This window comes from Prinia subflava, chromosome Z (assembly GCF_021018805.1).
Source record: "Prinia subflava isolate CZ2003 ecotype Zambia chromosome Z, Cam_Psub_1.2, whole genome shotgun sequence".
Taxonomy (NCBI): Eukaryota; Metazoa; Chordata; class Aves; order Passeriformes; family Cisticolidae; genus Prinia; species Prinia subflava.
Genome location: NC_086283.1, coordinates 30,521,333 through 30,593,180, shown reverse-complemented (window position 1 = coordinate 30,593,180; position 71,848 = coordinate 30,521,333). Strand labels below are relative to the sequence as shown.

General features: G+C 42.0%; 2 protein-coding genes across 6 annotated transcripts in view; both read left to right on the top strand.

Moving 5' to 3' along the window:
• The window catches only part of TAL2 (TAL bHLH transcription factor 2), an 11,764-nt gene extending 9,914 nt beyond the window's left edge, over positions 1 to 1,850 (top strand). The window contains exon 2 of the mRNA XM_063422131.1: positions 1 to 1,850. This exon is cut by the window's left edge and continues 1,031 nt beyond it. The gene's annotated coding sequence lies outside the window, so the exon portion shown is untranslated.
• Positions 1,851 to 15,932: 14,082 nt separating this feature from the next.
• On the top strand, positions 15,933 to 46,363 carry TMEM38B (transmembrane protein 38B). 5 transcript variants are annotated; one of them, XM_063422126.1, is made up of 7 exons: positions 15,933 to 16,183; positions 20,598 to 20,754; positions 23,350 to 23,534; positions 24,328 to 24,415; positions 26,384 to 26,501; positions 44,909 to 45,039; positions 45,827 to 46,363. In XM_063422126.1, exons 1-7 carry the CDS (start codon positions 16,069 to 16,071, stop codon positions 45,918 to 45,920), a joined length of 888 nt encoding a protein of 295 aa, XP_063278196.1. In that variant the 5' UTR covers positions 15,933 to 16,068; the 3' UTR covers positions 45,921 to 46,363. The 5 variants fall into 5 exon arrangements, with proteins under 5 accessions (XP_063278196.1, XP_063278197.1, XP_063278199.1 ...); XM_063422127.1 differs by having other exon boundaries at positions 15,934 to 16,174; positions 45,827 to 46,359; XM_063422129.1 differs by lacking the exon at positions 44,909 to 45,039 and having other exon boundaries at positions 15,934 to 16,183; positions 45,827 to 46,361.
• The last annotated feature ends 25,485 nt before the right edge of the window (positions 46,364 to 71,848 follow it).

Genomic DNA, 71,848 nt, shown 5'->3' with positions numbered 1-71,848 from the left:
AAAAAGTGCCAATTTAAAATGACAAAATCATGGTCATAGATGAGTTTCAGTGGGTTCAATAGGCAAAGTAAATCTTCCCCATAGCAGTGAGAGCGTGAGTGTGACAGAAGATGGTCACCTATGCTCCAGCTGCCTGAAAACCCTATCAAAGAGGTTGGTGATTCAATGCCTTTGCTCTTCTGTAGGTGCTGTAGCAATGGGAGAAGAGGAGGGAGGGAGGACAAAGGACAGGGAGGTCCCAGGACAAAGGCTTCAGTGATGCACTGTGAAAACCTTTGTGGACAAAAATATATAGATTGTTATGCATGCATACCTCGCTGACTGCCCCTAAACTCCCTGCCTTCACCTGCTCCAGCTGAGGTTTTCCTACCTGGACACTGTCCCAAATGGACTAATGGAGCAAGGACCAAGACATTGGAGTAAATATCTTCCATTTGTGAGTCATTTCCCTGCAAGAAAACCACCAACCATCACACTGTAGGTGTTTACATTATAAGCTGCATGAAAAGAGGTTTCATGAAAGTGGCCACTGTGGGTTGCTGCTGCCCACAGATAATTCCAACTTAATTTCCAGACCGAGTTATAACCTGTGCCAGCCAAAGCCTGGTCTGCTCATGTGACTTATGAGCAGCCCAAAGCACCAGAGAAAAATGGGACTAGGTTTAACTAGAATGGCTTTCTGGTGACATCCTGCCCCCAATGACACAAGTGACTCTTGATTTCCATGTGGATCAAGGTACATGTCAAGCCTTGGAAAAGAAAATTGTTCACGACTGGTGAACAAAAGTAGCTCCCATAGGCCAAAGCATTTCCCTGGGCTGTTTCTGTTTGTTCATGAGACAAAGAGGTGCTTTCAGAAAGCAGAACTAGGGTTTGTGCATGCAGCATGTACAGCCTTTCTGCATGAGGGGATTTGGCACCTGAAGCTGACCTGCCTTTCAAAGCCTCACCAAGAACCAGGTGCACCAAAGAAACCAGGGCTGGCTCCCACTATGGGAATGTTGAGCTGCCTTCAGCATTGACAAAAGCAAGGTCTGACAAGAACACAGCTCACCCCATCCAGTGCTGGTGCTGTAAGGTGAACAGGTATGCCAGTGAACAGATTTTGACCAAAAGAAAGAAAAAAAAACCTGAAAGGGTTCATGTTGATTTGGTTTCCTTTCTGAACACTGCTAATAATTTGCTTATCCCTGGGTTTGTGAGCTGTCAGGATGGCCCTGGGGAGCAGCTGAGTGAAAAGGCCCCCAGAGTCCTTTGTATGGTTTGTTTCTCCCCACCTCTGCCCACCTTAATATTGACTAAATGGAGGCACAGACTCTCCTGCATGGCACCTCAAAGGTAATGAGTTGCATCCTCCTCCCAGCTTTCCGCTGGCTTGCTGGAGTTGCAGCAGGACAAATTAGACCAAGTAAATCAGAGCACTTCCCGCTGAGGCGTGGTAGTGCTGTTGGATCTATCAGTCACTTGCTATCCTAGGAAACACACATCACCAAGGTGGAGAAAAACATCTTGTGAGCAGCTGTCATACTGGGAGGGAGAAAGAAAATCTGGCAGTTTTTTAACATAACATGCTTGCTGTATTTTCTGTATGCTTGCTGTATATTTGCTGTAAAATCCTTGCCTTCTTGTTATTGCTTAGGTTCATATCACCTTTTTCTTTGATCTCCTTTCAGTTTAGGGGCTCCCCACTGTCATATTCAGCAAGTATTTCCCTAGATCTCTCTGCCAAAGATTTCTTTTTTTGGTCAAGTTTCTTCTTTGTGTTTTGGGGATTTCTTATCTGTGTCATCATGAACAAATACAGTGCAACTGGTAACACTTCGTGCTATATGATATTATTTAACACCTATTCCAAATAAATTATTTAAGAAACTAATCTTTGTTGCTCTAACCTTTTCAAAAATTTCATTTTACATTGAATGCCACTTGGTAGAGGATCCCAAAGACTTTAGGATGTAATTTTCAGCAGAGGATTCTTCTGCTTTCTTTTATGTAAGAATCTTGGTGGTAGAAACAGCACTATCAGATGATGAATAATCACAGGAATTCTTTGTTTATTAAAATTTTGTCTTTGGTTGGGGGGCACTGGAACCCCCACCCAGCACTGTTTCGGCTGGAAAGACAAGTATCTGTCAGGGAAAACTGGAGTTTCCCTTGGAATGGAGAATGTAAAAACCCCCTCACTCCCTGCCTAGGGCCATGGGGCGAGTTACACCCCCAGGCACCCCCAGCCTCTTGGGGTGCCTGGGCTGGAGGAGGTCAGTGGAGATCTGGGGGCCATGTGGAGGATTTGGGGGCATGCAGCTCAGTTCAGGCTGGATTTCCACAGCCAAGACAAATTTCTTACACATTTAGTTCATATTGTATTTCCATCTATGTGTTAAGAAGATTTTGACCAGCTCTTGAAAAAGAGAACTAAAATTTCATTGTGCAATGTTATTTATCTCTTCCAAACATTCACAATTCAAAAGATTTTAATCAACTTCATTTTAAAAAGCATAAGACACTCTAAAGAATTAATTTGGAGTCCACTGTCATCTGGAGATGTTCAGATAGGCACAACCCAAAGATTCAAACAGGACTCCAGGTTCAGATATAAAAATTAATTCAAAGTTGCGGGGAGCTTAGGATGTAAAGATGTTCTTTCTGGCTAACATCTGGTGGGAACAATCCAATCCCCAACTGAATCAGATTGGGAGAGGGAGATGAAGGACTAGGTGACAGATGCAGAAGTTGTGAGGAAAAGACAAGAAGTCACTGGATTACAGGAATAGTTTCAGTGTCATGCTTGATTGGATATCCTACATCCCTGAGAGTGTTCTGTGTACACCACGAGATGAATTTCTGCACAAAACATGTGTCAGGAAAGAATCGTCTCAAGGAATTATATATGAAAGTCATGAAATCAGCAAATGTGAGGTTCAAAATGTATTTATGTGTGATGCCCAGTATGTATTTATACTACGCAAGGCAATGTCACCTTAGAGAGAGCCCTATGCTTCCAGCAGGAGATGCCAAATTAGTTTATATGTTATATTAGTTTATATCAGGATCGTGGGGCAATCCCTTCACTGGAAGTGGGCATGGTACAGCCATGCCAATACAGTGCTCTGAAATAAGGGGACCTGTGCCATGGAAATGTACCAAGTTATTTAGAGTCGGCTGAAAATGTCAGATACATTGTTGCCGTGGCAAAACCTTAGTACAAATGACAAAAATATCCCTAATCCTAAGGACCCTACTGTCTCCTAGTTGTAACTAGCACTGCTGAATAGAGTTGGATGAACAGCATTTTTTTTACTTTTATAATTTTTATTTTTCTGGGAAACTATGACTGTCAATATTGCAAGGAAGACCACCTAAGGTGGCATTTTCTAAAAGCATCCTTAGTATCTCCTGGTACAAAAAGGAGTGCTGAAAAGTTAAGAGTCATGGTCTGCTCCAACCCATGGTACTCCAAACCTGCACAGAGGGTGTGAGGTGTGCTCCTGTGAATTTGTGGTGGAGAAACCTCAGCGAGACACTCCTTTACTTGGAATTTCTAACAGGATCAGTGGAAAAATACAGATCCACATTTCAGCTCAAATTAGGATTACTTTCTTCAGAGGCAGGAAACAAGTTCTGCCACCATTCATCTGTCACAGAGCCTAAGGGAACTGATGCCTATCATGTCCACTTTCTCAATATCCCTGTTGTGGCTGTGGAATGTAACTGAAGTTGGATATTTAGGCCAGGTAAGGAAAGGAATAAGTTGCAAATGTATCTTGAAAGGATGCTGTAGTCTTGTGCATGAATCCCAGTGATGGCCAGCCTGTGGTTAGAAGAAGGGCAAGTCTGCAATCTGGGTTTCGGCTTGAGATTCTGTGGATTGAATATGGTGTGCCTGGCACTGGACAATGCACTGAGATCCATGATGTGTGTGGTGCCTCATGGTTTCTGGAGTATTGCCCACGCTGAGGAAGACTTTGTGGTGAGGTTTGTACTTGGCAGCCTTGTTTGCTATACCTTGCCTAAATCAGGGGGGAGGAAGGTACAATGAGCATCATAGAAGGGGACTCACAGGATTCCTGGGCCAGCCACATTAAATGCCAGAGTTGTTTTAGGACACTAAGGTCCATCCTAGCACCTGGTTCTAAACAAAAAGTAAAGGTGCAGCCCCAATGTGTTTCACAGACATATGATTCATGAACCACTTAGCAACTTATCTTCCAGTATTTAAGCAGTTCCCACAAATTTATTTGTTGCTAGGGAATGATATGCAGTGGCTAAAGTAGTGTGAGCAAGGCAGATCTGACTTTTGTTCTTTGAAGGCTGGGTGATGAAAGGAGGTGCAGAGAATGGACGACTTAACTACTGACCTGTGGGGCAGGGGTCACTTGGGAGCCAGTATTAAATCTAAAGATCATTGACACAGTGACAGAGTCTAAATCCACCACTTTCCAAGGATGTAATTGTATTTTTAATACAGGCATTGAGAAAACCAGAGGGGAGAAGGTGGGTGCAAGAAGCAGCTGAAAAAAGTACCTGGGTTACAGAAGGTAGAGATTGCCCTGCGCCCAGTCAATACCTATATCTGATTGGATTTATTCACTTTTGTTCTTTCTGTTAGCCATGGACACCATTTTCTTTGCACTCTGAATTGGTCCAACCCTTCTCTGTAAGGAACAAAGCCTCATCTCATTGTATTCTCACACCAATCCCTTTCCATATATGCACACGAACACACATCCCATCCCTCTACAGTTAGTTTTGCTGCCTTGGATTGCAAACCCAGCACAGCGCAAGAGAGGACCCCGTGATAAACTTCTTTTGGAGAAGAGACATCTCATCACTGAGTGCCAGGAAGAGAGGCAAAGAGTAGCCAGCCTTTCCAAAGTACATCTGTCCAGCTGAATGTCAATGTCACAAAAGAGCACAGAAGAGATTCAGGATCAAGGGCAGGAAAAAGTCAGTGAGACCCCTGTGGATCTTCGCATGGACTGCACTTGGATTCAGATGAAGTCTCTGACTTTTACGCTGGCCAGCAATGCAGAGAGGTACTCACAAGCACAGGGCAGCAGAGGTTTCCCATGTATACACCTTTCTGTAGATGGCTGGGGGCACAGTACCTCAGTGCTGGGGAAGGTCCCTCACTTCCTCTGAAATTCCCTACTCTACACCTTGAAAGACACTCTTAGGTAGCCTAAAACCTTAATGAAAAGCTAAAGGATGACAGCCTGCAGTCAGCAAGTCTCTGGGGAGGTGTTCTGCTTCCAGCCCTGTCTGTAGACATTGATTAGCATTGATTTTCTCTTGGTGACTGTATTTGGCAAACCCCAGCAGACAGCAGTGCTCAGTCCTGGAGATGAGAAAGGCCAAGAGCAGACAATATTAACTCTGCCTTCAGATCACAGCCAAATTGCTGTATTCTGGTACACTGATTTACAACCAATCAGGATGTAAGCTATGGATTCCCCCAGCTCAACCACAGGACTAAATTCTAGCTTTAAAAAGCTTTACACTTACTGGAAAGACCTGAACTCTCAAGAGGAAACTGCAATGCCTAAAAGCACCTTGAGTGGAGGCTATCAGACCTAGTTAATCATAGGATCTCTGACCAGTTGACCATGGTCTAAAATATTTTACTGCCTGTAGGTTAAAAGGTATCTCAGAAGGAAGAATCTGGTCCTGCTGACAGGCTTTGCAGTGATCTCTGTACGACTGAATGGCAAAAAGTCAACTGCCAATTGAGAGTTCCCTACAGAGAGAGTGATCTTGGCAGATTGGATTTGCCAAGAGCACTTGGTGCTGGCACAGCCTGCTTGGGTGGGAAATATTCCCACCACTTGAAAGAGAACTGAAATAATCCAATACTGAAGGGACCTGCCTGCTCTGGCTCTTCCTCCTGAGCTATGCTGCAAACATTTTTCCCAAATTTTCAGGCACAGAAGAGCAGCCAGCTGCTGTCTGGTGAACATGCTCAGCCACTGTGCTTGGCAGACGATAGCCCAATCTCAAAGGCCACATTTCTGCATAGACATGTGGAATGCAAACAGGTGTGTTCCCCAGCTCTCCCAGGTTTAGAAGTAAGAAAGTCACGGCAGGTAACTTCAGAGGCATAATTTTACCTGTCAATTTTGAATGGAATAGCTGAGCAGACATATAAAACACAAACAAAACAGATATGTCTGTCTTTATATCTTTCTGTTTATCTATTATCTATTGATCTATGTTACCTTTATAATCTCCTTGAAATACATTTTAGTTCACTTAAGGTCACATGCAAACAATAACACACAAATTTTGCCTTTAAAAAAAAAATTCTTTCCGACTAAAGAATAATGTAAGTGAAAAAATGAAAACAAGACAGACTGCCAGTGAAAGCATGGAGGATGAATCAACCATGCCTGACATAACTTGGATGGACACTACACTTGTAGGGACATAGACTTCTTCTCTATGACTCCTGTATATGTCAGCTGCAGAAAACAGAGTAACATCATCCTGCTTCCCTTACAAACTGCCAGTATGGTAATTCTGAAGTGGTGGCTCCTATTAATCTCAAATATTTCCCAAAAATACAGGCTTCTGAACCAAAACAGACATACACTGATGATGTGTTTCTGATTATCAAATATGTTTTCTGTTTTCCTCAACAGTACAGCTGTAAACTGCTAAAGTATTTTTTTTTAATTCAAAGAAGTGAAAATACTGCTAAAATAAAAATAAGTTTCTCTGCTATTTATCAAAATTCATCAATTAAATATTTCCAGCAGCTCTCTGTGTGGTGCTGTTAAGATAAATGAAACCAAAGACAGTACTTCTTCTTGAAAACTGGAGGTTCAACTTAGGCAGGAGTTTGTCATAAACACTGCCTCAAAGCTTGACTTAGCCTGACATTTATGTTTCCTTTTATCCTGACTTTGAAGTACTGAAAAACTCTAGGGCTGGAACTGTCTGTAAGACTCTTGATCTTGAGGGCTCAACTTGAAACATTTTAGGATTGCCATGACTGCATTTTGGGGTGTTTTTCTTGTAATCGCTGTGCATGCATGCTTTTAAGATACATCAGAAAGATGAGGGTGAGTGGTCAGACAATTCAGCTGGAGGAGATGGTAGTGTAGAAGCAGCCTGAAGACATTTTTAAAAACAGGAACCTTCAAGTCATCTAATCTCATGTTCCTGAATACACAAGCATATAGAGCCCCTAGCTGCTTTTAAAACCTGTGGCTACGGATTTGAGTCTTGAGTCCTCTGGGAGAATTCATCTCCCAGCATGGGCAGAAAGAAGAGAATTAGGGCAAACACTACGGCAATCAAGCAGATTGTTTACTACTCTTAGCAAGGCAAGTCCACCACAGAAAATGCCCAGGAACCAACCCCCCTTCACCCCCCTCCCCCCCACCACCCTGGACGCATACCCTGCCGCTAGACATATGGCTTTTTTTTTTCCTACCACATTTCTTATCAATCTCCTGCAGAAACTCTAAAAGTCCTGATAGGCCAGATTACCAAGATTATCTCGTCTCCATGATGAATAGAAATCAAACTGTTTTTCTCAGTCAGTAAAGCATACATTCCCACTCAATGCACTTAAATCAAAAGATACTCTCCCCTCCCCTCCCCTCCCCTCCCCTCCCCTCCCCTCCCCTCCCCTCCCCTCCCCTCCCCTCCCCTCCCCTCCCCTTCCCTCCCCTCCTCTCCTCGAATCTCCTCTCCTCTACTCGAATCTCCTCTCCTCGAATCTCCTCCTCTCTCCTCGAATCTCCCCTCAACTCCCCTCCCCTCAACTCCCCTCCCCTCCTCTATTAATTCCTATCCTTTAATACCATCTAAGAGTCCTTAGTGAGAAGAGGATCTGCTTGCTGTGCAGGTGCAAGTTTTCAGCACCACAGCACAACAGCAATGCCACCCGCTCTGCCCTCCTCAGGGCTTCTCTTTGTAAGCCACTTTTTCTTTTCTCCCTTTTCAGCTCCATGCTGAACATCCCCACGCAGATAAACTGATTATGCTAATTTGTACTTCATGAACCCAAAGTAAGGGGATCTGTGGAGGGTGAACTGGGCTGGGGATAAGGGTGGTGAGGGCAGGAGAGAGGTTTGGGAGCGGGGTGCACAGACAATAGGTTCAAGTCAGTTAACAAAAAAAGGCGTCTGTATTGCCAAACAAAGCACACTCTGGGTAACCCCTTGCTGCTCTTGACAATTTAGAGTGTCCCAAACCGGCCTGCGCCACTGTGCAGAAAAGGGAATATGGAGAATATACAATGAAGGGGCACAATGAGAAGTCTGTCTCCTGTTGAATGTAGCTTTTTTTCTCATTAACTAATCCTTCCCAGAATCTAGTAGTTGAAGTACGGTCCACAAATTGTTTGTCAGATGGCAGCTATGGCATTAGACAGCTTCTGAGCACACACCCCTTCATCTGTCCAATTAGACTGATGATGCACTCGAAATTTATTGAATAATGGGCAGTGACTTTACAGACACAAGCTCACAACTCTCAGTTTGGATTCGTCCCTCTGTAGGAGCTGACAGAATTGCAGCTTGGTTTCATATTGTCGTTGCTGCAGCTGGGACTGGTCAAAAAACAACCCTGAGAAAAAATATATAAAGGGTATGGAAAAAATATTTTTAAGATTAAAGCAATCCCCAAACTCTTTCTATTGGAGGGGACATCTTGAAATCATCTGGTCTAAGAGTCCTGCTCAAGCCATGTCACCTAGAGTTGTTTGCCCAGGACTGTGCCCAGTCAAGTATCTCCACAGATCCTTTGCTATAGCAAGGGAAAATGGGACAGGGATGGAAGGGTAGCTCTGCACTCCACCTTAAACAGGACAGCTCCTCTTTCTCATGCAGAACAGACTACCTGTTCAGTCCTGCAGCAATGAGCAGAATACCTCTGGACACCATTTTATGAAAGCAAATGGAGGAGAAAAAATTACTATCCTGAAGCTGTCATCTGAGGTCCAGTCTTTGGTTCGGTAGCATTTGCATTAGGGTGTTACATGAAGTTTACCTGACAGGGTAGAAAAGATGCAATATCTTGCCAGCAATGCTCTTCTTTATTTGAGGTTTCATTTGCTGAATGTGTAGTGTATTACAAGGCATATGTCAGTATTTAACAAATTTACCTCTAAATAACACTGTGAATGGAGCAACTCAGTAAAGGAGCAGAAAAAAGGTAACAGAAATGTAAGATTACCCAATTAAATTCAAGTATAAGGAGTATTTTGAAATTGTCAGATGTTTATGGAAGCATCTACATTCACTGTATGCATGGAAATGTCCCTTGCTTTTCTCTCTTTTCCCTGGGAAGCAGGGAAGTTTATCAGATGTGATCCAAACCAAACAGTATTCTTATGAGCTGTGCAACATTTCACATAAATAGATCTGATTAAAAAACAACTTTAAGTCTGAGACAATCAGCAGCCCCAGATCCTATGCTCCCTGAATGCTAGATGCCTGGAGCACTTGGAACACTTAAAATCCATTGATATCTAATGAACTTTAAAGACCTGGGCTTTTGCCCTGCTGATGTATGTAACATGGAAAAGCCAGCGAATGCAGCAGGACTGACTGCACGGGAGTAGTTTGAGGCCTGGTCATTTGTACTGTTTGAGGTCTTCCTGTATCCCTTTCTTCCTCTCTATAGCAGCTCTTGAGCAAGACCAGACTGGCAAGGATTTGACAAAGCAGACAGAGTAAGTAGCATAATCTTGAGAAGGAAGTCTTGTTCTGTCCCTTTGTCTTTCTCCTGACCTGAGGATGACCTGCCCCAGATCACTATGTTCCTAGGGGTTTTTTTAATAGAGAGTTACAGCAATCAAGGATGTTTATTTTGCTGTATATACACAGGGAGTTTAATGCAATGGGTTTTGGCTTCATTTGAAACTATTCAATAATATTTGACATGTTAAAGGATGTCAAATATTGACAATGTTAATATGTAACAAGAATATGTGAAGAACGTATTGCCAGTTGTGATTGATCACAAGCTTGAAACTAGCTCGCAGTGACTATTATTGACAAGAGTTTTTCCAGAAAAAGAAAATCCTGAGCGGTTGGATGAAGCAGGCCCATAGCTGTTGCATTACCTACAGTAATGAAAGGCACAGCAGGCGTACTGAACACCCAGTCCTGAGAACCATGTACCTACTGAGAGGACAGGAAGGCTGCTCAGTGTTTTTTGGAGCTGAACCACAAGTCAGTACAATCAATAAAAGCTCACCCAGGGGATATTACAGGACAGTGACAATACAGCACTCCTGCGTGCCATTGCCGAGGGAAAGTCATGACTGCAAGGAAAAGGCATCCTTTGAACCTTGGTTGGATCAACAGAGGGTTGGAGCTTGTCTCAGTCCCATCAACAAATCAGCAAGTGATATATCTAATGATGCAGTAGAGAGATAAACAAAGTAATAAGAGTTAAAGCCCACTCTATAAATCATCTCCTTTCAAAAAGAATACTGTTAAAGAACAAGATGTGGTAAGGAGAGGCCTAGCAGCCAAGATCCTAAATTTTGTTACCTGAATTCAACTCTATGTGAAATCATGACTGAGTTTACTACTGCATAAAAGGTACAAAAACTGGAGTATTTATTTTATAGACATACAAACCGTTTTTGTGCACATCCATGGCCTGAAGCACACACTTTTGCGTACTTGTGTGTCAATGACCAAAGGGAAGGGAAGACACCAGGGAGTTCTTGGATAGAGCCAGCAGAATTTGCTACAGCTGCTACAGTTGAAGGCCTCACCTAGGAATGAAAACAGTGCTGCTGCTGCTTCAATGGCTGTAGGAGAAATTTTAAATGGATGTTAAAAACTTATGAGAATCTAATCTGGCGTGAGGTAGGATGGATCTAAAGTGGATGTAAGTCAAACACTACTGCTCGGTTTTTAAAAACCCCATTCTTTCTGCACTTTGCAATTTAGATTGGCACTCACCGGCATGCAAGAAAAAGAAACCAGAGTAATGTTGTGTTAGGAGAAAGTTTGCCATCTGAAATTCCTATGGTTTATTTTCTCAATTTTTTTCAGAAAATCTGAAAGAAGACAGTACCTGACCTTCTGTAGGAAAACTGGAAAAGAAGGAGGGTAACCAGAGTGATGAAGCTGGAAGGTGCAGAAAGGTAAAGGTGGGGCCTGAATATATGAGTATTGATTGAAGACATGCACAAGTAAGGTGAAAAAAGTGGAATGAATAGCCAGATTCTCAGAGACGGACAGGAGACTGACAGGCCATGAGTAAATGCTGAGGATAATATGGATAAAGCAAGAAAACCAAGAAAGCTGTGGGGAGTGACCCTGAACGTAATATGCGTAATACAAAGATTTAATGAATATATGGTGCTTGTGAGAGAGGAAATAGAGGAAAATGTACTAGAACATCAAAGTAAGTAGCTTGATGGGGATAAAAGACTGTTGGAAAACAGGGAAACAAGGCAGAAAACCAGAGCAAGAATTTGTTTGGAAAGAGACAGACAACAGCGTGGCACATAGCGACAAATCACAAATGTGGCAGGATGAGAGCAGACAGTGGAAACGTCCATTTCCATATTGTGATGTGTTGGGCAGGATGAAGTAGAAAGACCCTGCAAATATGGTGGTTTAGATTCTGGGAGTCTGAGTTCAACAAGCGAGATAGAAATGAAAGCAAGCTTTGAGATTTAGGTTGTGGGGTACAGGGCCATCAGCTTGTGAACAACGACGTGCTAAGCTGAGGGCCAGCCCCCTTGATTAAACAATATGCTCCTGCTAAGCTGAGGGCCAGCTCCTTTGATTAAACAATCCCCTTCTGCTTGCCTTAGGTAATGGGACATTTCTATTGGCTGTATGTAAATGTTGTTATCTTGTATTAGATTGGTTGGTCCAACACAGACTATTCAACTTGGAAAGATATTTAATGTACGGTATTCGGGACCTCGGGGGGTTCCTCTGTTCGCTGTTCCTGCTCTCCTGGCCTGCTTTAGCTGTGTCTAGCAGCTACAAGCAAGGCCCTCACAATAAATCACGTGCTACCCCTGCAACATTGCTTATAGAGATACTTTGTCGCCGACTCTACCGTCACGGAGATACTCCTTCAGTGATGAAGATTACTATTTTCACCTGACTTGATTTTGATGCACAGACTTGAGTTTGAGAGATCTTCTTAGAAGATTAAAACACTTAACCTAGTAATTCATAAACAGAGATTATTTCTAATTTTCTGCTTTGGGGAAGATGAGCAAGAGTTTTGAGGCATACTAATGAAATATCCTAAAGAAGTTCTCCTCCTTATTTCCCCCTAAGGTACCATTTCTGAATTAAAGGCCACTGCGTGTAGGACCCCAACAGACATTACGAAATAAAATACTAAATAAACATATCCCACATTAAGCAGCAACTTCACCAGCTACATTTCCATGCTAAGTACACAGACTTTTTTTTTTTCCCCAAACACAAAATTAGTGTAATTCTGCTGAAAAGTACTCTGGAGAATGTGCAAGCTGGGTAACTATTCAGCACTGATTATAGTGGGGTTTTTAAGGTCAGGATAATATTCCTTGGGCAAGAGGAAATCAGGCTTGTGCTTTGATTTCACATTGAGTTTTCCACTCACACAACATAGCAGTCCATCTTTAAAATCCTTATATGCACACCTGTGCTGCTCAAGTCTCAATTATTAGCCTGCTTCCAATAAATCAAGACAGAGACATCTGTTCCTGCAGTTTAAAATCAGCAAAACACAAAAAATTGTTTCACACATACACACACAGAGAAACAACTCTACCTAGCTTACACACTAATACTATCAGCTTACACTGTCAGCTCTCTCAGCATCTGTATACTTGGCTCGAGGATGAACAGGATTATTTCAGGTATTTTATCCCCTGCTATCTTTAAATTATTGCTGAGATATCCAGGATAGCTGGAAATTTTATCAAATTTTAAATTTTCTTATTTATTACTCTATTTTTATTACACAGACTATGTTCTTTGGTCTGATTTCTCTCTGGTGACTTACTCTGTTCTCTGCTCTGCTAGGATGCCACCCTGAACACACAGGAATCTCTCCCTGGTTACAAGCAAGCTTAGAGAAACTGCTGCTCTTATTTCCTGCTAGAGCTGGAGGTAGAAAACTCACCAAAATGTTTTTCTTGTTTAACTGTTGTGGTTAACATGCTTTCCCACCTCACTGCTATGAGATCCACCTCCACACCAGATACCTCTGTGTTGTTTAACCCCAGCCACCAGCCCAATCTGTCTCTCACTCTTCCAACAGTGGGACTAGGGAGAGAATTGGAAGGGTAAAAATTCACATGTTGGGATAATAATAGTTTCACAGGGGAAGCAAAAGCTGCTTACACAAGCAATGCAAAATGAGGAATGAATTCATGAATGAATTCCCTGCTTGCCATGGTTGGGCAGGTGTTCAGCCATTCCCAGCAGAGCAGGGTCTCATCACACGTTACAGTGACTTGGGAGGACAAATGCCATCACTCCAAATGTCAACTCTTCCTTTCCACCCCCCCGCACTTGATACACTGAACATGATGTCACATGGTCTGGAACATCCCTGAGCTCAGCTGGGATCATCTGTCCTGGCCGGGTCTCCCAGCATGAGGAGCAGCAAAGGTCTTGGCTCTGTTCACTCCCTGCTCAGTAAGAACAAAAACATCTCTGTATCATCACCCCTGAGTTCAGCACAAATCCAAAACACAGCTCCACACCAGTCCCGGAATGGAAATGAACTTTACCCCAGCCCAAACAAGCACAACTCTGCTTCGGAGAGCAACACTTCAGGTGCAGTGATGGTGTTCTATTATGTATTTGACTACCTGACAAACAATTGAAAGTTCAGGCAGGTATTGCTGATCTGCTGAAAAACAGAACCACTAGAGGTATCACTACTGGCATATTAAAGATTTTGGGTATATCTACACAAGTTGCAAGTACAGTGGTGGCTGCAATGCACATGCCACTGGCCCAAATTGCAACATTTTTTGTGTCATTCTAGGTTTCTTGTGGTCACTGCCATTTTTATTTCTCTCCCTCTCCTTCTAAGTTGACATACAAGATAGCCTGAGTAGTTTTCACTGCCTAGCAATAAACAGATGCCATTCGGTGGGGATAAATCAGTACCGCAAGGAGTGAAAAAGACTAGATCGTTTTAAATCCTGTCAGTAGCTCCGTGGCTGCAGCTGCACAGACACACAGCCCTGCTCAGGGAGAAACAAAATGATGCTGAACTGATTTCTGCCACAGAATGCAGCTTACTAATGCTTATTACCTATAAACTGGGGCAAGTCAGTATTCCGCTCCAGAAATCAGACTCTGGTTTCTGTGTCTGCACACAAGCATGACAGAAAATAACTAGATTTGTTAATTACAAGGCTAGTAAGAAATCACTTTGACTAAATTAGGGTCTTTTCATGTAAATGCAATGAAAATGGAAATCGCCAGGAAACAGAAATGAGCTCCATGTACATGGGTCAATTCTCAAGGAGCAAATGAGATACTGGTTGCACAAAAAGGAAGAGACATTGATAAAAGGAACTTATTCTGTGAATACGGTACTGATAAAAGGCAAATCAATAAAAATAATAACTGGCTATTCATAGCAAGCTGAAATTATTCTGGAAAAACTTCAAGTGTTTGCTATGTTGAGTGGCATAAACCTTTTCCCCAGAATTATTCTACAGTTTCTATTATTTCCTGAAATTAGTTCTTAGTAGGCAAGAACAAGTTCAAGAGCACCTGTGAAAGTTGCACATCTTCAAACTGCTTTACCTAACTTCACCACACAGTGTGCAAAACTTACAGCCTTTAAGAGTTCTTTTCACCTTTTCACAGAAACAGAGTTTCTCTTCACCTGCACGCTACATGGAAAAGACAGAAATGGTTCAAGGAAAATTCAGCCAAAAATTCACAAACTAGTACACTTAACCTCAATCTCCAGAGGGGGTTGGGAAAACAGAGGTTGCAGAAAAGATGAGAACAACAAACCTTAACAGTGTCTCATCAAGAACAGTGCCAAGTTAGTGCACCTTAGCTTCAGAGTGACAAAAAAGCTCTCCAGTTCCTTGAAGGGAGCCTGTCTGAAAGACAGAGAGACTGTTCACAGGGTATGTGGAGGACAAGGGAAAATGGCTTCATACTGGAATAGATTCAGATTAGATATAAGGAAGAAATTCTCCCTTGTGAAGGTGGTGAAGCCCTGGCACAGGTTGCCCAGAGAAGCTGTGGCTGCCCTACTCCTGTGGAAGTGTCCAAGGCCAGGCTGGATGGAGCTTCGAGAAACCTGGGATAGTGGAAGGTGTCCCTACACACGACTGAGCTTTAAGGTCCCCTCCAACCCCAACCACCCTGATTACATGAATTTCCTTCAGATCCCTTGAGCTAGGTAGTTTGGTGAACAAACAAAAAGCATATATCATGTATCTTGGAGTTAGCAGATCTTCGAAAATGTTTCACTTGAGTAGTTCGCGAGCAAACTAGCTTTGCTGAAAATACTGTGGGATTGGTGTAACACTGGATACAGATCTTTAAGGAGGCAAAGTTAGCAATGGCCTTCCAAATGGATGTAAAGATGCATTAAAACGTTTCTGCTGAGCTCCGACAGGACCTGGTGTACATTGATACCCCCAGTAACTGATGAATAGATGGCATCAGCGTGGGAAAGACCACATGGGGAACCGCCCGTACACGTTGGTAGCGCTAAATATTCTTGATGAGCTTCAGAAATATTCAATAGGAAAAAAAAAAAAAAGAGAAAAAACAATGTATCAGGGTAAGTTACTGACTCGTGCACGACGTGTGCAGGGAAGCCGCATACACGCAGGAAGGGCTCTGAGGGAGGCCACAACCGATCTCAAACCGTGCATGGAGCAAGACTATCAGTATTTTGACCAAAAAAAGGCAAACAAAAGGCACGGCACGCACCTCGCAGAGCCGAGCGGCGGGGCTGAAGGAGGAGAGCGACCCGTGAGGCGCCGCGGCCGCCCCGCCCCGCGCTGACGGCGGCCGGGAGCGCCCAAACCGCGCGCTGGGGGCTCTCCCGCCTCTGCCGTTCTGGGCGGCCGCGCCGGGAGCTCTGTGCCCGGCTATGGAGCTGTGGCAGGTGCCGCTGAGCTTCTCCCGCCTCCGCATGTTTCCTTTCTTCGACCTGGCGCATTATGTCGCCTCCATCCTGGCGCTGAAGGAGCAGCGGGGTGAGCGGGGTGAGACGGGACGGGGCGGACACCCTACACCCTCATCCCAATCCCTGTGTTGCCCCGTGTTCCCCCGACCCTGTGTCCTGCGGGGTGCCCAGCCCCGGCAGGGTGCCCAGCCCCGGCAGGGTGAGGATGGGGCCCCGAGGGGACCCGCCGTCCCCGTTACCACATGGCCGTGCAAATGGGATTGTCTGCCGCCTGCATTAGCCCGTCTGTCCGTAAGCGGTGTCTCACTGCCCGCAAAAGACACCTACCCAAGCTTTTCTCGCTTTCCAGAACTTAAGAGGCGCTGGCGAAATCAAGAGTTTTGTTGGAAACCTTTTCATTTTTTACTCAGTTATTTATTTGTTTGTTTCAGTGTTGAAGTCTCAGGAGTAGAAGGGCTGAGGCCCTCGAAGTTAAGTTCATGGGTTTAGAGAAGGCGTGTGTGACAGGCCAGTATCTCTGCGCAGAATTGCATCTGAGAGGAGAAATACTAGACTTTATAGCCTTCACACACCCTGTTTGTGAAGGCGATTCTGCCTTGTAGGAAACAGCTCAGGACTCTCATGAGGAGGTCCTGTGGTATTGGCTTGTCAATGTTGTACCTCATAGATTGTAAAGTAAAGTATTGTAAAATTTAGCAAAGCTTCCCACTTCCACTAACAAAACAACCTTTTGTATGAGAGCACATCATGGCATTTCAGTGTCTGCATGCTCTCTTCCAGAAAATCTTTTGCACTTTAACCACAAGCAGCCTGTGTTTTTGGTTTTTTTTGGTTGGTTGTGTTTTTTTTTTTTTTTTTTTTTTTTTTTTTTTTTGTGGTTTTTTTTTGTTTGGTTTTTTTTTGTTGTTGTTTTTGTTTTTATTTTTATTTTTGGTTTTTTTTTCCCTTTTTTTTTTCTGTCACAAATGTAGACACTGGCTTTGTTTCAATGTTTAGAATTAAGCTACTTGTAGCATTTGTTTAGACATGTTTTCAGTGACGGTACATCCCAGCTGACAACTGTGTAGGAAACTGAGCTGGCTTTTGGGATTATAGTGCAAGTTTGGGAGCTGCTGCTTGCCTCAGATTTCTAGGGCTCTGTACTGTTTGTTTAGTGAGCACTTGTTCTTTGGTCTCTTCCTAAATGTTCCAAGGTGAATTTTGACGTTCTGCTGAAGAAATGCACTTAACAGACTGTGAAGACTGGTATAAAGTGCTTATGTATTCTAGAATTTTGACCAAACTTTGTTAATGCTGCTAGAATTTTTAATGGGTGCTGGCTGCGGCATTGTGTAATATGTCTGTTCCATTTAGAAAGGGACTTTCTGGCATTATCATGCAATACCTTTAAACTTTCCTCTGGAACTGTCACACCTAAAGAACAGGATGAGAGGCCTCTTTGCTTTGCATTGGCGTAGTTTTAGTGAGACAACCCTTACGGAAAGTAAAATTGCTGTCAGAAGTCTGGTCAGATCCATCTCCTTTTTTTTTTTTTCTTCTCAGCTTAATAGCTGGTAGTTCAGAACTCCTGAGTATTTTCTAATACATGGAATTAATAACTGTAATCCAGGTGACTACCTGATCACGTGTTTCTCACTTCCCAAGTAGCTTGAACTGAGTATTAAATTATAACTGAAATAGCAGTTACTATGAACACTCAGTGTGGATATATTATTGTTGATTAATGCTGTCTAGGCTTTATGTTCTTTTTGGAAACTTACAACAGTAGCTATATTTGACAGGGAAATAACAGGATAGCCTTGAGTGCCTGGTGATGTAAGAAGTATGTAGTCAAGTTACTGCCACATTTATTATATCCCAGATTACTGTCTCATTAAAATACCAACCCACCCCCTCTGCTTAAAATCAGATTCAGTGTGGGCATTTGGCTCATGGATGGTTGCACACTAACTGATACTTTTCCAATCCTCCTAGCCAGGCTTTCTTGCTCACTTGTGCCTGGCAAATTACAGCAGTGACAACCAACTTGTTGCTTTCTGCATGTTTTGAAAGAAGAGTTCTTGATTAGTGCTTTTAGGATGGCTTAGGAGTTGCTTACTTGTAACTCCAGCCAGTTGTAGAACTGGCAATTTTCTTTTTTTTGGGACGGGGAACAGCAAAAGATGTTGATGGCTGAGGATGCGTCTCTTTCACTTTATTCCTGACATTTTTCTGTGATGTGTTTAAGGTGATTTGAAGAAAAATAATTTCTTCAGTATAGTTTTGCTCTGTTAAGTCTGACTCTATAAATCCTTTGTCTTAACTAATGATATAGTATATGATTGAATGGGGTACAAGAAAAAACTTGTACAAATCCTCCTGCTTTGCTCACAAGATGTGCGTGTAATATGCATTATTGCCTATTTGGAACATGCTGAAAGTTTTATATGAGATAAAATCCTACATATAGAAATAGTTAGTTGGTAAGGGTTTGTTTATTTGGGTGTTTTTGTTTGGTTTGTTTTTTGTTTTGTGTTGTTTGTTTTTTACTTGGTTTGATTTTTGTGGTTTTTTTTTTTTTTTTTTTTTTTTTAATGTTACTATTGTTCTGGAACAATATTTTAAACTCTATTCAAAATTATTCCTTGTATTTTGAAACCTTTTCTTAACGTTCTGAAGTGTACATCTTCAGGGCTGGTGGCCTTCTGGCAGATTCACCATTGCAGGGTTATGTGATGCCTCATTAATTTTAGAGCATGCATCAGAGGACAAATATAAATGACCACTTTGTATAAAACATGTGACCTATTTAAAGCTGAATTTGTCTTCTGAAAGGCTACATCCCAGTCATAATTTAGCTAGTAATGCTAAGATGATCTTTAAATTAGCATCAACGTTTTTTGCCTTACTGCCTTTTGTATTGGGTGTATTCCTTATTAGAAAGCAGGTATGAATTGCTAAAAACTGGCATTTGAGCCATTTCTAGCGCTGACCAATGTAAAAATCTTGAAGTGCAGTAGAGTTTCCAGTTTCTTGACCTTTTACTTGTAAAATGAAGAAATTTGGCTGCATTCTTGTGGAGTTTACTGGTAGAGGGTAATCTGGATGTGCCCTCAAAACTGAAAACCATTTGCTGCTAGGTGTGGGGAAAAGGAGGTGTGAAGAAGCTGGTGATTGTCAGAAGGCAGAAGAATGGATTTGAAGAGAGAACAGATACCTAATTTTAAACCTACTCCAAAATAGTAAATACAAGCCATTAATATTTTGCAAGTGTCTTACTTGGAGCACCAGGTACTGCAATTTGAAAAATAAATCACAAAATAGTTATAAATAAAAGAGATGCTGTTTTATATTCAGGTATTCTGTAATGCTTAGGAGTGCTCATTTTTATAAATTGGCTGTTTCATGGGCATTTAGATAGTGCTGCAATACTTGATATCTATGCCAGCACTAAAACTGGAACCGTCTTGTTATTATAATTAACGAACTGTATTGAGAGTGCTGTAGGCTTTTTAAAATGTTTAAGCCTCACATCTTGGGTAGAGAAGCCACAGAAATGCCGTATAAACCAAAGCTTCTACTCTGAATTGGGAACAGATGTCAAATTTCATTTTGGGGCAGACAGTAGTGCTTTTGTGAACTTCAGCCTTTGGACTATGGAAAATTAAACTCGTTCAGAGCTCAGAACCAGTATAAAGGGGAAGCTTTGGCAAAACTGAACTTTTAAAGTGAAAGGAAACAGTCAAAACAACTATTTGAGGATTTTTCTAGCTTTGGTAAAATGTTGTTTTCCTCTGAAAATGGTTAATACTTACCATTACCTCCAGTATAATCTTTTAATATTAAATATTATTTTAGCATAGTTCACTTGCATTTTAAGAGGATAATTCATTTTAAAGATAAAACTGCCAACCTTTTAATAATGAGAGACATTTACATTTATTGTTACAGTTCAAGGTAACCTTTTTTCCTCTCTTCAAAAGTGCAGGTGAAAACGATTTGATAGTTATCTTGGATGCTCTTTTCATTTTGGCCAGCAATCACAGCAAGGTATTAAGGGAAGAAGGGAGAACAGTTACCTTGAATTCTTGGAACATTAAAAATCAGAAATGGAATTCCTAGAATAACCCTCCAAATGTTAGCAATCCTGTTTAGATAAGCTACTTAGGTGTTTTTAATACAAATTTGAAAGCGCGTCCCTGTGTCAGGCTGTTAACATGACCTCGTTGCCATGTTCTAAAAGCTTTTTCTTCTTGGTACCCAAATATAACAAACTAATGCACAAAAGATGTTCTGAGAACACTTTGTCAGCCTTTCACTTCAATTTAGGAGGTGTAAGTTAAAGTCACTGTACCCTGAGGTTTGTATTTCTGGAAAATTTTCCTGTGAGAGTTTGCTGATTGCTGGAGGACTTTTCATTACCTAAAGGAACTAAATTGAAAAATACTGAGCTTTAAAGCATGATGTTATTTTCCAGTTTTCATTTCTGTTTATGCATGTTTTTTTTGACACAGGAGTTGTTGAAGTGTCGGTCCGAAGTCCATTGGCCTGCTGGTTTAGTGCAATGCTTTATTGCTTTGGGGGTTCAGTTTTGTCTTCATTGATGCTTGGCGAACCTCCAGTAGCATTTCTGGCAAAGACCATAAATATTCTACTGGCATCTTCAGTCTGGTAAGCAGCCACAATTGAGTAAGATGAGTGATATCGGCTCTAAGGAAACCATATGTTGTAAATGATACTAAACCATCAAGGTTCCATGTAAATCAGAATTTTTACTTAAAAGTGATGTGGATTTGGATGCTGTCTCTTCATCCAGAGGGTCACAGCATCTGTTCTCTGGAATAGAGAGCAACTCTTAGAGCCTGTTGTGTAACAAAATTCTCTGTTGCTAGATTAGACTTGCCTTAGGTTTTTATAGTATTCCTGGTCAAACAGCTGAAAACATTACTTCAATAGAGTTAATTCAGTTGCTGATTTGTTGAACATAGGTATGTCATAGATGTAGTCAAGTTTTTCAAAAGTAGCTCTTGAAGACCAGAACCTGGTTGATGTAAAAATTTTAGACTTTCCAGTAACTGATGTTCCAAGACACATCTTTCTTCCAGTTCCTGCTACCAGACACATTTTTTTTTCTGTATTTCATTCCTTCCCAAATGTGTGGGTGTTTTAGTGGAAGACAGTAGTGAGCTGAATTGTATGATTGAATTAAATATGAGGCAATTTGGCCTGCTTTACTGTTAAAACAAAATCTGGGGTTATTTTCATATAAATGTGGCTTTCCAGTGGAGTTCATTTGTTCCAGAAAGTGATCTTTGAAGAAAACTTCAAACTTAACAAAAATTATGAGCAGCAGGGGGGTTTTGAATTTAGAAAGCTCAGTCACAATATTTGCATAATCTGGCCTGCCTAAAATCCTCACTAGCCTCACTAGTCTCACTAGCCCCTGAAGTTTTACAATTGCAATTTCATTAAAGCAAGTGTTTCTATCTGCCTGGGCATATGTATTAGTATTAGTTTTATGGTCTTTGTGTTGCAATAGAAGATGACATATTTAATTTAGACACGTGGGTGAAATTAATAATATGTATTAATTAGTGAATTATTAACAGAGCTTACAGAAACTGTGTGGTTCTGTTAGTCTCATGTGAGCAGACTGATTGCTTGTTTCATCAAGTGATACAAGCTAGGAGTACACTTGAAGAGAACAGGATTTCTGTTTAACTCACTGTGGTCAAACGTGATTTGCTGTGCACAAATTAAACAAGGTTTTCACAAGGTTTTTTTATTCACTTTGAATGTTATGAAACGTTTTAAGCTTCCAGCTTTACAAAGTTCCGTCTTCCTGAGCGTAATGACCTTAATTCCTGGTCCCAGATCATGCGAAATGAAATTTCCCCAGCCACACTTGGAACTGGAAAGTGAGTGGAGTTGTGCTGAGCTTGAGGAATGCTCCTAAATAGTCTGTAGGACAGCGGCCTCTACTGTTAGCAGAGATTAAAGCAGGAATGCCGTGGTGGGCGTTCACTGCCAGCCTCAGTCCTGTCAACGGTGCTTCAGGGTCCTAAACCCACATCCTGCAGATGTAAGTTAATTCTGATGTGAGGTGTCTGGTGAGTAGGTGGCTTAAATGGCTTTTTGCAGTAGCCTCTAAAATACATCCTCTCTCTACACCTTAGGCTTCATATCATCTGAAGCCCGGTTGCTTGCAGAGGCATCTGACTTTGCAATAACAAATAAAGGGAAAGGTCTCAGAAATTCTTCCTAGGAGGGATTGAGATCAAAAACCTTAGAGCAAAGGGGCAGTGTCTTTTTCTTTTTTTTTTTTTAAGAAAATAAAAAGCTATCCTTCTTTTCAAACACTTTCTCTGTTCTTATGCAATTACACTCTTACTCCCATGCTGAAATAATCTACTTAAGATAACTTAATCAAGGTACTTAATCTTGATTGGGTTTTTGTGAATGTCAGTAAGAATGGAATTTTGTTTATTATTGAAGAGATACAATAAAACACTACATAATCTAATATTTAAAAATTTACTGTCACTTAGAATTTAACTGTTAGCCATCTTTACTTGGTTTTAAAAGCAAGTTTATCAAAGATTATTTGAGTAGTGTTCTTTCAGTGCTTTGAATAAAGAAATGTGCTTGTAATTGGCAAACTAGAAAAACTTTAATTGGTGAATACTAAGATGTTGAATGTGTTTGAAAATAGCCGTGCATTCCATCTAACATGACACTAACTAGTGGAGGCATTCTTGCTGAAGTTATATAATTCCAGGTACTTACAATCTGGAAGCACAGAGTCAGCATTTAATTTACCACCATCTTGTAATCTAATAAAAATAAATTCCCCTCCCCCCCAAAAAAACCAAACCAAAACAAAACCCTCTACACTGAACAAAACCAAAAATAACTCACAAAATAAACTCAAACCACACAAAGTGGATCAAGTACCAGTTTAATAACTTGAATTATAAAAAATGTGATATATAAGGTATAGAACAATTGGAAAAATGTAAAGCTGTTTCACATGGATTTTAATGGATTCTTCCCTGGGACAGTGAGGTATAGTGTTTGGTTTTGGTGGAAAAGCTCAGACGTGCTCAGAAACTTTTCAAATTTGTTCCACGTTGTGTATCACAAGACTCTTGAGTTGTCAGTATTATATCAGGCATTGCTAGTCATATTCCAAAGATATCTTTAAAGATTATGGAAAGATAATTCCTTACCAAAAAGGTGGCTAATTTTTTTTCTGATGGTTTTCAGGTATCTGGTGTTTTACTGCCCAGAAGACATAGTCTACCGCTGCTTTTCTTTTCTGCCTCTTCGTCTTCTGGTGGCAGGAATGAAAGAAGTGACAAGGACTTGGAAGATCACAGATGGCATTGCACATGCAGACTTTCTCTACAAAGATGCCTGGCTTATCATGGTAGCCGTGGGCTGGGCCAGAGGTAACATGCATAGCATCTTATTCTGAGGGTGTGGGGTTTTTTGGAGTGCTGTTTAAATGTCTAGCCCTTCAGCAAAACTGCAGCACCATGCCTGCTGTGCTGGGCACGATGGTCCTGATGCAGTCTAATGTCCCTTCAAGGAAAAAGCCTGTGCTGCAGATTTTCTGCCTGAATTAAGGGTGACATTAAAGGGCTTTGAGGGAAGTTCCATTTAGGTCTTACAAGAACTTGTAGGATGGGCAGTTGATGACAATAAAGAAGTAAATCTTCTGTGTAGCTGTTGCTGAACTTTCCAACAGCATTATTGCCTCAGAGCTCTGTCCTTGTATGAGACTGAAGAAGAGAACTGGTTGTTTTAGGTTTTTGGATTGTAACCATTACTTGGTTTTGAACATGGGAATGACTCTTCTTGCTTGCCTGCCATTTGGAACTCTGGAAGCCACCTTCCTGACGGCTGTATTTGCAGCCGCACCATCAGTGTCACTTCAGAAAGCAGTTGTGCAGTTCGTGTTCCTGCTTGATTCTGTGCTGCTGTGGAAAGCAACACGTGTGAATATGATGATTGCATCAGATCATATGCTGTCCCGTACAGGCAGACCTGAGGTTCTTGCTGAGTATCTCAGCCTCTGAGGTTTTGTTGCCGTTTGAGTCTTGTTTGCATGAAATGTTGGATTAAGTCTTTTTAAGTCTGGGCTTTGGTGCCACATTTAGCACCTGGTGTCATGAGTTTTTGTGGGAGCAATGGTAGTGGTAGCAGTCAGTGGAAACTTGCCATAAATCTCTTCAATTTCAGGTGCTGGTGGTGGCCTAATTTCCAACTTTGAGCAGCTGGTGAGGGGAGTGTGGAAACCTGAAACTAATGAGCTCCTACAGATGTCCTAGTAAGTTTTTCTTTTAAACTGCAACAAGTTGGCTGTTGTTTTGCAATCTTCTTGTGTTGATGCTTACTTTCAGTCGTTGAGGCCAAAACAAAAGCATTAGGACGTATTTGTATTCTGTTTTGGTGTGTATCCTTTGAAAGATGGGACAATAGTCCTTGGGACTTTTAGAAAATGTTTTAATCATTTATGTTCACAGCCTGAGAGCTGCAAATGGAAAGAAAAGTCAACAAAACTTCTCAGAAAGTAGTGAAGACCTAGTGGGGAGTTGCTAGAAAGCAGTATTGTCTCAGTTTGTCTTACAGGGACATGGTCTTCTATCCAAAATGAAAGTCAGTGGTACTAGAAATACACAAGTGAGTTTTGGTGTATGTTCTGAGCATCACTAACATGGCTTCCTTTGAACACTGTCATTCTTACTTCTGCTGCCAGTGCTATTTTCCTCCAAAGACATCAATTATTTGAGAAAGTACAAATTGGTTATTCAGTATGGCAGAAGTGACCTGCAAGATGGGAAAAGTTACTTCTCTTGCAGAAGCAAAGAATGAGGAATATTACCTGCCTCCTGGTTTTCTCTGTAAAATGAGAATTGAAGCAGGCTGGAAAGCCACAAGCTATTATTGTAAGTCAAGATAAGGTCACTGTGATAATTTCCTAAAATTCTTTTGATCTTTCCCAGGTTACAGTCAGGTCTTTAAAAATAATAATTTTATTTTTTAAAAAACCTTCTTGCTTTTCAGCAGCTACTCCTAGACACAGAATAACAGGAGAGACATTTGTAGCCTTTTCTTTGGCAATATTTCAGCTTCTTGTGGATTGTGTTAGTTGTAGGCTTTTTCTGAAATTCTAAGTATTTAGAATTTCTCTTTTTCTTGTCAGTGCCTAAATGGCAGTCTTGAAAGTAAACTTCCAGAAGAAAAGATGACTGTCAAAAAAGCCACTCTGGACACAGATAAAACTGTCTTTACAGGTGCAACACCAGAGCAATGCTTACTGATTAGCATCACTTGCATACATTGTCCTACTTCACTGTGGGTATGGCTCAAAGTAACCCAAAAAGATTTTAAAAGTTTTGTTTGTGTGTAAGTCTTAAGAGCATTAAATTGAGCTAAGGTACAGAGTTAAATGCATCAAACATCCTGTAAATGGATGAGATGCCTGTGTACACAGGGTTGCTTTTTGGGCTTCCTGAGCAGGAAGTTAATGCAGTTTTTCGGTTACTGAGAAGACAGTGAAGAGCAGATCTACAGTAGATGCTCTGTGATAACAGGAATGTAACCTGTGCACGTCACATGCAGACTAAGAAATGCACAGAACTGTGGATAACTGACCAGAGATTTCTTGCTTTCTGGCTGCATACCTGGGAAGAGATTTAGTACCACAAAAAGATTGCTTTAAACTGGAAACAGATCAGCACAGCTGTGTTGGCAAAACCTGGTAACACAGGCCTGTCTCCAGTTAGGTCTAAGTTGATAAAGCCTCAGAGCTGCTGAAGTGCTACATTGGACCAAGACTTGGACTTTGTTAATCTTCAACACCTTAAGCAACTCTTTGGAGTAATAACTCCTGGAATATAGTATAGGAACTTGTTTTTATGTCTAGTCTAAGTATTGTGAGCTCTGTAATTTAACTCTTCAATAAGATATATTAGGAGAGGAAGAAGAGAATCAAGCTGACATATAAAGTCTGAATAGAAGCATTGATTTGAGAATTTAAAATTCAAATAGAAGTTTGCTGGGTGTGCAAGTAGTGCTGGACTTGATGTATGGACAGAAAGCATGGTTATAGTATATAACGTGAAAATCTTAATTTAGTTATAGCTGGATTTTGGATTTTACCATTGTTACTACAAGTTTTCATTAATTCTATTCAGGAACAATTCTTTTGCACACCAAGAACATGTGTTGCTTTCCAGGTAGCTTCCACTGTAGAGCAGAGAAGAGAAAATAACATTCTTTGTTTGATTTCTAGCCCTGTGAAGGTAACATTGATAGGAGCAGTTCTTTTCACCCTGCAACAGAGGCAGTACTTGCCAATAGCAAGACACAACCTTGTGTTTTTATACACCATCTTTCTTGTTGTCTTCAAGGTAAGAATTTGAAAGTGTTGCTAGTGACCAAATAACAAACTTTTATTTAATTGTTAAAATGCATGCTTCTGGATGGGAAGGCCAGCTCCTGCTGAAGTCATGTGTTTAATGTTCTATACATGAGCAGAATGGAAGACCTGTTTTGTTACTGATTCTCTTCAATGTATGCAGGGGATGGGGAGGAAAAGAAATCAGGAATTTTGGCACTCAGTGTTTGATATTCCAGGATTGTATGTCTGTAATCTCAAAGCTCATTCTTGTAGAAAGAAACTCTCCTGTTCTCTGTCTTTTGTGTGTACCTATGCAGTTGCCAGTGGGTTTGTAAAACAAGCCAGCTGGATTCTTATTTGATTTAAAGTGTTCACAAAATAGGTGTTTGGGTGGGAAGGGAAAGCATACCAAAACTACTTTGAAGTATATGTAACTATGTTGTAATAAAATGGACGCTACTTCTCTATTGAAGTCTTCAGTCTTTCCAGTCTTGTTCATTTCCAGGATAATGCCTTTCTTCTGGATTGCTATTTTATAGGAAAACATAATCTCTGTTAGCAGATATTGGCAATTTTAAGGGCTTCAGAGCTGGTGTTAAGCAGAGCAGAGAGTGTGTGGAAGTTGTGGAAGAATGTATGTGGTTGCCAGTCTCCTTTCTGTGAAGAAGCTTACAAGCTTAATTCTGCAGAAGTTACTTTAGGGAGCCAAGACTTGAATCTTGTGTCCTTGATTTTCCATCTGAACTGATAAAGGCATTGTTGAACTGTGAATGCTGGGAATGGAGAAGGAAAGGAATGTTATTCTGGAAGTGAGAAATTGCAGACGTCCACAGAAGCTGGCTGGCTGGCTGCACTGGAGTAACTAAATCATTGCACTGATAGTTGTACTGACGGTCAGGAACATAACCACCCACCTCATTAAAAAAGTAATAAAGCAACAGTGTATGTGGCATAGTACTTTAATAATGTCTCTTAGAAACTTGTCCTGTCTCTGAAATCTGTAGAACTGTTGCAATATAAACTTGTCTAGTACATGGATTTGAAAAATAGGTTTTTCAATCCTGATTTCAAGTTCTGTGTCCTAAGGGGTGCCCACCTAAATCTCTGAACTTTATGGAGTAATTATGCCTGTCTGGAATTCTAAATAAAGTCTGGTTATGCACCTATAAATTCAGGTCCTTACACATTCCATTCTTCCAGTTTAAGTGTTAGGAAGCCACTCTGTTTACAGTTTTCCAGTTTGAACAATGCACAAAACATACACACAAAAGTTGCTCTTCACCTTAGTTGTATGGCATTAAATGTGATTTATTCTCAGGATGACTAATCCTACAGAGAGTTTTTTTGTGCACATTGTTTGTGTATAGCTCATAGAATCATGGAGTCATACAGTGTTAAGGGCTGGAAAGGACTAAAAGATAATGCAGTTCCATTCCCCTACCGTGGGCAGAGACATCTTCTACTAGACCAAGTTTATCAAGGCTTTATCCAACCTGGTCTTGAACATTACCAGGGCTGGGGCATCAACAACACCTCAGAGCAACCTGTATCTCACCACTCTCACAGTAAAGAATTTATTCCTAGAATCCAGCTTAAATTTTCCTCTCTTTCAATTTGTACCCATTCCCCCTTGTCCTGTTGCTACAGTTCCTACATCTACAGATGAAGAATCCCTCTCTGGCCTCCCTGTACATCCCCTTCATAGCTGTGTGAAGAGTGTTGGTCAGAAAGAAAAGCATTCTTTGACCAATTTTAGCTAAAATGAGCAGACTTCTATTAGTAGTGGCACAGCCTCATCCTTGTGTAGAAATTTAAAAATGCCATACACTCCTTCAGCTTTGAACTTGTTTACCTGTGAAATCATCACAACTTTTATTGTAACTTGATCCTTGTTCTTCTTAGGTAAAAATGATGTTGACAGGATGTGCAACTTCTCCACTTGCTCCCTTTGAGGCTGCAGTGGGCCAAATGTTTTTTGGCTCACGAAAAACACCTTCCAAAGTGAAGGGTGAAAGTGCCACATCTTCCAACGGCTCTTCAGTCTGTGACCAGCCTTCTGAGCAGCACCATGAGAGTGCTAAGAAAAAACAAGCAAAGAAAACGGAATAAGTGACTTAAAATCCTTGCGATGGTCATGAAGATGTTTGTCTTCCAGATTAGGCTGGCTGAGAAGTTTCTCTAAGGAAATGAGAACAGGGCTGTGTTGTGGTTTGCCTTCTTGGAATGTGTTATGTAAGCTATGTGCAAATGCACATGTTGGATTTGTGAGTTAAAACTACAAATTTTTATAGTGGTTAAAAGTTTACTAATTTTTGTATTTATGATAACTTGAAATGTTTATATGTTAAAAAGATAGTTTAAAAAATGTGACAATCATATTTTTTTCCTACTGTATCACTTGTTTCTTGTATTCCTATCCCCAGTTCTTATGTTTCATTTTGATAACACTGATTTGTACTGTCAGGTGTTCACTGTAGTATGTCCCAAATAAGAAAGTTATTAAGTAAGGATTAATCACATTGCCCTGTGTAAAACCATAAAAATGTACCAATTTAATGACTTAAACTAGAAGAGTAACTGACTTATTATTGTAATTCACATTGCATTGGTCTAGATTTTATTAATTTCTTAAAGTAAATATTTTAAAATATTTTTCAGTGTTTTAAAATGAGAGTACATTATCTGGCACTTTAAAAAATCTTTACAGTTAGCAAGTAGAAACATATTAATATTTTTGTTGTTGGATTACTTGGACTCTTTATTTGCAAGCATTGGAGATGTAGGTGTTTTTTGCCACACTGATGTTTTACAACTGTAGTAATCTTGTAGTTATCTTTTGGTTCATTTGGGTCTAGACATTGTTTGCCGGCATTTTTTTTCCAAGCATATGTACTTACTTCTTTTCAAAGACAAACTTCATTAGGAAGAAGAATACCGAACAGTACATTTACCTTGTTTAGTCAGCACCCTGAGCTGCAAGACAGGGATGGGAGCAGATTGTTGCCTCTATAATCCATGAGGGAATGGTCAGTGAGTTGCTAGAACACCTGGACACTCCCAATTGGTGGGATGGAATCCACCCAGGGGTGCTGAGAGAGCTGGCAGAGAGCTTGCTGAGCCACTTCCAATCATTTACCAGCAGTCTAGGCAAAACGGGGAAGTCCCAGTTGACTGGAGGTTGGCAAAAGTGACACACATCTACAGGAATAGAAGGATGATCCAGGGAATTACACTCCTGTCACCTGCCCTCAGTGCCAGGGAGGCCATGGAGCACATCACCTCGAGTGCCATCAGCAACAGGAATAGGGCAACCAGGGCATCAGGCCCAGCCAGCCCGGCTTTAGGAGAGGCAAGTCCTGCCTGACCAACCTGATCTCCTCCTGTGCCAAGGTGACCTGCTCAGGGGCCGAGGGAAAGGCTGGGGATGTGTCTGCCTGGACTTTACAAAGCCTTTGACACCTCCTCCCACAGCATCTCCTGGAGAAACTGGCTGCTCATGGACAGGGCCCTGTTCTCTGGGTGAAGAACTGGCTGAGGGCAGGGCCAGGGAGTGGTGGGGAATGCAGGGACATCCAGCTGGGCTGGGCACCAGTGGGGTTCCCATGTGATCAGAACTGGGGCCTGACCTGTTTAACATCTCCATCCAAGGTCTGGATGGGGGGATCGAGGGCCCCCTCAGTCAGTTCCTGACAGCACCAGGCTGGGTGGGAGTGAGGATCTGCCAGAGGGCAGGAGGGCTCGGCAGAGGGGTGTGGACAGGCTGGATCCATGGGATGAGGTCAGTGGGGTGAGTTACAACCAGGGGAAGTGCTGGGTCCTGCCCTTGGGTCACAACAACCCCCTGCAACCCCAGGCTGGGAGAAAAGTGGCTGGTAAGCTGGGAAAGGCCCAGGAGGTGCTGGTGACAGCAGCTCGACATGAGCCCAGGGGTGCCCAGGTGGCCAAGAAGGCCAATGGCCCCTGGGCTGTCCCTGCCATGGTGTGGCACTGTCCCTGTGCTGGCACTGCTGAGGGACCACCTCGGATCCTGGGACTGCTCTGGGCCCCAATAGCTTGAAAGAGCAACAAGTCCAGAGAAGGGAACAGAGCTGGGAAAGGATCTGGAGCCCCAGGAGTGACTGAGGGAGCTGGGAAAGGGGCTCAGCCTGGAGATAAGGAGGCTCTGGGCGGAGCTGGTGGCTCTGCACAACTCCCAGACAGGAGGGGGCAGAGGGGGGCGGTGGGGGTGGTTGGACTCTGCTCCCATGGAACAAGGAACAGGATGAGAGGAAATGGCCTCAAGCTGTGGCAGAGGAGGGTTAGTTTGGATATTAGGGAGAATTTCTTCACAGAAATGGTGAAAAGCAATGGTCTAGCGAGGTGATGGAGTAAACATCCGGGGAGGAATTTAAAAGGGCATGTAGATGTTACATATGGGGATATGGTTTAATGCTGGCCTTAGCCATGCCGAGTTAATGCTTGACTTGATGATCTTTAAGGTCTCTTCCAACCTAAACCAGTCTTCAATGTCAGAAGCACTGCAAGTTTTTATTAGCATTTGCTGAAATCTTGCTGCTGTTTGTTGTGTCTTTTTTTGCTCAAGATGTGGAGCAGTTCTAAGTGGCATACACTTCATAACTGAGAACTTTGGCATTTTAGAGATGTTACAATACATAAGAATAGCATCTTTTCAGAGGAATCTTTTCACTGATGTGCCAATTTTTAGAATAAGCGATTTTTATAAAATTAGACTATTTTCTTCAGCGAGTACTGCTTTGAAGAGTATTGTTCAGCTAAGAGGGGTTTGGTTAATCTTTGTGCAGGGATGGCAAAGAGAATGTGGAGGGAGATCTGATTTGAAAAGACAAAGTTCTAGTTCCAGGTACATCTCTAAATTTAGAAAAGCTGTCACCAATGCTGTGCTTAGAGAAAAGAAAAATAAAAGTACCAAAGAAATTTCTTATGCCTGAGTAGTCACATTTCCATGGTGATGACCAAAAGCATTGAACTCAGTTTGAAATGCAAATTCATTTCAAATGTGCTGTACTTTGAAAGGGAAAATTACTATTTTCCTTAAAACTGAAGAATTAAAACAAAACACCCCAAACTCTTTGGACAAACTAGGAGTCATATTTTTTACATATTACTCTGAAACTTACTGTTCAGTTACAAATGAAAAAGCTTGCAGTATTCACTTGGTGTCTCATTTTTTTGTAGCTTTATGTAATGGATTAACTTGAAGCTGCCAATCAACTAGTTAATGATCAACACCAGCATATGCTGCCTGTCCATGATTTTTTAAAATTTTGGATGTTTTTCTGAGTAGGTGTAATTGTGTATTCTAGTTCATGTGAACCATACAGAATGGGATTGTGGTATGGAACTGTGTTGCACATCTGTGAAATTCTGCTTGAAAACTGGCTAGTTTTCAAGTCAATGTGAAAATGTGCTTAGACTTAGTTTTTAACAAGTTTACAATTAGAGGGAAAAATATATTGTTTTGTATTCATTTTCAGAGTTAAAGACAACAATATTAATTTTTTAAACTGTTTTCTTGTCTGATCACATTAAAAATAATTCATAACACACAAAAAAATGTATATTGTTGTGAGACAGAACACAAGTTATGCTGACAGAAATCCTGTTTTAAGTACCATGAAAACAAAACTTTGTGTTTAAAGGTGTCACATACTGCTGAAGGATGAGTCTCAAAAGAGCTCCATGCTGAATAGCTACATGCAAATGTTCTGTGAACTACATTTTATGACACAGAAAACCAGTTGATCAGGGTTTAACCTGAATTCTGTAGGAGACATTAAAATAGTGTGTCCAGGATGCCTTAAATAAACAATTCCCAACTTTCATGCTGATAGTTCTCTATCTCTGGAAAACTCTGTGGAGAATTTTGTTAACAATTTCTTATAACTGTTCTGGTAAAGTGTGTCAGATTCAGCACACCTGCATATGTGAACTAGTTGGCTGTATCTAATTTTGTCATTAACCTAGTAAAATTAGAAGAAGCTGCCTTCTGCCAATATAAACTAAGCCGTTCAGAAATTGCTTTATCAGCTCAATTCATGGGCTAGAAGGGCATATTCCTGATTAAACCAATTGCTGTTCTGAGTAAATATACCCCGATTCTGTAAAAAGGAACTGTAAAATTTGCTTCAGGAACAGAACCAAAGTTTCTTTAGACAATAAACGTTATTTGCTTTCCTCTTCTGTTTTTTTTCCAATTTCATTTTATTGGAAAAAAGTGGAGATGGGAGGATGTCACACAAGTAGTACCATCATCCAAAACATGATTCTTTAGTATTGTTAGGCAAAATAGTTATTAATGAATTCCAAACATCTGTCTTCTGTAGGAATCTGAATCTGCTCAGCATAAGGGGAGTGCTGAAATCTAACATTTTCCAACAGTCGATACAGTGAATGCAAGATTACTCAGAGTGAATACTCTTAATTTATAAGGTGAATCCTCATTTCTAAGGTTGAAGTGAAGTCTTCAAGTGAGTAACAACAGAGAAACACCATTTGATGCCAAGATGAGAATCAAAAATTTGTTGTAAATAGTAATTTGCATTTGTTCTTATAAAACTGGTCTGTTAAACAATCAAAAGCCTTTTGTGTGAAATTGTTCAGCAAGGAATAGATAGTAATATGAAGGATGACAGAGAAATACATTAATATTCCCAGGCAAGAACACTGATGTGCCAGTGGGCTCTATCTATAGTCAGGAAGTAGAGTGTGGTGATCAAAATGACATCCCAAATAAAAACTACTGCAATCTAGTGTGATAAATAGTTTATGCACAGCAACCTGCAGCTGGGTGGCACAACCCCTGGTGTAGATAGTTGCTGGTGGGTGAGAGGCTGGACATGACCCAGCCATGTTCTCTGGCAGCCCAGAAAGCCAAACACATCCTGAGCTCATCACACAGCAAGGGAGGAGGACTTCTGCCCCTCTGCCCTGCTCAAGTGAGACCCCACCTGCACCTGTGGTGTCCCTAGTGCAGGAAAGACATGGACCTGTTGGAATGAGTCACAAAAATTATTAAAGGGCTGGAACACCTCTCCTATGGAGATAGACTGAGAGAACTGGGGCCTAAGGCTCCTGGAGACCTCATAGCAGCCTTCCAGTACCCAAAGGGGGCTAATGGTTTTAAGCTGAAGAAGGGTCGAATCAGATAATATTAGGAAAAAATTATGATGAGGGTGGTGAAACACTGAAGCGAGTTGCCCAGAGAGAGGTGGTAGGTGCGCCATCCCTGGAAACCTTCAAGATCGAGTCGGATGAGGTGCTGATCTAGTCAAAAATGTCCCTGCTTATTGCATGTGAGTTGGACTAGAAGGCCTTTAAAGGTCCATTCCAACCCGAAATATTCTGTGAGTCTTTGATTCTATGAAAGAAGATTTCTTCAGTGTTGAAGCATGTTGTCAGAGGGGTTGAGGGAGCCCTTACTGACTCTGGATGCTGGTACTGTCAGTGTCATGTCATTCTTATGAAAGAAGCTAAAGGGCAAAAAAGGAAGAAACATGCATCTAACAGAAAGAAACATTTGTCTACTTTGTTGTCTTTGGCTGAAATTTTGTCAAGCTCTGTGGCACATTTTTCCACAATAAATTAGATTTAAAAAATGTAGTGGTAGTAATTTCAATCAGAGTCATCTTTAGTTTGGTCAAATTATGTCTTCCCCCTTAAAACTGTTAATGGACAGTTGAATGTCAAGGCTAGATTAGATGGTTTTGGTTTTTAAGCTGGACTTTTTCATGGCCAAATTTGGAATAAAACTACCGGAAAATACTTTGATCTAAACCTCTTTGGCACACATTCTGTTTTCTGAAAATAATACCCATTTATGGTATTGCAGTGTTTAGGAATTACATGGAAGTATTTTTGAGTGTCTTTCAGTAGAATTTCAGAATACCTTTAAGGCACTTAACAAGTAGATTACGCTGAGCAAGATGAAAATTCAAACTTATATGGTTCTATTGTCATTGCAGAATATCAGAAAAATCCAAGGTGAAGAAATCAGTTTTGTATTGAAGAGGGTACAACTTCATGGCAACTGCTTTGTCACGAGTGACTTCTATAGTTCAAATGTTGTTTACAGGAAAACTTTGCTCTTTTTACTTACCTGCCACCCATCATACACCAAAGCCTGGTTCTGATTCTCCCCAAGTGAGCTGTTTTCCTGCAAAGGAGACAGTTGTTCTCTGGTATTTGCTTTCTAGATCCTGGGGGTCTAAAACAGCAGGAAAGAGAGAGACTGAATGCTTTAGTTGAAATTTTCAAGCTGAGCCAAGGGAAAAAGCAGTGCATGGGAGCGAGACCCATCTCTCCGGGCAGCTGGAGCATATTCTTTGGCTACAGGTCAATTACCCTAAGAAGTTTTAGATGCCTTTAGTTCAGCATAGCAGGTGAATGTTAAGGAAAACTCTTCAGTCTGACTCCTGTCTGGGAGTCACACTCATTTTACCTGAGGCTTTTAATTGCTGAGACTGAAGCTGTGTTGGAATTTGGAATTAAATAACTAATGTTTCAATAATTTGGGTATCTTCTCCTGCAGCAGGTACACGTATGCTTTTTATTCCGGATGTTATGGATTAAAAAGTTCAGGATCAGGTTGGATTCTTCTGAATTCATCTCTCCAAGTATAATCCAGAGGTCCTGTAGCTGGCTGGTGTTTAGAACTGTCTTGCAAAAAGAATTCTTCATTAGAAATCAAATGTGTTGATTTTTTTTCCCTTCCCTTATCTTTATCTAAATCTCCTGTATATAGGAGAACAAGACTGAAGTTTTGTTTGAGTAAGTTTGGCAGAAATTGGACCATAACTGAGTTTAGAAGAAGCTGGAACACAAAGGCTGTTAAAAAAACAAAGTTTCAAGGCTGGTATCTATTAAATAAGAAGATACAGACCTGAAATGCTAAAGTTTACCAAAATCCAATTAAAAATTAGTGCTAATACTTTGTGAAAACAGTAAATTTTCAGAAAACAAACTCGGGCATTGCTGTTGAGAGTATGTACTGTATAGAGACACAAGAACCAAGTTTCCAAATTGTGCATTGCTGTGATGGTGTTCTTATCCTCAAATATAAACAGAATGGAGCACAAAGTTAATAGGCTTCAGACCAAGCTGAAGGAAGAACACAAGGAGTCAAGACAAAGTGGAGTAACTCCTGGGAATACTATGCAGCATCTTATTACATGTTATAGCAAGAGGAAGGAACCCAGACTGTTGTCAGAAATTAACTAGGAATGTGGTTCTAACACTGGTACAGTCTTATTGTGGGTGACCTGAGAGGTGACATGCTGCGTGTCACCTGAGTCTGGACCTGGTCTGTACGGATGTCTATAAAATCAGAGCATCAATGCTGAAAGGAAAAGTAATGATTAAGAAGGTCAAGCTGAGTAAGACCCCTGGGGATACATCTGCAGCATGAACTACAAGAATGTGACCGGGCATTTCAAGTTACTAATGAGAATGTGCTTGTGATAGCTTTAAACAGTCCTGATTTAAATTTTTTTTTTTTTTACCCAGGGTAAAATGATGTGAAGAAGAGTGGGGTATGAGCACTTCATTAATGCCAGGGAAAACAAAAAAAGAGAGGGTGTTGAAAATGATATTCCTGGTAAAATGCAACCTAGCTTCTAGGCACGCAGTAAAGTAGTCACGTCAGGCAACACAGAATTTAACAATCCCTAGTGTGGGCTTCTTACTGCTCATCCAGGGGCATCAGACCAGTGAACCTACTGGATCTTCTTTACTCAGAAAGAACAAGAAAACTGATAAAAATTATGGGTTGGCTTTGGCACAGAGAGTGACTGACTCAGTAGGTCGACTGCTGGCTCAAAGCTAGCAGAAGAGAGAGAACACTGCTCATCACAAAGTCTGCAAAATCAGCTCAACCCTGATGCATGTGGAATGATTTTTGCATAGTACAGCAATTTCAAGTAGAACTGGTAAATAATGGACCCTGAGCAAACAAACAAACAAACAAACAAACAAAAGCCATTTAAGTTGCACAATGTATAATTAAGCTGTGGAACTTACTGCCTGCGGTAGAAGTGCTAGAAATTGAAGATTGTTAGATACCACTTGTGACTCAGGCAGGCTTCACAGAGTTTTGTCAGGTGGTGGGAGAGTATTTTTAGAGAATCACAGAATGGCTGGGGTTGGAAGGGAACTCCGTACCCAGTCCAATCCCCTTCCAAAGTAGGGTCACCTGGAGCAGGTGAGGTTGGAATGTCTCCAGAGGGGGAGACTCCACACCCTCCCTGGGCGGCTGTCACAGTGCTCTGCCACCCTCAATGGGAAGAAATTAACTCCTTGTGTTGAGTGGAACAACTTCTCTTTTAGTTTATGGCCCTAAGAGTGCACTGACCTGTTCTCCAGTATTGTCTTGGCAGACTCTGTCACCCAGGGAAAGATGCTGACAGGTTTTTTTGGAAATGACAGGGATCGGCACGTCTGAAGCACAAAGGATTTGCTTCACCCTAAAAAACCCACCTTCCATGACCATAGCATCTTCCCTACCAGGGAAACAAAAGCCTCCTGGGCTGGAGAGGCTGTTGGGCTGATGGCTGTGTTGCTGCAATGGTGTTTATATTTGCTGTAAAGTTCATTATTTGTAGAATGCTTTCAGGAGCCCACATAAAAGGTTATGTTAGACGCATTAATTATTAGTGTTAAGTACAGGTACTTTGTCTGAGGGTTTTCTTCAAGCTGAAAATGTGTTTGACTGCAAGGAAACATATTTTTCCAAGAAGGCTATATTGGTTTAAAGTCTAGGAAGCAAAGAAAGCAAATAAAGCTATTTTGCTTAATTTTTTTTTCAGGACTGAAAATTACTTCTCTCCTTGTTTTAATTAGAAGTATTATGAAAAACTGTTGTTTAATCCATCATAGGGAAATGGCCAGACACTAACAAAATTAATAGTTCTTGGAAAAAATAATTTCCTCAGTTACTTTCAATCATTTGTTTAGGTATTGACAGAAAATCTTCTTAGAAGCTATCATCTCATTCAGAAAGCAGACTTTGAGTTTAATGAAAAGTTTCAGCAAATATCTGCTGTGTGTAAAAAGCGTCCACTTTTTTTTTTCTTGGAAGACACAATTTTTCTTTAAGACCCATCACATTACAGTGTGGAATTTTCTGTGATCCTATAGGATTTTGAAAGCTTGGATGGTGGGGAGAAATTCTTATCTATCAGGTTGTGGTCATGTGCTAACATTACTGATGACTTGCTTTGCTGTTTAGGTTGCAGATAAGAGTTTTCTTCTATACTCTGGTCATAAAAGAGGTTTTGTTATTTTCTGATGTTAGCCAAAATAAAATAAACATTGCTCTCCTGTTGAAGGGCCTCAAAATCTTCAATCTGAAAAAAAGATGGTTTAGTGTTATTTACAGCAGTCACGTGTTTTTCCCCTTCCAATGTTAAGCTGATGCCAAAAGTACCTGTTTAAGCTTATCCCATAAGTGCTAATAATAGGGAGAGGGTATTGATTTTTTTAAAAAAATTGTAGCAACTTATGCTATTGAACTCATCATTTTGTACGAACAGAGCATCTCAAGCAAGTGGGGAAAGCCACTTTGTTTATCTGGCTTATGCTCAGCGTTATGGAGACACAAACACTTAAAAAAAAAAAAAAGCAATACAGCAAATGTTGAAATGGGCATGGGTGCAGTGCTGACCTTCTGCTTCAGCAATCAGGAGGAACACCGGCAGAGAAATTTTCTTATTTGTTGCTCCTTGGTGCCCCACTTAAGGGTATTGCCTGATGGTTCTTGGGGCTGTGACTTATGAGATAGGAAAAGCTGTATAACTGGTAAACATCTTCCTTGGAGTCATGGCTGGGAGCTATGTTTAGCATTATCTGAGCACAAGGTTGGCCTGCATATGGACAGTGAAAAGCCATGGGTCACTCAGCACTGCTCTCTTGGATCTAATTTAGAGCACCTTAATTTTTGTTACATTTGTTTTGTAATGTTTACCAATTCTGTGAATGTTGGACTTTACAATTGGACCTGATGATTTTAAAGGTCTTTTTTCCAACCTAAATGATTCTAAAAGAGTAAAAACCTCACCTTTACTTGCTTGGGGTTACTGTGCCTTGCATTATTGTGACTGTTGGGTGGGTGTGCAGATGTTTTCACATAGCAAAAAAATTCAGAACAGTTCAGATGAAGAGGGTGGTTGGGCACTCCAGAGTAACTTGTGAAATGGCCTGAATGCTGCTGTTTTCTGGAGAGCTTGGTGTGAACAGTTCTGCCATCTGCCAGAACTCTTTGCCAAATTATTTACAGATCAACTGTGAGAAAGTTTGAATGACCATTACAAACCATGGTGGCATTCCCCTAGCAAAAATATTGTCCCCATGGATCCCCAAAACATTTAAGGTGTATTATAAGTAGCAAGATTTGAAAATGCAGATCCTGTTTCCAGCTCTGTACTTAGTTACTGGCAGTGCATTGAAGGCTCTAGGTCCATCTATGCTTATTTGAAGCTTTGGCCTGAGTACTAAACAGAGGATGCTTGGAAAGATTCTGAACACATTTAGTGTTTCATTCCCCTTGGGTGTGCAAATTCCAAAGCTGCTGTGATAATCTTGGCCTGGAGATCCAGCACAGAGCATATTGTCTGCTGGACTGAGTGCCCTTGGCTCACCATCAGGTGGGAAGAGGTGCAGAGTTCTGGGTTTCCATGTGCCTCTGCTTTTAGAAACAGTTTGGGCAAGTGGAAGAGCAGTTCTGCACAGCCATTACAGTCTCTTTTGTACATGATGTTTGGGCACATTTTAAAGCCTTTATTTCCTCAGCCATGAAATCTTCTTTGAGTGGTTGCATTCTGTCTTGCAAGTACTGTAGCCAGGGTTTTTCCAACATGTTTACAAGCCTCTGTGGGTGTGCTTGCCATGGTAATTCCTGGCTACATTTTATTCAGAATGTCTTGATACTCCTAGGGTTTGGAGAGAGAAGGATTCCAAGTGGAAAATGAGATCCACAATTCCCAGTGTGATGGACCAAAGCCAAATGCCTAAGATTTCTTTAGAGTCTTCCTCTTTGTAAGGGATCTGCGTTCTATATATTTTATCTGTTTGTAACAAAGTCATGTTAATTCCATCAATATATACAACTGTTCTCATTTTACCCTTTCTTTCTGTTCACTGTCATTATCCAAAATAGTCTTTAACCAAGCAAATCGATTAAACTAACCTCCTCTGTTTTTTATGTGCACCTTCCTAGTTAAATGTATGTGAGCTGATGAGCTACCAATTGTTGAGTCATGGCAAACACTTCGTCCACATTATGACTAGTGGATATTTAATTGCCTGCTGAATTAAATTGTTCTTCCCACCTTCCCATGGTTATTTTCCCTTATCTCCTTTGACACTCACATTACAAAGTAAAAACATTGTAATTATTTTTAAAAGAATGAAATTACTTTGCCTGTGAGACACTCAGTCTTGGTAGCTCTAAAAAGATAGAACTGTTGGGTGGCAGGCAAGAGTGTCAGCCTGCAAAGTATGACAGAAAGGCATAGAGGGAATTACACCCATTATTTAAGAAAAGAGGGGTCATCTTGATGTTGACTGATATGGATGTGAACCTGAAGATTACTGTGTAGGGTAAGACCATGTATGTTTTGTGTGCTGTGGTCAAGATCCTGATGAAAAAGACCCAAAAGTAAGTCAATTACCCAACGTGGAAGGTGTTACATCAGCATATCAGCACATCAGCACATCAAGACTTGTAATCCATAATTAAGGCAGTGTGGACCAGAGTATGGGAGGTGTTATCTATGGAACAGTGCTATCTAACAGTGTTATCTATGGAACACTCCACCTGCAGTGACCAACGTTTGTTTTCCAATGCTTACTTCCACAGTGGAGTATTCACAGCATTCCTGAGGAGCTGAAGGTATGAATGCCAGGGTGTGGTAGATTTTTCTGAGAGGCATGACAGGTCATACACATGAACTATGTAAGGCCTGTGAGGTGAGATGCTGAGCTTGAGGTGGTGGAGAACACCACTGAACTGCTGTCTTCAATTTGGGGGGGCAATCTCCATTCTTGTCTCTGCGGTTCTGGTAGGCCCAGTATCCTGATGCCTCAAGGGGAAAAGGACTCTTGGTTCCTTGTCTAAGCACAGTGTTTCTTCTTGTGAGTTCTGCATCCCTGTGCTCTGCACACACAGCTGTGGATGATAACTTTTAACTTTCATATTTCAAAATATAGTAGAAAAAACTTACTGTTTTGGGCTGTTTCTAGATTCTCACCTGTTCTGCCTTATTACTGTGTTTTCTGCCACCATCTAGGATTTTCCTAGGATGTTCCCAGGGCTCTGAAAACAAAGATGTTGGTCCAGTCATGTACAACCTGGCTTATGGGCAGAAGTCCTGATTAAGCAAAAACTCTGAGTAGCATTGAGGTATTGGTGTCAGTACTGGAAGCAAAGGGCTTGGTTTAATTTTTTTAACTTGTCTGTCCACATAACAATGGCAAAGGGCATTGCAAACAAGTAGTAGTGGCTGTTCACAGAGTGAGGGAAACCTCACTCTAAACCTTGAGAAGTATTTCAGGTTTAATGTAGAGTGTGAGGTGCATCCCGGTAGCTTTTGCCCTAATAACTTTTGTATGCAGCAGCCCTCGCGCTGCTGAAGCACATCCATCGAAATGTCCGTGTGTCACACCCGGGGTTTGCAGGTGCTCAGGTGCCCCTTGTCTGCCACAGGCTATGCGTGCCCACCCCCACTTCTTCACGGCCCGGGGGACAACTGGTGGCGAAAACTGTCCTGGCACCCCACCTGGAATCCCGCAGAATTCAGAACGCAGAAGTCCAGCAGCACGGCAGGGATGGCAGTAACAGCTCACATGGCCACCCAGCCAGTGGGCAAGAGTTTAACATAAAACTATGCAAATAACTAGTCCAGCTTAACCAGATGATTCGTTGTATGGATGCACTTTTTTCATACACAGATGCTGCTGCCCCACTGAAAAGAAAATGGGTTATGTTCAGGCTCACTTACATGCAACCAAAAGGTGCTTTTTGACCTGTCTGAAATGGCCATGGAATCTATTAATATATTGTAGACTTCATTATTTCTTTTGGTAAAAGTACACAGTCATTATTAATTTATTTTCCAAAACAAATAAACAGAATTTGCTTGGAAGGATCTGTGCTAGTCCAGCTGTCTGATGACCCAGTCCAAAAGCTGACAGATTATTCTTTTCTTTTCCAAAGGTAGGAAAATATGATGACCAAACATCATGCAGGTCCTTTTTTTGAGGAAAAAAAGCCTTGTATTTCATGTTCTGCATTTAAGTTGGTCCATAAGTACAAAATAGTTAAGCCGAAAACCATCAACAGTAATACAGATCTAGCAGTTGATCTGCATGTTTGTTTAACTCTTGATTTCAAAGAAGAGGTTTGCATTAGAATTGAAACAAATATATTTTAAGTTACCTATACATTAACTATAAACCTATAAATTAAATATAACTAAAGTTTCCTGCAAATTACAATTTATATTATATTGACATAGCAGCTTTGCTAATTGAAATACAGTCAACTTGTCTGCAGCCATATATGCAGGGAAAAGTTCTGTTTCTTTCCCTGGAACTGAGTAGAGGATAGAAATCTGCACTATCAGAAGTATTTGCAGCATAGCCAGAAATCAGAGATGTTTTACAGGGCAAGCATCAAGTCTTTGGAACAATTCCCCACAGCACATTTTCAACACAAGTCTCCTCATGACCTTGAGTATCCAGGTCTGAAAATGCTGTGTATCCAGTAACTATTGTGCATCCCTGAAACTAACAATATTATACAATAAACAGTTGCCTTCTCTATGCCTCCCTGGATGTATAAACAATTTGCCATGGCTGAAGTCTGTCTTTTGGGAAGTTCCAGATGTAATTGTCTGGAGTTAACTTACAGGGCTCCTGTCATAAGGAATTAGTATTTCAGCAACTCCTTGGCCAATTCCATGGCAGTACTAAAATAACTGACTGTCTTACACATCAGCTGGCTTAGGTGCAGCAACTCAAATGTTTGTAAAAGCAAAATAGTTATCATGCTTCCTTTGCTTCCTGCAGCAAAACTCTTCTGTCCAAAAAGATTTGAGGAAATGAGTATCTTTATTTTTTCTCTCCATCTATATTTATAGCTTATGAACGTTGGGAAATGTATGACAAGAAACTGGGAGAGGAATGGATTTTAGGACTTGAAGGTCAAATATTTTGTTCAAGGGAAGCATGAATTGTTCATGATGGAAGGGATGGTCTGATGGCAAAGCTATGCGTTGTGTTTAAGGTACACAGCTGCAAAGGGAAACTGATTAAATTCAGGATTAGATCTTCAGTGGACACAAAGGATTCTTTCTCACACACATACAGTGCTCATCTGGAGTCCAGAGCCTCTCTTGAAGCTCTTTTTGATATGAAATTCAGCAGCCTTTATGACCAGATCACGTGCTTTTTTTCCTCATTGTTCATAACAGTAATTGTTGTATGAGAAAAGGATACTCAACATCATAAGAAATATTCAACTAAGTACAAATAAAACTGTGTTCCATCAGGAATTTCTTTCCCCACAACACACTTTCCCATGGTCATTTTATCCACTGATGGCTACATCCTAGCTGGAGCAGGCTGGCAAAATTAATCCAAAGTTCTTGAATTCAAGATGATTTAAATGGACAAGGGATCTTTTTCTGCTGTTGTCAGTTAAAAGATGTCTGGCACTTGGCCTTCAAACTGTGAACTGTATAATCCTTATCTAGGTAAAGTCAGCAGCAATGTCTTCACTGACTTTAGCAGAAGTGGACCTTAGATCATTACTGCCCAACTATGATCCTTTGAATCATTTCACCATCAACAGCATGCAGCTGTGTGTCAGATGTGATTATTTCATTGCTTATTCAGGTTTTCTCTCATTTCCTTCTGCTTTTCTATTGCAAATGGTATTTCATCTTCACTGTTTCATATTTTACCAGATTTAATTTGAAATGCATTGGTCTTACAATTTTTAATCCTAACCATTCCTCCTGCTCCTTGTAATTTTCAATTCCACAGTCCGGGCTGGGATGTTAAAACAATTGTCCTAAAAATAGGGTAGTACTTCGTCTTCGGAGCTCTTTGAAGCCAATGTCCAGTCACAGAATCTCAGTCTAGGTACCAAGTTGCTCAGAAATTTTATCTTGAATGGTAAAAAGGAGAAAAATATTTAAGCTTGCATTATGTTATACAATTTTTCTGGAACTATTTTTTTCAAGTTAGAGCTTTTTTGTTTTAAAATCATGCTTCTTCTCACTTTGGGGAAAAAAAAGATAACTCAACAGACTTGAAATATGTCTGTGTTACAGGGCTCACTTCTAATTCAACTGACAGGTCTGGGTGATCCCAAAGAAAACAGAGAAGGGTGGAGGGGTGAAAGCAACCTCATACTGCTCTTATGTCACTTTGAATTGCATGTGTTTATGAACACACTCATTTCAGGTACTGGTGATCCTTCCTTGTTAACTTAAATTAGAAGAGGCTTCGGTTCTGCTCTCTTCAAAATGGTTTTTCATGTATGCTTCAAGAGCGAAGTATGTAGGTGCAGTGTATAATATATATGTATGCAATGAATATTTGAATCAAAAACCAAAGCCCTGGAACTGAATTATTTCAAATAGAGACCCAAATGATGGCTTCAGCTGCAGTCAGCTGGGTAGGTGTTGTCAATGACTGACAAATTTGACCTAATGCTGTTTATTATGATACCTGCTACTTTTGGCAAACAACATAAACAAATATCATGGTATTTTTCTTGGCAAACACCATGAATACCACTATTGCTTTATTCTCTTTGTCTCGGCAAATACTTCATGGCAAGTATTCATCACCAAATAAAGTGTGAGATCATGTGCCGTGCAAAGCCCATTAGGTCATGTATTTTGGCATTGTGCTGGGCTGCAAGGTCTGCCACAAACTTGGCTAAACTGTGTGTGATGCTATGTTTCTCATGCAACAGAAATCAGATATCCTTTGTGCAGAGAAGTGTGTACTTGATGTGGTGAGTAGTGGTGGTGTGGTACAGGGTTAGACCTGTTTGCTTAACCAAGACCTGTGTGTAAAAATGACACATGTGAAACAGAGATGTTTAAAATATGCGCTTGTTAGGACTTTTTAAGAGCATTTACACCCACTGTTGCATTTATGTGCTTTTTTCCCATCCTGCCTTTGCCCTTGCCCTACCTTTTGTAGCACATCTCTGACACTTTCCTCTCCCACTATGTCCTCTGCTCCACGGGTGGCTTCAATCAGCTTAAAATACCATCCATTGCCATGAGTAATGAGCTCCTCTTGGAAGGTCTCCCAAGGAAATCTGAGATTTTAGCTTCTCCATCAGTACTTGCCCTACTGCTGATGGGTCTGACATGTGTCCTTCAGTTACCAGGGCAGAAGTCAAGGGCGCTTGTGCATGCTGAAGCTCCTTTTCCAGCAGTGCCCTGGGGATATGAATATCTACCTGCCTCTAAGACACTTTTGAAACTTCTGCTTAACTGGCTGACAAATAGAAGGTAATCACTTCAATATATCTGCAGATATGACATTTGATTTTAAGAAATTACAGTGCACTGGAATTGCAGATGGGCTGCGTGCAGAATGCTTTTTACTCCTGGCCTCCTAAGCATCAAGCTTAGCAAACCCCTGGTGCCCCTGATGACTGTTATAGTCCACATACGTATTCTGCTGTTTTCAGCATTTCCCAAAACAGCATGGATGTCAAATTTACTGGAATCAGTGGAAGGACTCCATCTAGAAGCATGTACCCTAATCAGTGGTGCAGCCAAGAAGCGTTTAGAGGGTTAGAGGCAACCTGATGGCCAGATCAATCTTGCAGTAGGTTACTAACATAATCTTGGGGGAGTCTGCTAACAGGCTGAGTTATTGTTCAAAATAAGTTTAAAAAGGTGCTGCCAGAAGTACTTTGATAATGTTTTCTGTTTTTAAAATATTCCTTTTCGTTCACTTTTCTCTGCTCTTTCCCTATTAAAAAAAAATCAATGTTCACGTTTGTGTAGCTTGGTCACTCTTCACCCATGTAAATGGTAAGTCTGAGAAAATTAACTCAGTTTAAGGTAGAACTTGAAATATTTATGAAGGGAACCATAAGACAGTTACCTACCTTAATATAGACTCTATGTGAGAACTGAGGGGCCCTTTTTCAGTCCTGTTTTTCCAAAACACATGCTGTAAAAATTCAAAAGATATAAATCTGCATTTACCTGGTACAGTACTTTCATGCATTTACAATTTTATTCTAGAGTAGCAACAAGACTCTTGACAAATTCTTGTTATTTATAGTGGCTGCTGGCTGTACCTTCACCAGAAATCTTGGAGGACATGGAAGATGGAGGACAATATTGGAATGTCTTGCCTGTGCTGCTGCCGTCCTTAGGTAATCACCTGGAACTGAGCATCAAAGGGACCCATCTGTTCTGCTGTGCCTGGAGGAGAATCAAGTATAGGTGGTTTATCAGCTCCTCAGTGCAAGTGGTGACGTGACAGACATCTTTACACAAATCTTTGTAAATCTGCACCGAGGTGTTTTATGGCATGGTACAGAACTGCAAAACAAAACAATGTAATAAACATCTCAAAAAGATGGTTACTGTCAGAAATTACTTCCCCACTATCTCTTGATATTAAGGATAATATCAAGTTGATATCATCCTTAATTAAGGATATTGATTGTTGATGGGTGCAAGTGTTGTCCTGATTTAAGTGAGACTCTGGAGCACTGATGCTTCTCTGTAAATTCTCTATTTCTTTGATGGTTCTGGATTAAATCTAAAAAGCTGTGTTTGTTTAAGTCCCTCTAACAATTGGCAATACAGTTAGTGGTAAATAACCTACTTGGCTAAGTCTCCCATGCTGTCTGCTGTGGCTTCATTTTACATAATTTGTTTTGTTGAATTTTTTCACACTCTCCTCCCTCCCAAAAACCACTTTTCTGGATGGAAAATGATCTGCCACAAAATCTTCTTGTGCCCACAGATGGCTTCAGGGCTTGTAATTATTCTGAAGCTCAGAGCTGTTACTTCTGAAAGAAAAACACATACAACACCACACACAAACCAAATCAAACCAAAGGGCTTGGCATTCAGCTGGTGCCACCTTGGCATCTGAGCCCACGCTGGCCTGATTGTGGGTGCTGGAATGAAGGACCCCATGTGTGAAGCTATCCAGGGCAGAGCAGAAAAAAGCTGCAAACATTTTGATCACCCTACATGACACCACACATTCTTTTGGATAATTGACCTAAATTGGGTGCAAAGGGACTGTGCACTCAGAGTGCCATGTCCAGTTCTGGGCTCCTCAGGACAAGGAAAATGAGCTACAGGAGAAGGTCCAGTGGAGGCCCACAAAGATGGTTCAAGGCTTGAGTGAGCTGGGCCTGTTTAGTCTGGAGAAGACTGAAAGGGGATCTCAGTAGTGCAGATAAATATCTCCAAGGCATGTGCCAAGAGAATGGTCCCATATTGCTTTTGGTGGTTTCCAGCAACAGGAAAAGGAGCAATGGCCATAAATTACACCAACTCAAGATGAGGAAGAATTTTCCACTGAGGATGGCAGAGCACTGGAACAGGTGGCCCAATGGGATCATTGAGTCTCTCTCTCTCTGGAGAGATTCTAACCCCACCTGGAAATATTCCTGTGTCACCTGCTTCAGGTGACCCTGCCTTGGCAAAGGGGGTTGGAGTGGATGATCTCCAGAGGTCTCTTCCAGCACTTACACTTCCATAATTCTGTGATTTTTGATGTGAGAAGGGGCAGATTGGAAAAATGGAAAGCTCAGCACATGTGTAAGCTCATTCTGGCTGGACTGCCACAGAGATGGAGAGCACAGCTTAGGTTCGAAGTTTGCAGATGGGAGCAAAGGGGAAACCCCAAGAATGGCAGTTGGGGATGTGGGGATGTGTCCTGGCTGTTTCTGGGGCCAGGCTGCAGCGCCTGCTCCTGTGAGGGGATAATGATGATGCCTGAGGGCCACAAGAGAAGGGGCTTGAAAATAACTGAAGAATATTTTCAGTGTTCTGTGTCAGAAATAGTGTGGCCAGGAGGACCAGGAAAGTGATTCTTCCCCCCATACTAAGCACTGCTGAGGCCACACCTCAATGCTGTGTCCAGTTCTGTGCCCCTCAATTCAAGCGGACATCGAGGGGCTGGAGTGAGTCCAGAGAATGGAATAGAGCTGGGGAAGGGTCAGGAGCACAGACCTGATGAGAAGTGGCTGAGGGAGCTGGGAAAGAGGCTCAGCTTGCAGAAAAGGAGGCTCAAGGGGACCTTCTGGTACCCCACAAGTCCCTGACAGGAGGGGGTGAGGGGAGTGGGAGTGGGGGGGGAGGTGGCTCGGGCGTTGCTCCCAGGGATCAGGGGACAGGATGAGATGACAAAGCTTCAAGCTGTGCCAGGGAATTGGGAAGAATTTATCCACAGAAAAGGTTGTTCGACATTGGAAGGAGCTGCCAGGGAAGTGGTGGAGTCACCGTCCCTGGAGGTGCTCAAGGAACAGCTGGATGTGGCACTCAGGGGTCTGGTGAACAAGGCGGTGTCCGGTCACCGGCTGCACTCGGTGTCCTCAGAGGCCTTTTCCAACATCATTGATCCTGTGGTTCCGCGCAGTGGCGCGCAGAGGCGGACGAGGGGGCGCGCCCCGGCTCGGGCGGCGCCACGTGGCCGCGCAGCCTCCGCGCTCCCGCCGGCAGGTGGCGCGCGCCCGCCGCTGCCGGGGCGCGGCGCACTCCCGCTCCCGATCCCGCTCCCGGCTCCTCTCCCACTCCTGATCGCTCTCCCGGCCCCACTCCCGCCCCAGGTCCCGTTTCTGCTCCCACTCGTGACGCTACTCTGGGCTCTGCTCCTGCTCCCCCTCCTGATCCAGCTCCTGGCTCTGCTCCCTCTCCATCTCTCTCTTCCTGCTCTCCTCCCGCGCCATCTCCCGCTCCCGGTCCGCCGGCACCCAGTGCAGGGCACTGGTCCCCCATGCCAAGCGGTGCCAGTGCCGCTCCTCCCCCATCCCGCTGCCCCCGTCCTTCCCCTCCGTGCCTCGCCGCCCGCCTGGCACCGACGAGCTCCGGGCACGTGCTGCAGGAGCGGGAGTGGGGACCGTGGTCACCACGGAGGCACAGGGTCAGTCAGGTTGGAAAACAGCTCTGAGATTATCGAGTGCGACCTGTGACTGATCTCCACCTTATCGCCCAGAGCAGAGCACTGAGTGCATTCCAGTCTTTCCTTAAACACCTCCAGGGACAGTGACTCCGCCACCTCCCTGGGCAGCCCATTCCAATGTCCAATCCAATCTTTCTGTGAAGAATTCTTCCTGATGTCAAACATAAATTTTCCCTGGTGCAACTTGAGGCCTTGTCCTCTCATCCTGACCTTTCTTCCCTGGGAGCAGAGCCCGACCCCCATCTGGCTGCGCCCTCCTGTCAGGGAATTGTGGAGAGTGAGAGGTGTCTGAGCCTCTCGAGCTCCACCAGCTGCTCCTTATCAGACTTCTGCTCCCCACCCTTCCCCAGCTCCATTGCCTTTCTCTGGACTTATTCCAGCATCTCAATATCTTTCTTGAATTAACCCAGAACTGCATATAGGACTCAAGGTGTGGCCACAGCAGTGCCAGCACAGGGACGGTCTCTGTCCTGCTCCTGCTGTCACACCATGGCTGGGACAGTCCAGGGGCCATCGGCCTTCTTGGCCATCTGGGCACCCCTGGGCTCATGTCCAGCTGCTGTTGACCATCATCTCCAGGTAATTTTCCACTGAGGCACTTTCCAGCCACTTTCCCCCCAGCCTGTAGCACTTCAGAGGTGGAAAAAACCCACCTGCAACAGTCCTGTGGCTTTGTGGGTTGTTTGAAGCTCACATAGTAAAATTTGAATTTTGGTTGCCCCCTTGTTCTTTACATTCTAATGACTGTGTCTTGTTCTCTTTTGCTTTAAACTTTGATTTGATTTCCTTACACTAAGTTGCTTCTAGTGTTACCTCATGACTCCAAATACTGATCCTTCTCCACCAAGCTGCTCAGTGCTCCATGCAGCATTATGAGGTGCTACATGTCAAATATATGTTAAAATCTTTTTTGGGAGGAGGAGAAGTGCCAGGAAAACTTCAGCCCTGGACATGAGAAGAGCAGACATCAGGCTGCTCAGGGAACTACTGAGTAAGGTTCCCTGGGAAAATAATTTTGAAGGTGCTAGGGTCCATGAATGCTGTCTATTTTTCATGCACCACCTTGCAGAGCCACAGGAGCAGACAGATGCCGTAAGTCAAACAGATGAAGCAGAAGGTCACCTTGACTAAGCAAGGATCTTCTTGAGAAGCTTCAATCACAAAAAAAAGGCATTTCCCCAGTAGGAGCAAGGTTGGATGATATGGAAGGAATACAGAGATGCTGCTTGCCACTGTAGGGAGAAAATTTGTGCATCTAAAGCCTAATCGGAGTTTGTCAATAAAAATAGGTTTTATTAAGTATGTTAATAGCAAAAGGTGGTCCAGAAATAACATGAGTCCATTAATGAGGATAGTGACCTCAGAAACAGGGACATGGACAAGGAGAGGTGTTCAATGCTTTCTTCTCTTCCATCTTCAACACAGATGACAGGTTAAGGTGTCCCAAGGCTCTGAGCTGGAGCATCAGGGATATGAGGATGATCAACTCCCAGTTGTCCCTGAACTTGCACAGGATGTGCTGCTCCAGCTGGATCCCTATAAGTCTATAGAGTCTCATGGAATTCATTAAAAAATAATCATGGAGCTGCTGATATCATAGCAAAGCCTCTCTTGATGATTTTTGAATGGTCTTGGGAATCTGGAAAAATCCCAGTTGACTGGAAGCTAGTAAATATCCCAATTTTCAAGAAGGGCAAGAAAGATGATCCTGCAAACAGCAGACCTGTCAGTCTCATTTCACTGACTAGTAAAATTATGGAGAAGATTATTCTGGGAGGTATTGAAAAACACTGGAGGACACACTGGTCACAGCCAGCTCAGGTTTACAAGCAGAAAGTCTTGCTTGCAAAATGTGATTTCCTTTTACAGCAGCATAACCAGCCTAGTCGATCAAGGGAAGCCAGTTGATGTAATATTTTTGGACTTTAGCAAAGTTTTCAATACTGTCTTTCCCAGGATCCTTCTGAACAAAATATTCATCCCACAGCTGGATAAACACATAATGTGATGGGTGACCAATGGCTCACAGGTAAGGCAAAAAGGGTTATGGTGACTGGGATGACATCAGACTGGGGACCTGTCACTGGTGGAGTTCTACAGGGCTCTATTTTTTGCCTTGCGCTCCTCAACATCCTCAAAAATTACCTGGATTCAGGACTGGAAGGGATACTAGGCAAGGTTGCCAATGATACTTAGTTGGGAGGAGCTGTTGAATCACTCAAAAGCAGAGAGGCCCTGAAGAGAGACCTTGACAAATGAGAGGTCTGGATAATCACCAATCATGGGAAGTTAGAAGAGAAAGTGCTGGATTCTGCCCCTGGGATGGGGTAACCATAGATATGTGGACAGACTGAGGAATGAGATGTTGGAGAGCAGTACTATGGGAAGAGATCTGGGGCTCCTGGTCGATGGTGAGTTGGACATGAGCCAGCAATGCCTGAAGCCAGGAGGGACATCCCTGTCCTGGGGACACCAGGCCCAGCATGGCCAACTGGGCCAGGAATTGTCCTGCTCTGCTCTGGGCCGGGGTGGCCTCACCTGGAATATTGTGTGCAGTTCTGAGCACCACAATATTAAAAAGATGTTAAATTATTAGAGAGTGTGCAAAGGAGGGTCATGGGGATGATGTAGGGCCTTGAGAGGAAGTCACGTGAGGAGCAGCTGAGGGCACTCGGTGTGTTCAGCTGGAGGAGACTAAGGGGAGACCTTTCTGCAGTTCTGCAGCTTCCTGGTGAGGGGAAGAGGAGGGGCAGGTCTGCCCTGTGGTGACCAGGGATAGGGCCCAGGAAATGGCCTGAAGCTGTGTCAGGAAAGGTGTTGGTTGGATATTAGCAGAAGAATCCTCCCCCAGAGGTTGTTTGGCCACTGAAACAGGGTCCCCAGGGCAGTGGTCATGGCACCAAACCTGCCAGAGTTGAAGAAGCATTTGCACAGCACTCTCAGGAACATGGTGTGACTCTTGGGCTGTCCTGTGCGGGGGCAGGAGTTGGATTTGATGGTCCTTGTGGATCCCTTCAAGCTCAGGGTATTTTATGATTCTATAATCCTATATTTTAGTTCTGCAGTTTTTGAAATCTTCTTTCTGACTGTGTCAGGGACCTTTGGCTGATTTATATGATCAAGCTCGGAAGAAATTTCTTGCAGAAATACCAATATTTTTTCCATGTATATTACACACATGCAAATGGACACTGTCCAAATCCTGGAGCGGTGTTGTGGATGGGTTGCACCAAGGGTCCTTCCCTGCTAACAGGTAACCAAGTGAACAGCTTTGGCCTTCTGAGGTTTCTCCTCTGCTGTCACCAGACAAGCCCAAACATCAAGCAACATCCAGCAGTCTTCATACTTCCTTTGTTTAGGGATGTGGTGTTTTTAAATCTGAATTAGCAATGTGGCTGGGTTTAGTTCTGCAGAGGGAAGTTACATGGGTAATGCCACCTATCACCCACAGTGCAACCTTTTCAATGGCATTGTCAAATATAAACATACACAACAGTAGTACTTGCAAGTCAGCTGGGTTTTGTTTCTTATGCATTGGCAATGTAGGATAGAGTCATTCTCCCAAAAAGCTGATTTTGTAAATAGCTAAGGTCCTGCACTGAAGACTTATGGAAGGAGATCTTCAGTGCTAAGTGCATGGCAGTCTTGACTTATCCTTAATGACAAACTATTAATATAGTTCAGGCAAATACATCATTCTCAACAGCTCCTTGTTTTTTGCCATTCTCTTTGGTCTTGTCCTTGTAAATTCAATTTCACAGGCACAATCTGTAACACAGCAGGTACCAAGTGTAGCCTTCTTGTTTCATAGGATCCAACTAACTCTCTCTATGGGATTCATTTAGACAGCAGCATAGGCAGCAATGAAAAAAAAATTTTGTTTCTGCTATATGGAGAAAAACCCAATGCTTCTCAAGAAGTCTCCCCTTGTAGTTTCTTGCAGAGTTCTTAAAGACCATCTACTGCCATGCTTCTGTGGAAGCTGATTCTGGACACTTTATGAATTCCATGGAGAAAACAGTCATGAGTGTGGCTTTGCTTTTGCAGTTGAAGTTTTGTAGGTCAGGCCCAGATAATCAACTGTGCTGAAACCAAAGGAACTCAATACCTTTGAGGGTTTGGACTCCAGTTTATAATGGAGGTTTGTTATTAAGGTTCTAGAACTTGGGCTATTAAGTTTTGCAGTCCCTCTGACTTGTGCCAAATAAACTGACCTGTGTCAGTTCCCTACAACAGTGTGGGAAAGGAACTCCCTAACTCATTGCCTGTACACTTTCTCCTGGTTTTTAGAGCAGATGCAGGCTTCACATCCTGAAAAATCTCATGGAGGTTTCCCTGAGGGAAGCCTTTGTGTAGATACACATGCATAAAATGTCTGCATGACAGAAGCTACCCCTACAGAAAATCCCTCTAATTGGCACTGCAGTAATGATCAAGAAGGGCAGGGTGATTAGTGGGGCTAAACTGCATTTTGCCAGTGGGATGGCTGTGTGTCTGGAGTTCACATCTGCGGAGCTCAGATGCAGAGATCTGTGCATGGAGCTGGCAGAAGAAGGGGGCGGTGAGCACAGCTGAAGGTGCCAACACAATTAAAACCAAAGAGAGAAGTGACTGTTTCCTATCAGCACCCTGCACTCTGCACCTGAGCACCAGATGAAGTAGGATCTGAGCAGGGATTTGCACCAGGGCAGAACCCAACAGAGAACACATGGGCTGCTTTAAATTTGGTGGCAAAATTAATGAGTTTCTCTGTGTCTGGCTGCTCTGATTCAGGGTCTACAGCCAGACCTCTTGGTTCCAGCAGGTAACAAGAAATAGGCACCCTAAGGAACTTGCATACTGAAGGAGGAACCCTAAAGGCACCTCTCTGGAAGCTTGCAAATGCGGGAGGATTGCAACAACCTCTTACTCTCCAGAGTGCTGGCAATGGACTCAAGCACTTTGAAAACCCTCTACCCAAGAAGAAATGCTTGTGGTTGCTTTGAAGTGAGCAAACAGAAAGCACCCTTTTGAAGTCAGCACAGTAGCTGGAGTGGGATGTTGCTCTGCTGCAATTCATATCCTTTTATTCAGCAGGGTAGTGGCCAGCACATTCATCTGGGGGACCTATGTAGGGAATTCAAAAAGTGCTTTGGCTTTGAGAGGTAGGTGTGTGTCAACCTTACATGTGGTTGGTTGTGCTGGTGAAGGTCACTGTCTAGGGTGACACATTCTGGTTGAACAGTAGCATGGAAGATAAAGGAGACACAGTGGGACAGCCCAAACTCCAGGTTTCCTAGGAGTTAGTCTGCCAGAAGGGCTCATCTGATGCATGAGCAAATTTCCCTGCCATTCCTGAGGGACAAAATGAGCAGGCTGCACTGATAGCTGGAGGATCTGGCTGTAATGGTGACAAGTTGGCTGCCGGGCTTCTGTTTTAATTTTTTTTAGAAAAGTTACATTTAGTGCCATAGATCACATTCCCAAGTGTCCCAGAGAGCTTTGCCTTTTACTTTTTAGAGACTCTAGCCATAATATTAGGAAATGGTGTTGACATATTAGCAAGTGTTCCTCTCCTAACCTTTTTCAGGAAGTATTCTGGGTTCATGCCGCAGATACTGATGGTGATGGGCTGCCAAGTAAGTGATAAAGCATTACTTGCTTCTTACGTACCTGGTTATGTGTAAGACTTGACTATTTTAGGTTAAGTAGGAGGAAAATTGTTTTATGACCTTATAATTAGCAGTTGTGTGAGAATAACAGCAAGACTTATTGAGTCATTCTGATAGCACAGTTCCCCTTTTTTTGCATTGCTTAATCAAAAAACCCCAACAAAACAAACAAACAAACAAAAAAAACCCCAAAAAACAACAACAAAATGAGCACTTCAGCAAGTTTTATAACACAACTTTAAATAAGCAAACAGACAAACCCAAGTTCGCAATACGGTCTAGAGGTCTCTGCTACTTAGATTCATGGTGACTGAAATGTGTCTTGAGGAACTGAGGAATGCTGATGGTCTGGCAAAGAGCAGATCGTGCAAAGACACAGAGGTGATACTCAAGAACATCTTGGGGTGATAATTACTGATGGAAGATGTGAGAGAGAGATAAATGAGTGGCCAAGCTGGTAATTGTATGCTGACTTGCTACAATATATCCTTGGTGCCGGTGACATTGAAAAGCAGCTCCATTCGGATCTACTGAGTGAGTAAATGAAGCATTTATTTACTTCTTGCATCTGCCTTACACTTCTGTTTCTCCTCCCTTCATTTCCAGCTCCTTACATGATGTACTCATGACACAGTCATTTCTGATCACCTTCCCAAAGATTTTCAGGCAGCTTAAGGGGAGTTATTTCCCCACCTACCAGTCAATTTCAAAGTACATTACAATTCCACCCTCTTTTTCAGAGCGGTGGAGCTACCCCTCTCCTTAAGTGCTACTGCTGGGTTGTCAGTTTTGTTTCTATGGTCTGCCAGCAACTTCTTTCTAGTTACTTTGGTCACTGCTTTAGCAGTCCCATAGCTAAGTCTGTATGACAAGGCACACAGCATTTGTGCTTACATCTGAAATTTCCAAAAGGAGAAGAGCTCAGACAGAGCCTGGAGAAACTGCTGGAGGCCCTCTTGTTTGTGTTGGGTTTGAGATGTAGTTTGAGAATCTGGGAACTGAAGAAGAATGCTTCTGTGGAGTCCAGAGCACTTTTCTGTGTGATAGAACCTGGAGGCAGTCTTCTGTCTTCCCATTTAGGTTTTTGTCAGATAATCTCTGGTGCATCCCAGGCACCTGGTTTATTTGGTTTTCTGAGGAGAGAAACTTCTCTCTTCCTTGAGTCATATCCAAGGGATCCCACTCAGCAAATGTCTGTCAGCAGTTGCTTGGGATCACAGACATGCATGGTGTTTTATGAACAGTAAGAAACATGCCCAGCAGCAAAGCTGATATATTTTTCCCAGAAACAGGGTTTTCTTATTACCTTCTCTTTTTGATGGGAGGGAGTGGGGGGTGTTGAAATTCTGCTCCAGCACTCCAACATAGAGTGGTCAGTTTATCTTCTGGTATGAATCATTACCACTCCAGTCTGATCCACTCTCATTTACCATGTCTCCTTTGTTTTCCCCATAGGTCTCTGAGGGAGGGGCTTCAGGTCTGCTGAGGGAAATGAGCCTGTTGTGGGAGGTGCATGAACACCTACACACTGTGAGTCCTCCCCCCCTCGGTCCTGTCTACTCTTTGCTGTCTGCCATCTCTCCTACATGTTTTGAGACTGGTCAGATGTTTTCTGGGCTGAGAGCTCCTGGAATTTTCATTGCAGCTGACATTCCGGTCTGCTGTGGTATGGGGTAACCTGCACTGAATGCAGTGAAGAGGCACTGTCTTGACCTCTGAGACTGAAGGCTTTAGTATATTGGTTTGTGATTGGAAGACCTGGGAGATGCACTGTTCCTCTGGAAGTAAAGACTCCTGCCATTCTCAGTGCCTTCTCTGGGCTTTACAGATTGATTGATTTATTAGATCATTACATTATTATATTTTTGCATTTAGGGAGACAAAAGAGTGAGAATATTTTGGTGGCCCACAGCATGTCTGTGTGGTTGGTGAGAAGCTCATTTCCTGTGGGTTCTTTGTGGGGGTTGTGCTGTCACCACAGGTGGCAGGCAGAGAGCAGAGAAGCAGATCTTCCACAAGAGTGAGGGTGGGGGACTCAACACCCTTGGAGCAGGTGTGCTCTGTCAAGTAAACAGAATTATGCTCAAAAAACACCGAAAATCCTGCCAGTGACACCAGGCTGAGAGACAGGTATTCTCACCTGTAGGATTTTCCTGTTTCCCCCTCTATGCTTCCCTACAACAGGCAGGATAGAGAACAACCATTTGTACTCCCAGACCCTTTGGTCCTTCTCAACTCCCCTCAGGTTTCTTGCTGGGAATTAATTGCCACCTGGAAAACCAGAATTGGATAATAACCAGAGGACCACACCAGACTACAGAGTTTTCTAGTAACTTCTTTTACCCAGGAAGGCAGCAGAGTTCCCAGTGTGCTGGCATGGGTCTGGCAAACATTTTGGGCCTTGTGTTCCTTTTGGAAGGGAGTCACTGACACAGCTGCCTTTTTTTTTTTTTTCTTGGGTGGTGGGGACATAAGGGTAGGATGATGAGGCTGGCTTGCCTTAGGTGATTTCTCTAACCTGAATGGAGATCCTGGCTGTTGTTTGTCTGACCCTCAAGTTCCAGAGTCTTGTTCCTGTTATATGAATACAGCTGGGAAGGTGAAGGAGGCTGGGAGGGGATTCACCTGCTGTCTTGAGACAATACCTGTTTCCATTCCCCCCCATTGCTTAGGTCTCCTCCTCCTGCCTGCTGGTAAGAAAATTGCTTCTTGTGGTGCAGGCAGCTGGTGCATTTGCCTCAGGGATGGTAGAGAGGGGCTCCACCAAGTCAATTTCCTCCTCGGAGTCCCTGATTCTTATTCTCCTTCCTACTTCCTCCCAAAGCTCTGCCAGCAGAAGAGATCATCCACCTGGCTACACCACACACTGCTGTTGTCCCTACTGCCATGCCACTCATGCCAGACTCTGGCCCAAGCCTGGGTGGCTGCATGTTTTCATGGCAGTTCCCTCTGTGTTACCACATCCTTTCTGGTGAGCATAGAGGGCTCCCTACTGAGTGGATACCAGAGCTGGGCTCCTTCCCAAATGGAGTGACCACCAGCTGAGCTCACCTCTAGCCCTTGGTGCATAAACTGCCCCACCCTCATTGCCTTCACTCCCTGTGGGCTGCTTTTGTAAGGTTCAAGGAGTTGCTGCTGTCCCTCTCTGCCCCTCTCACACTGAGTCAGAGATGCTCTGACTCAGAGCTTCAGCACTTCAGCACTCAGAGTCTGGGGTATCTTGCTGAAGTCTTAGGACCAACTCTCTGTCTAAAATTTGAGAGCTTTCCTGGAGACAAGCTCTTATATTTTACATTTTCACCGTGCTCAGAGAAAAAGTGAGGTTCTAACAGGTGAAATGTGTTACGCTTCTAAGCATCTCCCAGTACTTCCCAAAGTTGTGTTTAAGCCACAGCAACTTATTTTTGTTGAGATAAATGAGATGGAAATCATGATTTTCCCCCTCCACTTGCATGTACTCACATGACATAGCTGTTCAGATTCTTGCAGTCCACTCTTATCTTAGTGATACTCCTGAAAGGTCTATGAGCAACACTGGGAGAAGCTGCATGATGTTGTTGTTCTCAGTGGTAGTCACAACAGAGATCTTAAAACAAAGGGCTCTGTGTGTTTTACCAAGAGAAGTCACAGTAACAGTTTTCAGTGTAAATGAGACTTGTATTGCCTTCCATCAGAGATGACTTGAAAATAAAGTACTTTGATAGTAATACTGCAGATGTCTGCAGGAAACCCAGCACAGCCTTGAACACTGTAGTTAGATAGCTGTGCAAAAAAGTACATGAAGGGAAGAGCTAATGTGCAATACTTCTATTTAAGATAGAGGGAGGAAATAGAAATTGTGATAGCATGCTATTTCAAGTAATAATAGAAACTACTTGATGTTTACAAGGTGAATGGATCAATACTAATCTGTAGTCAGGGCACATACAGTAGTTTGGATTATACAAGTGATAGATGCACTCGGTATAGCTGAAATTTCCATCCTGCAACATTTATTTCTCACTGCGTGTTAGATGGAATTTTCCACCCAAATATCTGAAAGGATTTGCATAAGAATTGTGATAGAGCAGTATTCTTTAATGATGTGCTTTTCTTTGTTAAACTTCAAAAATGTCTACGATGCATGATGAGGTTTGGATGAATTGCCAAGCTAATGCTTTTATATTTTCTTTAAAGAGCTTATCTTCACTGTGTTGTGGGAGTGACTTTATATTGTTGTCATAAAGGCAGCAGCAGTAAAGCCGACTTTGTAGCAACCCTGGTAGGTGCCCCCTCCTCCTTTACCTGCAGGTCTTTGGTGCTGCTGAAGGAGGCAGATCACAACACCTTTTACCCACCGCCTGTTTTCCCCACTGTTAACTTGTTCGTGCAGCTTCCGTGGTGCTGTGCATGACATGACTCACAGCTGGCTCTGTGTCATTTTACTCTTAAAACAATGGCCCTCTTGGCATTCAACCTAGATCAGCCCAGGCTCCTGTATTGTTTGCAGAAACTGGGTCATAACCATGGGATTATCTATTCTGGATCTTCCCAGAATGACTTCTTGATTTGAAAGAAACTCAGAATTAAACAAAATGTGAAAAATCTTCTGCCAGTGGTGGTTTTTACAGAAAGATAGAGAAGACCTTTTGTTTCGTTCTTCAGTTCCTTGGAGCAGAAGTCCAACTTTTTAAAATATGAGGGGAAAACTGTTTGAAATTGGTGAATTTTAGGAATGTAACCTGTTGAGAAGCAATATTTCCTTCCATAGCCATTGGCTCAATGAGTCACCTTCTAACCTGCACTGTAGTGAAGCTGTTCAGAAATCTCCTGCAGCAGGAAAAATAAGTAATACAAGTGACTGTGAAGTTTGTCATCAATTCCAATTCTATGTAGGGTGCAATGATTCTACTTTCACAACAGCTATTAGACAGAGAGGGGCTAATTCTGCCCTGAATCAAGACTTATGTAGCACAGCATGAGTATAATGGAGGAACAACTGGGGTTTTGTTGACTTTGCTTTTTTGTTTTATATTTTCCTTTACTGATAACAGACATTAATTGGAAAGAATTTGAAATTATTATGGAACAGAAATTATAACTTTTTCCCTGATGATCTGAGATGCTGCTCTGATATTGGACCTTATGTTAAAATCACTTGTGTTTTCTTTTGCTTGTGCTTCTGAAAGGATAATGGTAGCTGTGTATGCTCCATATGAACATTCTAGCTTTGTATAAGAGTCTAGCACATCCCATATATGTACCTTGGTAACCAGTCACAGCCACAGCACAATCCTATGGCACAAGCCACACCTTCCCTATGCTCTCCCCACTTCTACAGCCTATCCTCCTTCCCTCATTCCAAACTCTAGGATAACTCTGTGTAGGAAGAGAATGGCACAGGTATCTGAGATAGAAGCAGGGAAGATTTTTATATCAAATCTCTTTCAAAACCAAGAAATAAGCAACTGCACAATTAAGCATTGCCTACAGAAGTGAGCAACTGAATCCCACAGTCTCCACAGTGACTTCTTTTGTGGTCACTGGAGAATTACTGCCCCTGCCCCAGTGTCTTAGTGGCATCCCCATGTCCCGTCAGTTTGTTGGTATCTCTCTCAGCAGTCTCAGTGGCCCAAGGGAGACCTGCTGAGCTTTCTTCAGCATCCCTACTGTGCAGGGGTTCCTTTGCCAGCTGTTTGGGGTCTCTATTGGCCCTTTTCTCCAGGGTGTTGTATATTTGTGCAAAAATATTTTGTCTAAACCATATTTGTAAAAAAAAGTGCTTGTGCTAATATTTAGACTAGCATGTTTGAGGCATAACACCCTTAAATTCAAGCCTGTAGTTTTAGTGTTCTGTTGAATTTTTGATGAGTGACAGATCCTGTTGCTACTCTGTCTTGAGTGTAGCCACTTTACCACAACATGCCTCTTGTCTTGCCTCTGGAAGCCTTTCATGGTGATGGCACAGTGTGTTTAGACTTGGAAATCCATTTCCTGGGTACAGGAAGGGAGGATGTCGAAGATGTGAATCCTCTAGTTAATGGAACTGGCACTAGGATGTACACAAAGATGACCTAATGGAGTAGGGAACACTAAAAAGGTCACTCAACTATGATAGAGCTGAGTGTGTGAAAAAAGTGGGGAAAAAAAGCAAGGTCAGCTTTAAAACACAAATTGTTCTCTTTGACTCCTATTGTACTCCCCACCCCCCACCATCTGAAAATATGCAGAGCTGGTTCTTGTAGTGCTCTTCTATTCACATGACAAAAGAAATGCCTCTGTGGCCTGGTTCCTCCATCACTTCCCACTGCATGTGTGCCTGTCCCACAGGGTTGCTCTGTGGTGCTCACTGAGGCGTGCAGCTACTGGCATAGCTGTGTCTTCTTGGAATGGTGTGGTCTTGTCAGATGTCATATGCCTGACCAGTAGTTCCATCTGCTAAAATGGCAGCGTGGTTTAAAAAAATCTACCCAACCTCAAAGAGTGGCCAGAGAGAGCACGAGATGAAGCTGCATGCGTGTTTCTTGCTGTATTTTACACTCTGCTCTTGGTTGCTGTTCTGCTACAGTCCTGTCTGACACCTCAGCATGCCAGCTGCACTAGTATTGCAGAACAACCAAATACCCAATTACTGCAATTGATGTTATGATGCCATTTATACCTGTTTTCTGGCTAGGAACTCAGAGGCATCAGCTTTCTGCAGGTCTGTGGCTGGTGACTCTGGGCTGGAGTACTCTGCTGTGGCTGTCCCCAGTATTTGTTTTTTGCCAGTCTCCCCCTCTTATCATGCAGGTGAACAAATACCTGTTTTGTGGAATGTGAGAGGAAAGTGGGTCCCAGGCTGAAAGACCGTTGTTTTGGGTTTAACTGGCATGATGGGGAGTGGAGTCAGTCTGTGTGGCATTGCACGTGACACTCTCAGTTTCATGTCTTATTGATTTCTGGATTTTGTGTCCACACGCAGTGCTATTTTAATTTAGGGTTTGTATTTAACTAACCCATGTGGTGAGACTGAGAAGTAACTGCTCCCTTTCTGTCAGCAGAAGTCATGGATTTTGTAAAGCTATGACCATGAAGATAAAGATTTGTAACAGTGCAGGAGAAAAACGCCACAAAATTATTTGAGAAGCCACACTATGAAGGATAAATGTTACAGGAAGCATTAGCCTTCTGTAAAAATTCCTTTGCTGGTGAGGAATTTAATACATAGCCTTAGTGAGAGCAGAAATTTTACCTCAATGATGTTTTGAAATGCTTTTTTTAAGAATTAGACATGAGGAAAACCTTGGCTTTCTGCAGTTTAGACTATATGCATTTAGCTATTTTAAACATTTTGTTGAAGAAATGATGCTTAGTAACTCCTAGATATATAAATACTGTTTATATATAAATCATATGTGCTGTATTTTATACACATGCATGATTGTTTTATTTGCTCTTGTCTTTTTGTGTGTACAGCAATGTTCTGTGTATTTTTTTTTCTCCTATAGGCACTTGGAAGAGGATATGATCACAGCTGAATTGTACAGTCCTTCTTCTTACTACATGAAATGACAGCAAGGTTTTTATCATTGCAATTTGCAATCATAATTCTCTCTAAGATGAAGAAAACCCCATAATATTTTTTTTTCTCCTGATGAGAGGTGTTTGATGAGCAGTGCTGCAGACAAAAGTTTCCTTTTGGATGGGTAGACCTAGATATCCATCTCAGTGGCTTCTCTTGCTGCATTTGGCTTGACTTAAGCTGCATTAGTTTTTTTTGTGAAGCCTTCACAGAAGACCAATATGTTTTGGATTAAGATAGTTCAAAGAAAGAATTTTGTTATGTTTTTTCCCCCTAGTTCTCATATTTCTGAAGTCTAGAAAAACTCAAACCTCACTCTTATAGCAACTTGAATGCTATACTGTTATTGGGTTTGCACTCTTTCATCAGATTGGTTAGGCAGTCCTGCCCCATGATTTTAGACTTGGATTTGATTAAGAAATGTCTGATGAAAAGTGAAGCTTTTGGAAAGATCTTCCTGTAATGATTCTCAGTGGTGGAGTCCCCTCTTGGGGAGATTCTCATCTATTCCTTCCACAAGCATTTATACAGTACAACAATTCTACCCTTCTAATTTTTCCTAAAATATAAAATGTACCTCTCCATGTTTCCCAGCTCCTGTTTCATCAGAGATTGTGTCCTCAGCTGCACTTTCTGGAGATGTCTGCTACTTTTGATGGCAAGACAATTCTTTTGTTGGTAAATACTGAGAGCTGTCTGTCCTTGATATGTACTTAGAACAAACTGCAGGTAAATGCTTACAATCAATGGTCTACTCTGACTGTTGCATGAAGCTTTCCAAAATTAGTTGTCTATAAGCAAAAATAATCCTGAGTTCCACATTAATAGAAAAATGTTTCAGATCTTCTCCTTAATACTGATGCACTAGAAGACCTGAAAATGAGAGGTCTAAAATACTTTTAGGAGAGACTCCTGAAATAAGGGGATCTTAGTCAAAAGATACTCAAGGTCTTTTGAAAGGACATGATGAGTTTTGAAGGAATGATGAGTACCCATCTTCTAAAAATTGAGTGATTTTGTGACAGTTGAAGTTTGACATGAGTTGATATTGCCTTTTTTATTGTCTTGATCAGTTTCTGTATTTGTGTATTATGTCACAAGCTGTCTCCTGTAACAAGACCCATCTAAATGGTTTTTTTAATTAATTTTGACATTTTTAATGTGAAGAAAGTTTGCAGTAAATGAGTTATTAACGTGAAGAACTGAATGCTCCTTTTGAAGTATTCTCACCTGCCCCCATGAGATTTCTGTGGAAATAGTAATTGATATTTCATGTATTTGTCACTTGACATGAAATGCTTACCTTACTTGAATAGCTGAATGCTGTGACTGAAATTTAACTCTACTGTGCAAGGTGCTGTACAGATGGAGACCATTTGATGTCCTCTGCATCTAAGGACTTGTATGTGACAGATGAAGGGCAGGATGAAAAAGCATCAGAGAGTTTTGCATTGCTCAATTTTTGGTGGGGTTTTTGTGGTTCCCTTATCAGTTTGTTATCTTCTAGAAGTACATTAATGATGAGGTTAGTACTCATCGTGTTCAGTAATATATCTGAGCCCTGGGCTCAGCTCTGAGGGAAGTCATAGTGGTGAAAATGGGGAGGGTGGGCACTCTGTGCTTTTTGGGGGACTTCCCTGAGTGCTATGCCCCTGCTCCTGGGGAGATGCTGTGCTAGGAATGCTGGATTGCTGAGAACAGGGTATCCCACTCATGCCAGGCTGTGGTGCCTCAGCCTGGTCACCCTTCTGGGGCCTCCTCTTATTGCAAAATGGTCCCACTGCGTTTTGATGCAGCAGGTTTGGGACACTGCTTTGTGAAGTTTTGCTCACTTTCACTAGCTTGTAGACACTATCTTTTTCCTTCTCCTTTCTTCATACAAGCAATCAATCTCCTCCTTGCTCAGATACAGCTGCCTGTGGACCAGGGCTGACATCTGGAAGCACCCACACCACTTAAGCCTGTTTTGTCCCAGGGCCCTGCCTTTGCATGAGGTTTTAATTTACTGTTTACCATTTCAGGCTTGTAACAAGTAGGCATCCCAAAGCCTTTTAGACACACTTACTGTCTGAGTCAGATAGTCCAAAGAGGTCATGTACAGATTGAGACTGAACAGTGAAACATCTGCATATGCTTAACCTTGCTTCACTTCTGGCATTGCACTTGAGTGTTATTTGGGCTTTGATCAGACCTTTTTATTCAGCCCAGGATCTTTCCTCTTTCTTAATATCTTTTCACATGTCTGCTTCTCCAGGCACCGGAGTCTCCTGGTGTTTCTGAAGTCGGGTTTTGCTTCTGCCTTTTCACTTTTAATCCAAAATGGCCAGTGGGAACAGCATGTTTTTGTAACTGTAGGTTCTCTTTGTCAAGGGGTTAGTTAACAAGACAATACATAGACCCTCAGGAGCTGATCTGTTTGTCAGACGGGTTCGCCGGCAATTGCCATCTCTTTGTGCAAGGGACTCGGTCTGAATGACATGGGTAATTATCTATTTAGAGTGTAAATAACCTCAATTTTCATAACACAGTTTGCAGCAGAGCAAAGCCAACCCATGGTACATACGTAACCCGGTTTTTATTGTCCTATTAACTGTTTCCCAGCGTCTTTATCTCATGAGCTATGGACCTTTTTGTCCATGGTGTGCAGAAAAATGTCATAAGCTTCAGGCTCCAGAGAAGTTTCTAAATTGACCATTAGATGTTTTTATCAAAGACTAGAGTCAAACCTAAATCTTTCACTAGTAGACAGAAGACCCTTAGGAATGGAATTTACAATGTCAAAATTTCTCTATATGCATATATCCCTTATGATACTGTCCTAACTAGAATCTGCTATAATTCATTTTATTTTGTGGAGCTTTTTGGTGAATTATTTTCTTTCTCAGTAATTTCTCCTTTTAGGAACCCTCCTGAGAAATCTTTACTGTATTAGCTTCAGCTTTGCTGCATCTTTATCTTTAAATAGCTCTTTTAAATTTGCTTAGGCAAATCTGGGGTTTCGTCTGTCTTCAGCAGTATTAAAATAGTATCTGAAGGGAGTGTTACCTGGGTAAGAAGACACACCACTAGACGATACTATAAATGAGAGACAGATGGATTGCTGCTCAGAGACAACAAGATTATGGGTAGAAACCTGTTTACCTTTTGCAATACAACCGCTGAGCTGAGCAAGTCATCAGAATAGAATGAAGCTGAATAATGCATGTCTCTAACAGTCTCTAATTCTTCAAGCTGGAGGAGAGTTTCTCACACCAAAACTCCTCTTGCAGAATTATCTATCCAGACTTGAGTGCTGGAAGCACTTTTGGTGTGAGTTCTTGCTTTGTTTGCAAGTGCAGATGTGCTGTTGGCTAGTTAATAGATGGACTCTGGGTCTTTCGACAAAGACTGCCCTTTTCTGGAGTTGTCAGAGCTCTACCTGGATCAGATTGTCTCTCCCTTCAGAGTGGTTCTTTTCCACAGTCTTTATATGCCAGGAGGGCTCACAGACCATGAAAAGGAAGTTAACTTGCAGGAAATTTAATGCCAATACCTGACACAGCTCCTTAGTTGCACTGGGCCACCACAGGACAAAAACCCTGCAGGGTAGCTGTAGTGTTGGCTTTTGAGCTCTAGGGCATTCTGGACTAAATGTTGGTACATAGTTTTTAGTTCCTACAGGTGAGGAAAAGGTTGCAGTCATACAGGCTGTTTTAGGGGTGGGATTTTGCCAGTGGTGGACTGAGTGATCATCTTTGTGTCCTGGGTTTTTGCCATTTGAGCTGAAGAGGAGGAGGTATATCAGCGGCAGGATTTTCTACCCTTTGGAGACCAGCACTGAAATCAGAGGTCCAGACCTTGGCATGACTAACCTGCAGATACCTATGCTACTACTGAATGAGGGATCAGGACAAATTCCACCCTCACTGTGTGTGTCCATCTTTTCACAGGAGCTGCCTAATCAATAGCTCTCAGCAGATGGGTCCTTATGAAGAGAAAGACAACCATGGCATGAAAATCTCTACCAGATTTCCTTCTGTTCTTCTGTATAATTGAGGGAGAGACACTTGAGAAGTCTGAGACTTAATGATCAAACAGGGTGGTGTTTTACACCTCTTCAAATGTGGGACTCGGTTACAGATGGATTAAGGATGTGGGTCCTGGACCACAGGGGTGAGAAAATGGACAAGGCTTGGACTTTCCATTTTGTGTATATTTCAGTATATTTCAGTATATTTGTGTAATTTCTGTATACTTAATGTTAAACAGGAAGAGACAAATAATGGCATAGAATTATTAAGCTGTCTTCCCTCTGTTCTGCCCTTGTGTGACTTCTCAAGGTATTACCTCCAGGGGAATCTTTTAAGAAAAAAATGCTGTGAGGAAATACCTCTGTATGGAAACAATCTCAGATCTCAAGATGATGGTGCTGGAGATGAGCCTTCATGTCAGTCCTGACACTGTACCCAAGTCACACACTCCTTTTGTTTAGGGTGAACAAGTTCTTTTGGTGTGTGGGCACCCTAAGGAATTCTTACCTGTGCACAAACTGAGACACAACTCAAAAGGAATTGTGCTATGGGACACTGAGCAAGTGCTGCTAGTGGTCTTGGAGTGGAGGAGGAGCCTCAAGAAGAGGCTACGGTAATTTATATTCTCTCTCCTTCCTCATCAGGCCAAAGAATTCAGACAGAACAATTTTTCTGGTTGCAGTAGAGCAAATCCTTTTTAGATACATCTGCATCTTGGGACTGAAGCTCTTCCCATCTTTAGATACATTGGTACATCTTGGGACTGAAACCCTTCCCAGCAAACAAAATCCCCCAATGCTGTGATGGCTTAAGTGAAATGACAACACACTCCTGGTGTCTCAGAAGAGCTATAAATCCAAAGCCTGTGTGTCATCTGCCATAGGTGTGAGGTCCTGACCTCAATGTTCCGTAGTTGGGGGCATTTGTAGGGAAAAGTGGGATCTAGAAAGTTATGTAAGACATTGTTCAAGATATGATGCTAGAGTAAACTGATTCTAGTTATTCCAGGTAAGGAGGAAAGCAGCAGCTGGGAGTAATGGGACAGACTAATAAAATGAGTCTCCTTTTAATGAGGTATTCACCAAAGTACTGTGGGGTAGACTAAGGAGTCTTAGCCAGTGGTTTGGCTCTACCATTAGGGCCAAACTGCGTCTGTGCACCCACTGTCAGCTGTGGGATCATCCAGGGATGGGTTTTTTGGAGAGCACCTCTCCAGCTGACATCAGTGAGGTCTTTCTCTCAAAGTGGCAGCTATCAAAGTGCCATTTACGGGCAAGACTCACAAACTAATTAGTCACCAGGTCCATTAATCAGGAAGACTAGAAATAATTCAGCAGAATTCATGCTGTCAGCAAGGATGAGAAGAGCCCTCTCTATGACAGCTTACCTTGAATTTTGATCATTCGGCGGTTCGCAGTTAAGTCCATCCGTCTTGTTTATCTGTCCTCAGGGGAAAATAATCCCTGCATCCCAGCCATCTCGACAAGTTTGAAATTCAAACATATTTTCAGTTCTGTCAGTAAAATATCAAATGGGCACATTTGGATGAATATTGACACACAATGGGGCTGGTGCCTTTTTTTTCCAAATGTATTGTCAACAAATCCCTCCTTTGCCTGCTGCTCCCTGCATGTAGGAGCTCCACACCATATTAGGGAAAGTGAAGGTTGGGGTGCATGAATGGGGTCATTAAAAAGTAGCTAAACTGAAGCATTCTAATTATTCTTAGCAGCCTTCCCAAGACAAGCCAAAGGCATTCTCCAGTGTTACTCTACCTTCCTGTGTCTTGGATGAGATTTATATACATATGCTTGAACAAGAGATGTACCTTATAATAATCAAACCAGTGTTTATTTTGGTGTCCTTTGCCTCTTTCTCCCCACACCAGAAATCCACCCAGAGTCTGTGCAGTAAAATATTTCTTTAACAGATGCATATCACAGTGTTGGTAGGAAGTGGATTGGTCACTCTGGAAAGCACACACTAACAAGGCGGGAACAGATGGTTTTGAGTCTTGGTATGGAGCTGGTGTGGCTACTGTTTTTTCATTAAGCATTAATTGCTGGAGGTGGAAATCATGCTTCTGAATGTGCCACGGAGACGGGTCTGGCTGTGTAACTCAGATGCACTGAGTGGAGCAGAGAAGGGAGATGTCTGTCTGAAAACCTGGAATGCCACGAATTTCTGCCCTGCACCAGAAGGACTGCCTGTCATCTCCACTTTACAAGTCACTGTCTGGGATGCAGAGACATTTCAGTACAGACCAAGGGAGACTCGCTGGGAATGGAAGCAATCTTGGGGTTTAAAATATGTTGTCTTTCAAAAGAGGTTCTTCCTGAGAAGAACTGTTTGGCCTGCTTGAGGTGAAATGAACACGCAACTGAAACTGAGGCAAGGTGATGTAATGGGAATGTGGACAAGGGCAAGATTATGTTCAGTTTTGGTTTTTTTTATATATATGTTTTGTAAATATTTTGTGTCTTGTACTTTTAGTATTACAAGGCAAAGCACTGGATCCTGATGTTATGGACACAAAGTTCCTATTGTCCTGTGGATTTTTGTGTATAAATACTGGTTTTAATGATTTTTTTTTATTCCCATAGTGTATGTTCCTTTTCCATACACTTCCTCAGGTTCTTTCTGGATTTATCAAAAAATCTACTCTATCAAAATATTAAAAGAATCACTGTCACTTGTGAAAGAAGGAAACCTCTACCCCAGCTACCATTTAATGGTGGGACTACAGTTTTTCTCAATGTTGTTACTGCTTCTGCTTTTTTTTTTTTTAATGACATCCTTTTCACTTCACTACTTTCCACCTTTGCTCTTCTGCTCAATATTTATTGTCACAGATATGTTATTTCTTACCCTAACCCTACTGACATAATTTAAAGTGGTTCCTTATCATGAGAGATGCAGCCTAGGAGTGACTTCTCTTTGTTGCAAATGCACATCAAATATGGAGTTTCATGACTGTGGTCCTGCTCTAACTTTATTACAGCTCTGGGTGGTGCTTTGGAACTGTTTTACCTAAAAACCAACAGCTTGTGCACAATCTCCTTTACCTGTACCCTTGTTTGATTTTTCAAAGGAGAACATCTGATTCCACACAGTACATATAAACATAGACAGTGTGATATATCTGATAAGGTCCACGTCACTTGTTAAAATGTGGAGATTAGAAAGCCAGACTTTGATATCCTGGCTGTGTGCTCATGTTTCTGCTGTTACAGCCTGCCTTCATCCTGTCTCCACTGTATTTTGGAGAACTTACCACACCATCATTATGTTTTCCATCTGTCTTGAAGCATTGATAGGTTCATCCAGTTTAATTTTGAGCTGGTTGAAGGAGAACAAATCAAAAATGTCTGACAAATATCAAAATGTCCTCATGTTGTCAGAATGAAATATGTCAGTGCTTCAAAAAGAAGGATAAAAATTTTCTGTTTTGATTTTTTAATTTAATATTATGTATTATAATATTAACAAACCAACAAAAAACCAACCTAGGTCAAAATTAATTACATACTAGCACAAGCCAGTGGAGTTTTACCTGTAAGCTGTAATTTTTTTTTCAGAGTGAAATGTTTCATATATGTGTAAGAAGATACTGTTCTCTTTATTGGTGATTTTTCTTATCAGTCTCATTGTGCTTTTGTGATCCTTCTTTGTGCTGCATCTTACAATATGTTAGCATTTATTCCTTGTAATGCACAGACTCTGATAATTAGAAGTTTCCAAAGTATGCTTCATTTTTAGTATTATTTCTTCTACCCTTTTTAGAAACCTCCCTAGAAACCACAGACAAGGTAAAACTTGGAAGGCTTTTGTGTTTTGGAGCTTTAAGCCCTGCTGTTTGATTGGTTGGGGGCTATCAGCGTTCACACTGTCCAAACCAAAGCGGTGACTGAGCTTTCCTGATGATATTGTAAATAAATATGCATCAATTCCCAGAGGTGCATATCTCAGACCTCTTTGCTGATGAATAGGAAAATTCTGCTGCTGCTTCTGTTACAGTAAATTAGCAGAAGGAGGAAATATAGTGAGGCAAGAAGAAACAGAGAGAATGACCTCTGAGACTGATAATGGTGGGGAAAAAGGAAGGACAGAAGCAATAAATAGGCACAATTGATTTTAATAAAAACACCACCTCTTAATGCTACTTGGAGCTGCCTTTCACAGTGGAAAGATGTTTAGCATAAATTAAAGAAGAGGGACTTAATTAATTAATTAATCTATTTATTTATTTATTTGTATTTAATTTCACTGCTTGTTTAAGGTAACTCAGAGTATTGTTTTTATTCCACCAGCAGCCAGTGCTTCCAGTTCAGTTCAGGAGTCAGTTATTAGTGCACATTTGATAATCCATCTCCAATTATCCACTTCTGCTTCCTCACTCAGCCACGTACCAGTGGCTAGTGCACATTGTCCTGCTAGTAATTCTGCGACTTTTCATCTTTCCGTTTTGCAGCAGTGGTCATCTGCCCACCAGAGGTGTGAAGTGTGCACTGAAGTCCGTGAAAGAAGACTGATACACCCAGCTCTGCTGCTGGTGTTGTGGGTGCGCTTAATTCTTTTACTTACAGCCTCTGCATGCCTCAGTTCCCAGCCTGTTCAAAATTTCCTTTGTCTCCTTATCCTGCAAAGGATAACTGTTTTTTTCCAAAGGTTGCCTCTAAGGGTTGTGTCCTTCAGGGAGCTCTAAAATACTGTAATATAAATAAGATTGGATGAAAAATTGGTGTAACACAAGTTTCACCTTGTGTCTGTATATTTCCCAAAGAAAAGAAGGACATTAATCTATTTGATCTTGAAGATTTTTTAATTCAATTTGAAATGAGAAGATTTTTATCATGTTGTGAAAATCCATTAAAATGACCAGATGACCAGCAGATTCTGGTGATGTGTATTAGTTGGTCCAAAATCTAGCTTTCCAGACTAAAAGGTGATGACCTTTTTCTTACCCATGGAAATTTTTAGAGCAATTCCCATACTTTTCTTCCTGCAAAACACACCAAACATTATTTAAAGCTGCTTAGGAGATGAACAGTGTATTGGGACCATATTGCTCTCCTATCATCTGGCATAATGGTTTTCTTTTTGCCATTTAAGTTTAAAACACATATGGAACTTGCTTTAATTTGTCACTTTTATTTTCTGAGTTTCTGAGTTCCAGCTTCAGCTGGGATGTCACATTAATTCTGTTTAAATCTTGGGGAGCAAGCAGGTTGATTGGAGTTAACTGTGTACTGTATAATGATTCTGAGCTTAAGCAGCGTTATCTCCAGCAAATGTCTTTTCTACAATAGTCATCTATGTGAAGCCCTGGAGCAATTCTTGGCTTTTTCATTCATATCACTTCACTATCAAAGCTGAAATGATTAATATTCACAGGAAAAAAATAGATTTTCTCACAGCAAATCTTCCTTTCTATTTCTGTTTGGTGAGAACCAAGCCTTCTGCATACATTATACAGATCAGCTAGAACCAGTCTGAGGAGTGAGGATGTATATCTGTGGAAGTGATACAAATACATCCCTGTGGTTAGCAGAAAGGAATGGTAAACATACTGGCATTCCTAGCACGCACACCTTTTTTAACCCAGCTTTTTGTCCTGCTTCTCCTGTTAGCTGTGGCAGTAATAAAATCAAGGGTGGTTTTGAGCAGGCTGGATTTCTGCCGTGTGGAAAAAATGGAATTGCACCCCTTCTGTCACTGTGAGAGCAGCAGCTCCACGTGGTATTTTCTGATGGACAACAGCCACCAGGCTGCCAGTGTAGCAGAATACTGGAGGTGACCATCGGTGTGACCTTTGCCCAGGCATGAGCAGAATCAGCCAGTTCTGGTAAGGACCATGTTTCCAAGAGCAGATGCTGACTGAATTGCTCCCAACAGCTCCCTAGCCCTGGAAGTGTCCAGGACTTCTAAAATGAAACTAGTTTCCATCAAAACC

Excerpts from the sequence above, each read along its gene's own strand:
- TMEM38B (XM_063422126.1), top strand. The coding sequence starts at position 16,069 with ATGGAGCTGTGGCAGGTGCCGCTGAGCTTCTCCCGCCTCCGCATGTTT. Across the intron at positions 24,416-26,383 it reads GAGCTCCTACAGATGTCCTA|CCCTGTGAAGGTAACATTGA; the intron begins GTAAGTTTTTCT and ends TTTGATTTCTAG. Across the intron at positions 45,040-45,826 it reads AACTGGCTGACAAATAGAAG|TGGCTGCTGGCTGTACCTTC; the intron begins GTAATCACTTCA and ends TGTTATTTATAG.